General features: G+C 36.8%; 4 protein-coding genes and 1 pseudogene across 4 annotated transcripts; 2 read left to right on the forward strand and 3 right to left on the reverse strand.

The window, feature by feature from the left end:
* The first annotated feature begins 14005 nt into the window (after positions 1 to 14005).
* LOC142615321 (membrane-anchored ubiquitin-fold protein 4) lies at positions 14006 to 21769 on the forward strand. Its single transcript, XM_075788060.1, has 4 exons — positions 14006 to 14216; positions 14545 to 14775; positions 20192 to 20362; positions 21418 to 21769. Exons 2-4 carry the CDS (start codon positions 14646 to 14648, stop codon positions 21471 to 21473), a joined length of 357 nt encoding a protein of 118 aa, XP_075644175.1. The 5' UTR covers positions 14006 to 14216; positions 14545 to 14645; the 3' UTR covers positions 21474 to 21769.
* Positions 21770 to 23322: 1553 nt separating this feature from the next.
* LOC142611221 (GRAS family protein RAM1-like) lies at positions 23323 to 26962 on the reverse strand. The gene is given in 4 exon segments (XM_075783272.1): positions 23323 to 23369; positions 23372 to 24449; positions 26106 to 26431; positions 26434 to 26962. Coding segments are annotated over 4 exon segments (1980 nt in total).
* Positions 26963 to 51828: 24866 nt separating this feature from the next.
* Positions 51829 to 53769, forward strand: LOC142631708 (uncharacterized). The gene is made up of 2 exons (XM_075805997.1): positions 51829 to 51940; positions 53441 to 53769. The coding sequence occupies exons 1-2, from the start codon at positions 51829 to 51831 to the stop codon at positions 53767 to 53769; spliced, it is 441 nt and encodes a 146-aa protein (XP_075662112.1).
* Positions 53770 to 60210: 6441 nt separating this feature from the next.
* On the reverse strand, positions 60211 to 63414 carry LOC142642546 (ETHYLENE INSENSITIVE 3-like 3 protein; annotated as a pseudogene).
* A 654-nt stretch (positions 63415 to 64068) lies between these two features.
* On the reverse strand, positions 64069 to 64572 carry LOC142631718 (uncharacterized). The gene has a single exon (XM_075806005.1). The coding sequence runs from the start codon at positions 64570 to 64572 to the stop codon at positions 64069 to 64071; it is 504 nt and encodes a 167-aa protein (XP_075662120.1).
* Between the last annotated feature and the right edge of the window lie 7517 nt (positions 64573 to 72089).

Raw genomic sequence — 72089 nt, forward strand, 5'->3', positions numbered from 1 at the left:
AAATGTTTCATCGTTAAATGTTTTTCTCGCTAAAAACACTATTCAATGACAAAAATATTTCATCACTAAAAACACTTCAGTTTATTAAATCATATTTAGTAACGAACAATTTCGTCACTAAATCTATTTTTAAGAAAATCCAGGCACATATAGTAACGAAAATGTTTGTCACTAAAATCATTTCTTACAAAATTTTGCTACATTTAGCGACAAAATATTTCGTCACTAAAACAATTTTTTGTTGCTATATTTGTGACAAAAAAATTCGTCACTAAAACTTATTTTCTGTTTTTATTTTTTTCATAACTTTGATATTAACCTATAACCTATCATTACATTATTAAAACCACAAATTTGAATAATACATTTATTTCAACAACACATTTATATATATAAAAAAATCTATACATTCCACAAGTAAAAATTAAAAGAAGTATCCAATTCAAACTTCTTCCATACAATAATTTTTTGCAACACATACAATAACTCAAGATGTTTTATAACAATACAAAAAGTTTAGCATAATATAATTAGAACTAACGAAAAATGTCATCATATGTCTTCAAGTAATGCCAAAAGTAAATCCCCTAAAAGCCACCAATAAGAAATCTGCACAAATATAAAAACAATACTATATTAAAATTGTAAAGTAAAAACATTAACTATGTTAGAAGAAACATTTCTAACAATGCATTAAGAGTAGCCACACCAATGAATTAAAATCACAACTCCTAATGTATAAGTTGTAGAAAGCAAATATAGATTTTCAAGTGTAATATAATACAATTAGTTTCAAATAATGCATAAAAAAAAGTAGTCACACCATGTAGTGCGGGTCAATTGTTAAAATAAAGTACTAACCAATAAATGTATTAACTTGAAGATGAACCACCCCCATAGATAAGATCGTCATCATGCAAGCCACCTACTTGCTCCAACACAACAACCCACCACAAAATCAATCATCACAAACATCACAAGTATAGAGTGTTTACAAGTATTAACAAGGTCCATTCACATTTGCAAGAAACTAAAAACACTCCCGATATGAATTTAAACCATCTTATAACACCATGGAAGCCACCCGCTTGCTCCAACACAACAACCCACCACAAAATCAATCACCACAAACATCACAAGTATAGAGTGTTTACAAGTATTAAAATTAATTAAAGTATTATTCATCACATCTAATCAACAAAGTCCATTCACATTTGCAAGAAATTAAAAACACTCTCGATACGAATTTAAACCGTCTTATAACACTATGGAAGCCACCCGCTTGCTCCAATACAACAACCCACCACAAAATCAATCACCACAAACATCACAAGTATAGAGTGTTTACAAGTATTAAAATTAATTTAAAGTATTATTCATCACATCTAATCAACAAGGTTTATTCACATTTGTAAGAAACTAAAAATACTCTCAATATGAATTTAAACCACCTTATAACACCATGCAAGCCACCCACTTGCTCCAACACAACAACCCACCACAAAATCAATCACAAACATCACAAGTATAGAGTGTTTACAAGTATTAAAATTAATTAAAGTATTATTCATCACATCTAATCAACGAAGTCCGTTCACATTTGCAAGAAACTAAAAGCACTCACAATATGAATTTAAACCACCTTATAACACCATGCAAGCCACCCGCTTGCTCCAATACAACAACCCACCACAAAATCAATCACAAACATCACAAGTATAGAGTGTTTACAAGTATTAAAATCAATTAAATTACTATTCATCACATCTAATCAACAAGGTCCATTCACATTTGCAAGAAATGAAAAACACTTCCAATATTAGTTTAAACCACCTTATAACACCATGCAAATCACCCGCTTGCTCCAATACAACATACCACCACAAATCCAATTTCCAACATCACAAGTGTAGAGTTTTACAAGTTTTTAACTAGAATTTACTTACTTTGCTCAAGCTAAGTTTACAACTTTCAGAAGAAATCTAAAGTTAACTTGTGTTCTTCACCTTATTTCTCACAATTTCTTCAGCCACAAAAGAGAAAGAGAGCTAGAGATAAAAGAAAGATAACTTTTAGTTAGCTTTAGTCCAACCAAAATTAGCTCCCTACTTAAGCTTAAGCACAAACAAAACCAATAAAAAACACATAACAACTAAAGGAAGTACAAAAAAGCAAAACATAAAAAGACCCTTGAATAATCTTACCTTTATGATTATATATGACCAGTGTCCAGTTTTTGTTCACAACAACATTTGAAATCACTTCACGTGTCTGTTTCAAAACAAAGTGTTGGGTTTGGCTCTCTCTAAAGACTAAATTCAAAAGTAGTTAAGAAAAACAAGGAATGTGAGAATTGCATTAATGGTAATAATTGGTGGAGGGACTAATTAGTTGAACAAACAAATTAGTACAGATTCCATAATGAGCTTTGTGTTCAATCTACTATAACTACAAACAACAATATATAACTATAAAAACAAAATAGTCTTATTAGTAGTAACTCAAATCAAAGAATATGACCTTTAACTGACTTCCTTCTTACTGGTGGTGCCTAAAATTTTTAATTTCTTGTTTGCTAATTTTATGCTTTTTAAACTAAGATATTTAAGAAGCATATAAATATATGTTAGCATCTCAAAGAGGTACACATTACACAATGAGTTTAACCATCAACTATGAGACTATGAAGAAGCTTGTAAAAATAGTAGAGTAGTACTGGAGCTTGCTTCTATTTTATCTTTTTTTAATTCAAAAATGAGTTTGAATTGCTTAGATTAGATTTTCATATACATGACTGGTTCTGAAACTAACAAAAACCATTACCAAGAAAACAAGTATAAGTTGTCAATAAACCCCAATACCCCATTTTATTTTTCTCTTGCAAAATGACAACCAAACAATTCTCTCCATTCTAACAAAATTGTCAAAGGGTACTACACAAATACAAATTTTAAACCATGTTGGGCCTGACAATTTAACATAAACTTAACTAGTCAACTATATAGCACAACATGTAACAAACTCAACTCTCTGAGGCACTTTGTCAAACATCAAGCAGATAAATTTGGACAACATAAAAGGATTAGAGACCAAAAAAGAAAAACCCATTTCCATTAAATGAATGAAAACACAAAAATCATAACAAATCCAGCCATGGCAATAATGAAAAAGCAAAAGAGAGAGAGACCAGTTAGAGAGAAAGACCAAAGAAACTCACAGTCGCCGTCGTCGTCGCCAGTGCGAAAGGGAGGCAAAAGGTCATCGATGCGAAGGGGAGTCTAAAGGTCGCTAGCGCAAAGGGGAGGCAAAGGGTCTCCGGAAGCGTCGTCGGATGAAGCGTCGCGAACTAAAAGATGAAGAGTCGCCAGCGAGCTGAAGCGTCGCCAATGATCGACGACTTGATGCGTCACCAATGGTGAGCCTCGCCGAAGCGTCGCGATGCCAACGGCGAGCCTCGCCGAAGCGTCGCGATGCCAACGGCGAGCCTCGCCGAAGCGTCGCGATCTGGCTCGTCGAAGCGTCGCGATGCCAACGGCGAGCCTCGCCGAAGCGTCGCGATCTGGCTCGTCGAAGCGTCGCGATGCCAACGGCGAGCCTCGCCGAAGCGTTGCGATCTGGCTCGCCGAAGCGTCGCAATGCCAACGACGAGCGTCACTGAAGCATCGCAATCGGCGAGCCGAAGTGCCGCGATTGAGAGCCGATGATGAGCCGGAGCATTTCGGTTGAGAGGCGACGCTTGATGCTCCTTCTTGGGTTTTTTTGGTTTGGGAGCTTCTCTGGGTTTTTTTTTTTTTTTTTTGACCAAAATGATACCGGCTGTTGAAATGTTTTGGTGGTTAGTTGGGTATTGAAATTAGGCTTTTAAGTTTTTAGCGACGAATTTCAGTTTCATCACTAAAGACCCAGGCTTTGTTAAGATTTTTAGAGAAGAAATTCATATTTCGTCGCTAAATCATACTTTTAGTGACGAATTGTGATTTCGTCACTAAAAACATATAAGTGCAAAACTATTATTATTTTTAGTGACGAATATTTTTCGTCGCTAATTCTTCCTTATAGTGATGAAAGGATTTTTGTCACTAATACTATCCACAGCAACACCTACAGTGACGAAATATTTCGTCACTAAAAATTTCAGCTTTTAGTGACGAAATATTTCGCCGCTATAGATTAATTAAACTCGCCCCAAAGTTTCCCTCCACTGGCGCCCATTTTTCAGGTCACATTAGCGATGAAATTTATTTTTTATCTCTAAATGTTATAATGTTTTTCATTATTAGTGACGAAATTCATATTTCGTCACTAAAGCTATATTTTTAGCGATGAAAAATATTTCCTCACTAATTTTCGTTGCTAAAAATACATTTTGTTGTAGTGAATGATTCAAGAAACAATTTTCGGTTTCCATACCAAGTAGAGTTCAATCATAGACTTTTGGGCTTGAGTTCATTCATAGCATACAAGGTTCGAACAATTATGATGGGCTCAAGCGTTGGACTTGGGCTCATCATGGTTCAAATAACGGCCAAGCACATGCATAATGCAATGCAATTTACATGGATCGACCTAAAGGTAGGTTCCATAGGTCATTACAACATGAGTAGAAGGTAGGTTAAAGGTCCCCACAAGTTAGGGCGTCGTACCTCCCAACTTGTGACGCTAGGAGCGCCACATTGGTCTGAACGGTACAATTTGTCCTTATGAACCACCATGGCATAACCGTGATGATCCTTGTCGCGGTGGGTGGTAGGTTCACCACTGGGTATGTGAGTCTCAGGAAGACCACAATCCACGGCTAAAACTACTGGGCTTTCGGGCTATCACACAAATAAAATAAATTTCATTCAAGCAAATGATACATGACATGCAATATAATGACATATTAGACATATTATATACAAAAAACAATAAACAAACAATAACATGGTTGGCCACCATAACCTAATTGAAGCTTAGCCCTCAATATCCCCAGTGGAGTCGCCACTATGAGAGACCGCGTCTTCGGCTCGTTTTATAAAATGTTGGGCCAAACCCATATGAATGGGTGGAGTCGTGTTATTGCCTCTCAAAATGGAGGTTCAACTAGTTATATTTTCCCCTTTAGATTATGGGTTTTACAATGGAGTCGTCACTTATTTAATTATTGGGATAAATAAGAAAATCAAAATTGAAAAATTCCTCATTTTATTAATTTTCAATTAAATTTACATTGATCATAGGAAAATTACATGGCTTTGGTCTTAAATACAATCTAAGATAAAGTACATAACTTTGTTTTCTAGTTACAATCTAAAAAATGAAAATTGCAAGGATAAACATTGGTTTATCAACCCTTGATCTAAGTTCAGAGGCTATATTACAAGGTGGGAAGGTGTTAGGCACCCACCTTGCCCGGTGAAACTGGTCTTCTAGATTATGGTGGCCAACATTCACATCACATCATCCAATATGTTATCAATCAATTTGCATTTTGAATTTAAAGTGTGTGCATGTGATAAACCCTAATTCAATTTATTAAGAATTTCATTTTGACTGAAAAATAAATTCTAGTGAATGTGTGTGGCTGGTGATATCCTAGATTCAAAATTTTAAAAGAACTATTAAACAAACATATTTTTCATGTTTTTGATGTGAATTTAAGATCGAAACTAGTGTTATGCATGAACATGTGATGAACAACTAAGAACATGTGAAAAACATATAAGAACATTCAAACATATTCAAAGGAATTTAAATGATTATTATCATGCTTTAATCTTAAACTCTCATCATGGCAAAAAAAAAAAAAAAACAATTAGGGAAAGGGATTATACCTTCATGCAAGATCCATATGGTGGATGAGGAGACCTTTGAGGGAGGTCCTAAGGGTGGAGGAAAAGAAGAGTTAAGAGAGGAAGAGTGACAAGACTACTCAACTTAATGGAGACCAAGATATGACAAGACTACTCAACTTCCTAGAACTCAAGAGAGGAGAAGAGAAGAGGTTTTTTTTTTTTTGTCTTGGAATGGAGAAGAAAGGGGGTTTATATAGTAGTGGTTGAGGAAATATGAATGGAAGGTCATTTAATAAGGGTTAATAAAGAATCATGAACTTAAACCTCATTTTAGCCTTTGGGGAAATATGGTGTATTAAATGTAGGGATTGGTGAGAGTGAGGAGCAAGCAAAATTCGATTTTCCCGTAACAATTGTAACAACTTGTAGAGCAAACTTCAAAAAATCATATCTTACTCAATTCTAATCGGAATTGTCTCATTCTTGTGCTCAAATTGAAGCCCCGAATGTCTAGTTTTCTAGAAAATTAACCTCATTCACAGATTCAAAATGTTCTGAGAGATATCAACAAAATGGTAAGCAGAGGTCATTTGTTAGAAAACAATTTCAGCACAATTAGCATTAATATGTCCCCAATTAGCTCCCAATTAACATTAATAGGCTTCAATCACTCCCATTTCAGACTTAATTAGTTCCAAATTTACCCTAATTAGAAGATAATTGCACAAATTACTCATTGAATAATTAATGTTTAACTATGTAATTAATTAGGTGTGTGCAACCTTACCATAAATGTAGTTCTAACCAATCAAATTATGACACATCATTAATCTCAAATTGATTATAATTATAACCAATTGGAATCAATTGTTCATAATCACATATGGTCGAACTCAATTTGTGATAGTGCATCTCGGCCATTAAAACTTGATTTTATGATAACTTTCAATCTAATGGTCCAATTAGGGCTTATGACAAGTCGATTTGATCGTTACAACATCAATATCATTTTGGTGAAATGAGATTAAGGATCAGAATCAAGATGCATATTTCCAAGGTGAAATTACCATTTTATCCTCTATGTGAGGTTAAATGCGGGTTGCAGAATGGGGTGTCAACAACTAGTAGATGAAGATTTGAGATCGTCGAATGTGGAATATATGTGGAGTTGGGGACCAGCATTTACATGCCACATGAAGCCGAGGTGATAAAGGGTTTGTCTTTCAGTAGCTTGCTGCTTGAATATCGTTTAATTTGGATGGGCAATGATGGTGTCAATTCTTGGTCAAAAAGCAATTATCATGTGGTGTTTTGAGGTGCAAAGAACACGGCTAATTGGCAATAGAGGAAAGAGTTCCTACTTCCTATGCATGAAAAAAATCCACCAGTTTTAATTTGAAAGAAGATCCAGAAAATGAAGGTGCCAATTTAAGCTTATTCGGATGTTTGCTCAGAGATTGTGTCATAATATTTTTGCCAACCAAAGCCAACCTAACATAGTGACACAGTCAAATTTTAATCAATGGACATGATCAAAATAAAAGGTTGAAGACAAAATTAGTTCTAAAACTGTTAATTAATGTAAGTAAAAGGTACTTAATTAATTAAACGGAAAATTTGAAATATAATGTAAGTATAAGATAATTTATTTATCATGCCTTGTGTTACTTAAGTATAATCATTGTTGATCTAATGTAGCTATGAATATATATTTGAATTAAGTAAAATATAAATAAAAATTATTAATAGATGAAGTTAAAGACTAACATAAATATAAGATATTCAAATCAGTCATTTGATTTGATTTGATTTTTTTTTTTTTTGAGAAATACATACACATATATAGGTGAAGGGAGATGAGATAAGGGAATACACTCACACGCCAACACCAAAACTACATGCAGCAATTAGTGTCGCAGAGTAAGTGATTTAATCAGTTCAAAAAATAAATAAAAAGAATGATAACATACTAAAAAATTATAAAATGTTCTATGCATAACTTGTCATTATAAAGAGATATTTAACCTTATGCTTTATTTCTTTTGATAAAGGCCCAATTTCACTCAGTATAAGAAACAGTCTAATGGGCCACATGGCTGTTAGGCCTAAATTGTTGTGTGACTCAAATTTCGGCTTGTAGAATTGGATATGGCGAAGCTTTGGGCTCCATTTGGGCATCAATTCACAGTTAGATAAAAGGCACAATTTACTCTATATTCTGGGTCAAACTATGGAATCTGTAGTACATCTCTATATTCTTGTGGACCTTCATTTTATACATGATCCAAAGGATTTTTTCCCCTTTTATTGGACTGGCCGTTGATGATTCACATTGGCATCTTTTTCTCTCCGTTATGGTAATTGAAGAAACTCTTGCTAAGTATGTAACACACGAATTTTTTTTTCTACCAAAGAAAAAAAAAACACATGCATTTCGAGTCCTACATTTTTTTTATATAAGATAGAAATTCTACTCTAATTCAATCTAAATATATATGTGTGTAAAGCTCTAATGAAGCACAAGCTCGTCAGTCACAGTGAGTGCGTCCAGATGAAGTCGATCCCTAACTTCAATTGTGGTGGAACCGATGAAGTTGCTCCCCTACTATGGTCACCGGTGTGGTGATTGCCACAACACCTTCGATGCCAAAGTTATTATAAAGAAAGAATTAATCAATATAGTAAAATAGCAAGTAGTGTTTCTCAGTATCTCTCCCTCTTTCTCGTGCTTGTAAGGAGCTTATATATGTTTTTTTACAGTCCCTAGCCGTTGTGGTAGTTATTGGGGCTTTAATGCCTCTTTGGTAACACCTCCTGCTCAGTAATGTGCACTTCAATAGGCGTTCAACGGTCTGTACAGCTATTTTGTAACCGTTTGGGATATTATTGCCTGCAATAAAAGGTTTGGGTATCTTCGTCATTGATGTGGGCACCTGAGACAAGCTCATCTCGGGGACTGGCCTTGTCTACAACGCTGATTTCGTCTGTGGGAGTTAAATTCGTCAATCCCATCAAGTTCCTTCTTGAAGACTTAAACCCTGGCCATTGCCCCACTTGTGGAGTGACCATCGCACCAAGTGTATGTAACACATGCATCTTTTTCTCTCAGTCATACATCTTTTTCCCCTTTTATTGGACTGGCCATTGATGATTCACATTAGTATCTTTTTCTTTCATTCATGGTAATTGAAGAAACTATTGCTAAGTATGTAACACATGAATTTTTTTTTCTACCAAAGAAAAAAAAAACACATGCATTTTGGGTCTTATCATTTTTTTTTTTATATGAGATAAAAATTCTACTCTAATCTAATTTAAGTGTATATGTGTGTGAAGCTTCCTTCTAAATACTTGAACCCTGATCATTACACCCCACAAGCACTTATACTTGTAGAGTAACTATCGTACTAAAAGTGTGCGGTGGTGGGCTTTGCAATTAGATTCCTTGACTTGGTAGGTGTGATGTGTGTTCCCAGTTTTGTGTTATCCTCAATTGTTAGAAAGCTTTCTAACAATTTATTATTATCATTGTCTTGCACTCAAAACTATTTCAATTATACATTTGATGCTCCCACGTCTTCATCTTCATTCCTTGTATTTATTTCTTTGGATAAAAAATAGCGAGGAGGTGGGAATTAGACAATTAGCCAAGGCTTTTCTGCCTAGGTGTAATCATAATAAATTTCTACTTGTTAAGGATCTAATATCTGAAAGGCTTAGACTATGGGATACCATAAACTTTCATTCAAGGACAAATTCATAAAGAGACCAAGGGAAAACATGGTCCCCTCAGATTTTAGGTCAACATTCAATTTTGGAGGGGTCAAATATATATAAATATGAGAGAGAGAGAAAGATTGATTGAGATTTTTTTTTGAGAAGGAAGATTGATTGAGATTGAATTCAAAGTTTGGGTGAAAATTGAATGTTGATCTAAAATCTAAAAAAAAATAACATGGTCAGTTGACTAATTGGTGGCCTGCCCAAAAGAATACCTTCTTTTGCCTAACAAAGCATTAAGCGTGATTGGCTTGAAAAATAGAAACAAATAATTTTTTCCCCTTTTTTTGCTTTACATTAAAATGACTGTATTTTACACTTTGGTTGTTAATGATCCTTTCTTAGCTAAAGCTAAAAGTTCGAAATTGTGGAATTTTTTTGGGAGCTGGCATCCTACTACTATTGACATGGTTTTGAAAATCAAGTCTATCAAAGAACTGAAAAAAAGAAAAAAAAAAAAAGAAAAAAGCTGATTCTTAATTTAACCCGGTTCTTGACCCTTTTTCCCAATTTTGACCAATTTTTTGCCAGTTTTTCACTATTTTAATATATTAATATTTTTTAAATTTATAAACTTGTAAATTTAATTAATTTTAAATAATAATTGTCACTTTACATGCCTAAACATACACGTAATAATAACAACAACAACTACTAAAGAAAAACCTTATTTTTCATAGATGACAAGTGTAATAAAAATATATAACCCATAATCACAAACACTTCAATTGTCATTTCTTCTAAAAATAAAAAATAAAAATGTTGTATCTTTATCATTAGTTCTCCAAATGCAATTTTTTAAATAAAAAAAAGTACTAGTGGAAAAGAAATAAGGCTTTATATCGAAGATATTAACTTATTTAATTTTAAGAACATAGATTTTGAATATATTTTAATTAAATGAGCTACGCATGACATAAGAATAATAGCAGGAAAAAAACCATTTACATATATATATAATGCTTTTTGAAATCTATTGGTTAAATTTAATATACATATATATATAAATTTTTATTTTTATTTTTATATAAAAAAAATTATATGAAAGTTTGGGATTTTCAAAAGCTAGGGAAATGTCTTTCTAGAGTTTCAACCCCTCGCTCTGTCCCTAATCACACCGTGATCCCCAACAATTTGAACTCAAAACTTAACCCTGACTACAATTAATTGACAATCAATATATAGAATATGTCAATGGACTGAACTTTGCTGGTTTCTTTCACCGTAGTTCACCTAATCCACCAACGTTGATCAAATATGTTACTGGTTAGAAGATTTCTTTTTTTTCTTTTTTTTGAATGTTTCATATATAGAGAAATGTCAAACCAAGACCTCACATCAGTCATCACTAGACATAACAAATAGGGCAGAGTGACATTCCTGAATCTCATTGTGATGAAGATTTGGAAAAAAGGTAAAATATAAATTAAAAGTCTAAATTGATGTCATACTTCATCATCTCTGATTTTTGCTTTGCATACCAATTACGAAATCAATCACGGGTGAATAATGTTGAATAAAGTAAATAAGTAGTCGTTTTCAATGTTTTGATTTTCCAAAGGACTCTACAAAGAATCAAAGACACTAATCCATACCCCCAAACTCTGCTTCCTAACTTGCATAAATTTACTCCATTTTTTTCAGGTTGATTCCTCTTTGTTTTGTTTTCACTTATTACCCAATCATTCGTTTTCTTCATTGGTTGAGTTTGTTTCTTTTCTGGGCCACGCTTCATTTTTAATCAGTATTATTAGATTCTATATACTTTATCTTTTTGTACAAAGTCAACTGATAGATTTGAATGCTTCCACGAATTTACTTTCTTTGGTTTGCCCAGAGCAGAGAAAGGAAAATTTACCTAGGCTTCTAAATCAGGTGAGAGCGAAACATTTAAAATCATGCTAATCTACCTAAAATGACCTTCATTTTACATTATTAATTTAGAGGTGACATGATTTCTAATCATTTTTTTTTTTTTTAAAATAAGGATACATGCATGTAGTCTATATTTTGCTAATTTGTCAAGAATTCATAGTTTCTTAAAAATATTTTAGACTAAGGTTTTGTCATTATTATTATTTTTTGTTTTTTTTGTTTAGATGGAGATTGACACACTATATATATGTTTATTTGACATATTTAAATAAAAACATTCACATTAGTTTGTATAAAATAGAAGGTGTATAATTTGCACAGTTTTAACTAAAAATGACCCACATAAGTTCTTGTATAATTGTGTAAATTTACATGTTTACTACAATAATATGTACACTGACACTATTAATTTTGCATTTACTTATTTATTCTCTTTTTACGTATCTCGAGGATGAATGAAAATGGTGGACGGTGGTTGTTGTATGTGAAAAAATAAAAAAATTAATATTTTAATAAAATGTAAGTGTAAAATAGATAATCTGATATGAGATATTTTGAAAAATATATATGTATAATATAAAATATAAAATATAAATTCTTATGCTAAAATAGAAATAAATTTTTGCAACAAGCTATGCAAATGCTCTAACTTTTTGTTTAATTTGTAAAAAGAAAAAAGAAAAAATGTGATTCGAAGTGGAAAGATGATGGTAAAATAATAATTTCCTTAAACTTTAATCTCAAATTTGTCAACAAGTTCTTTTTCTAGCTGTCCCAGCAGATTCCCCCCTACCCCTCCAAAATTACTCGTCATTCCACTTTTTCTCTCATTTACTTTCTCTTTCCCTCTTCTTTCCACCGATCTAAACATATTAGTCTATATTTTATTTTCTTTCTAAGATCAAATCATTAATAGATAAAGGAGATTTTTTTTTTTAATTACATGGCAAATTTAAAAGAAATCAATAAAAGATATTCTCTCTAGAATGAGCTTTTGCGATATGGGCTTATAGTTTTCTTAAATTACTTAGTTCTTTGGAAGAATTTAATTGAGAAAAATGAACTAGAAAAATGCATAAGATGTACTTAAAAAAGTTAAGTTCTAATAAAATAAAATAAAATGAGATATATATATATATCAAATTATTTATTGATTTGAAGATTCACTCGGTCACAAATTGATTGTGAAATTTGAATAAATATCATTTTTTCCCAAACTAATTTGGTAACAAGTTCCCTCGGCTTGTTAAGTGGCAACTTAAATTAAAATATGCACGTGCTACTGCAGTGCCTAATAGTACTAGGTCAAGATTAGTATGACATTTGCTCAAACCCAAAGTACCTTATGCTAAAATAAAAACAAATGCTAGGCACATCTAAATTCACATGGAACTCTAAGCATTTGTGGACGGCTTGCGTGTCTCACTGATGCAAATTTTAGTCAAGGAAAGAAACAAGAAGTAGATATCAATCCTTTGTTCCCGTCTCCTACTTAGCCATGACAAAATTGGACTCGACCAGAACTTGAAAGAAAATACTCGTTTATAATAGTTTGGGAAATTTTTTTATTTATGTTCATTTATTTAACAAATGTCAAGTTTAAGTCCAAGTTTAGGTTCAATTATAAGATGAGCAAAACTCAAATATTATAATGTGTTTGTAAACAAACTCGTGAGTTTGAGGTTAATTTTTATTTTCTTTTATTTATACATATATAAATTACACTTGTATGTGATTGCTAACCTAATGTAGCATTGAGCTCAGACCACAAGAAACTGTAACATATTTAGATTGTTTAAGTTTGTAAAAGTTCTTAAATATCATATTAGTATTTGTAAGTTATTGATAATATAAACAATCTATTTTGTAATAAAAAATTAATTTTTAGCAGTCCAAAGTTAATAAATATAATTTTTTTATAAATCCATACACAAATTGTTATATCTAAGTAACTCAAACAATATACTTTCAAACACAGTATACTTATTAAGGGTCCGTTTGGTAGAGGAATTTGAGTAATGTTGTTTGTAGTTTTTTAAAATATGTGTAGGTAAAAAAGTGTGTAATATTATTTAAAAATTAAAAATGTGAGTTCTAACCACCCTACTAAGCAAGGCCTAATTATCCTAAACTCTTAACACTCATTCTGTTTACGACCCTATTTTTAAAGAATGATGAGAGAGACCGTTCAAACTTGTAATTGAAACTCCAAGAGGAATGGTCAAAATTTGGCAGATGCAAAATGTAAAATTTATTTTTTCCTCTTTCTTAAAAACAATAAAGTGAATTATACAAAATAAACCATTTTAATGAGTAATGATTCAAATACAATAACTTTCACAATCTCAATCTCATTTGGATTTATTACCGACTTTTTATTTTATTGTCAGTCATTAATAAAAATTCAGTGAAAGAAACAACATCTTCTTTACTGACAAACACATACACATATACAGCAAAAGTTGTTATACTAGTATTTACTGACAAAAAGATTCGTAGTCGCAAAATCTCACTCTTCTTTCCAGACACAGACTCGGGCAAAAAAGAAAAAGGCGATAATACAGTACTTGAAGAATAAATATAAAACAAAATTTCCAAAACCCAAAAAGAAAGAAAGAAAGAAAAACCCAAAACCAAAGCGTCAATCAATCAAGATCGGGTCTACTCTTCTCTACTCTAGGGTTTCTCTCTCTTCTCTCTCTCTCTCTCTTAGGAATCTCTCTGGTCTTTCATTCTCACAAACCCTAGAGAAAAAGCAAAGCTCGCGATTCTTTTCTTTCATTCCAGGTACTTTTTTTTTTTCTTTTTTTTTAACGTTTCTGGATTATCCAATAATTGTTGGGTTGGTTATTGTATCGGTGTCACAATTATGCTTTTCCTATCTTTCTTTCTTTCTTTCTTTCTGTCTTGTCGGTGACCTGTTCTGTTTGGTTGGCGAGAAAATTTAAGAGCAGAAATGGAGAGAAAATTTGGACTGTGCTTCTTTTTCTTTTTTGGAATAATTGAGTACAGAGCTGAACTCAGCTGAGCGAATGAGTCGTATATTTAGTTATTTATTTTTATTTCTGTTGAATTAGCCACACGAAAGAATTGACTTTGTATGATTTGAGTGTAGGGGTTTTCTGGATTTCTCGTGGCGGATTGGGCCGCTGGTTTGTGTAGAAAGGGTGGTGGTACGGAAACGCTTTACGGGATTGAATTGGTGGAAGAGCTCAAATGCCGGAGGAGGAACTGGTTGAGCTCAAGTTCCGAATCTACGATGGGTCAGATATTGGTCCCTTCCGCTACTCGCCGGCCTCCACTGTAGCAATGGTCAAGGAGAGAATTGTGTCAGAGTGGCCAAAAGGTCAGGGACTTCAATTATGCGTGTTGCAATTTTAGTTCGAACAATTGCTTTTCGATTATGAAGAACATATCATTTTTGTATTGCTTTTCAATTGAGTCACACAAAAGCTTGTTTGTGGTTGATGGAACAAGATGGACAAGTTTTCTCTCAAATCTAGATCTTTTTGAAATCAAAAATGGATTCTTGTATATCGATCTTTATTATTATTTTTTATGCCTTTATAGTCAAACAAATTTAGATATGATGACCAGTATATTTGAATTTTATTTGCTAATCATTTAGATTTGCATCAAGGATTAACTTTAAATCCATATCTCTTTGCACTAGTTATGGATGAACTACTAGAGCAACTCAATATGAAGGCCCTTGGTGTATCCATGTATGCCTCTTCTAAATGATACAGTTTTAGTGGATGAAAATGGGCGTGGAGTAAATGCCAAATTGGAAATCTAGAGAAAGGCTTTAGAATCTAGAAGATTGAGCTTAAGTAGGTCTAAAAAAACGCACATGAAGTGCAACTTCAGTAAAAAGGAGGGGATTTAGGTGATATAGCCCAATGGTAATGGCATTCTTTGTGATGTCCTATGTCTGTTGTTCAAACCCCGCCTCCCCCTCCCCTATCATCTACCTATCCAAAAAGTTTGGTAAAAGGAAAAATAAGGATGAAGGGATTGTAAACCTTGATGGTCTAGAGATATCTAAGAGCGAGTGCTTCGTTATCTTGGATCAATAATTCATAAGTATGGACAGTTTGAAGGTGATGTGAATTATAGGATAAAAGCAGGGTGGATGAAATGGAGAAGTGCATCGAGAGTTATGTTTGATTATAGAATACCTATTATGTTAAAGGGAAAGTTTTACAAGGCTGTTATAAGACCAACTTTGGTATATGTTATTGAATGGTTGGTCTATGAAGAAACAATGTGTTCATAAAAGAATCCTAGTTGAAATGAGAATTTTGAAATGAATAAGTGGAAATAAGGGAAATATAGGATATGAAGTAAAGAAATTCGTTTAAAGATAGGCTTATAAATATTTTTTTTATCTTTCTACTTATCAAAAAAAAAAAATTGTTTAAAGATAGGGGTGACTCCTATTGACGAAAATATGGAGAGTCGCTTGAGATGTTGTAGTTATGTGCAAAGAAGAGTGATTGATGCATTAGTGAGGAAGAGTGATTCATTCAAGTCAAGGTAACATAATGCTAGCAGAAGCAGGAAAAACTAACACCTTAATTAAAAAGGTGATAGATTATGATTTTGGTTTGGATATAATGGTAGAGAAGAATACACATGGTTTACCTTTACTAGTATGTTGAGTATCCATAGTTGGTCCCAAATGTTTTTGGACTAAGGTTTTATTGTTGTAATAATGAGGATAAACTACTTAGCCGGTCAGGGGCCCCTGGATTACCTAGTAATTGGTTCTGGCGGGTGGGGTTAGTTGCCCATAGGAGTTTGATTAACAATGAGGATTGTTGCACAGTATGCTCTATTATGTGCAACAAATCTGAGTGAAGTTCTCCTATGTTATAAAAAAAAAAAAAAAGATTCCCGCTCCAAAACATTGTAGTTCATTCTCTATCTGTATCTCTTGCATATTTAGTTGCTTTCATATCATCAAATGGCATATCTTATGAAAAAAGTTTAAAAGCTTCTAAACTTTTTTGGGAATCAGTTTATTGCATGTATGTCTGATAGTGATCATAAATTCAAGGTTAATGATTTGCCTACAATTTAAGCTAGAAATACTATTTCATTCATCATGGATCCCACATTTTGATTGATGTGACTGCAACAACTCTTGAATAAACTCCCTAATGGTTTCCATTTTAGTTTAAATATGTTTTTGCAAAAATAGAGTGGATGCCGTCCTGTTTTGATCTTATTGTCATAAATGTAGTGTGGTGCATGTTGCATTATTGGGTGGTTCATATATATGAACTGAAGTTATAAAAATTAGGTGTTTTAAGTCTTAGCATTTTGAATTAGCTTACTTACTAAAAGAAAAGAATTAGTTACCCTACCTTTTTCCTTTTTGTGATGGCAAAGTGGCTGGCAATATTTTTGGTTCCTTTGCAAGTTGAGCTTATCTTTTTTGGGTTTACCTAATAGTTCTACAAAAGCTAAATTTTGATTGGACCCACCTCCATCACGCCCAATCCCCTTTTCTTCTGTCCTTCATTTACCCTCAAGTACATTGTAATTCATCTTTAACAATGTAGTGAGTATGTGATTGATAGGAGTTTGAAAATTTTTGTACAACCTTGATTGATATATATGAGGAGCACTTTGATAGACTGATAGTAGGGCTAACTAGTTTCATTTCATTACAAACAAAATTTTGGAAATAAGAGAGATTTTTATTTTTTATTTTTTATTAAATGTTATGAGTGAAATGTAGCGTAGTGAATTCTGTTCATCTAATTGGTGAGTTAGTGGATCTACATAGCACATGAACCATGTTTAGGATTTGATGACACTGCTAGTTTCAGGATAGTCATCTATGTGGTTGTTAGGTAGGTAATTGGGGCCAGGTTATGTTTTCGTATGACCTTGGGGAAGCCTAGGTGTAGAGTACTAGGTGCCTAAGCTCACCTAGGTTTGATAACTTTGATTTCTAGCTTTGTATGATTTTAGTTGGAAATGCAGCATATTTGGGTGGTATAAACCCACTACTGGATGGTATATTTCTATATATTTGTGTTTGCTCAAAATCAATTACATGATCTTAGATTTCTGATTTGTAATAGTTGCCCACATGAAATTTACATGAATTGAATATTTTAGCTTAATAGATAGTGTTGTATATGTTTGGTCATCCTGCTTTTTGCCTTGTAAAATTCATTAACTAATAACCATGTGATCTTGGTCCTCTGTTTCTGCCAATTACCATGGATAGTATATGGCTGCAGAGATCTCACTTGATATGACATTAGTCTTGCTATCCTTAAACATTAATGAGCATGACCTTACTCTCCTAGTTGGTTTAAGCACCAGATGTAGGCCTCCAATCGCGTGTGTTTATGGACATCAATGCAAGAAGACAGCCCATCCAGTGATTCTGTGGATGGATGCTGGAGGCCCAATGCCAGTTGGGCCCAGTTGACCTAATGGAAATTATTTAATTTTCTTTATTTAATGCAATTGGTTATTCCTACTTGGTTTCGGACTTCATTTTCTTTCCTTGATGGTTAAAAGGTTGGCTTGGGAATCCTATATAAAGGCCCCAAGGTTCACTGGTTCAGTATTGCTATACCTGGTTTTGATTAAATCAAATTTCTGTTGGAGTTCTTCCAATAGCTTGGTGTTGGTTCCAGGTGGCTGTTTCTAGGTTTTTCTGCTTGGTGCTGATTCTTAGGTTTAATGCTCTTCTTTGGTTCTTTTTGTGTATCACGTTTTTCTTTGAATTTTGTGCTGCATCACAATGGTAACTTGTGATTTTGCTCTTTTTATTGTCTTCTAATTTGGGATTCTTGCAAAACAAAATATGAGGCAAAATGCTGCAGAACCTTTTGACTTGACCAGGTTAAGGCCTCACCCATCATCTACATGGAAAAAATTGACTCTGGGGATTATGTGGTAGCTTTAGAAGACTATTGCATTGGTGAAACCTGTTATAGATTTTCTTATGGAGAATCCCTTTCCTCTAGCATTCATGTAGGCTATATTTGAGAATGTTGTAGCGGCTTGAAGTGGACGACATCGCTTGTTTTATACTCACTTTTATCTCTGTTGAGAATCTCTCTCTCTAATAGGTTAAGTTACACAGGCAACTCACCCTCTATCCCATTGGTTTTTGAACCAGAGTTCATTGGCATCTTCGAAGAATTTTATCCTAGCTGTCCCCAAATAGTTTGGGATAAAGGCACTATAATTTTATACCCTTGCCTCCTATGTTTGCTCCTCTTTTCTAGCATATTTAGGACTTACAATTTACAAAATAAAATTATATTTCTGGTGCGTTGGTAGTTTAAAAGTGAAAATGAAGTTAGGGCCCTCATGAACACCCCCCCCCCCCCCCTCAAAAAAAAAAAAGATCTACTCTTTACTCAAGTTTCCAATTTAGACCAAGCAACATTTCATTAATTCATTTTTTTTTTCTTTTTGTAGATTTCGATTTTATTTTATGAATTTTTTATTCAATTAGAAATTGCGACGTAAAATCAATGAAATGTAAAATTCTTGAGTAGTCTATGTCCCTTTGAATGAGAGATACCCTTACTTAATAGTTCTGATTATGATTATTACAATTAAGCTCCCGGTTTTTATTTCCTTTCATCCATGTTAGCTGCCAAGTTTATGTTGCAAATTATAATTGTAATTAGAATCAATGCATAGTATTATACATTAAAAAAATTAAAATATAAATATATTAAAAGAACCTAGAAAATCAGTGTGAGATTTTCCATCAAAATGATTTTCCAAGGGTTCCAGCATTGCAAAATAAAGTTTTATAGTGAAAATTTTAAGGTTTAAGCACCAGATGTGCCATGTCTTGTCAAGGAAAGCTGATCAGCAAGGTAGGCATTGACATGTCACTACAGTGTTGAAACCCTATGTGTACCTAGTCATTGGACGCTTGTGTCATGTGTCTGTCTGGCTTGCTTGGATGTGAATGTGATTCTAGTCATATATTTTTTGGGTGATTGAAAATATTGTATTGTGAGGATCATTCTTGTTTCATCTTTCAACTGGGTGATACTTAACAAACAATGATTAGTATAGACTATTGAATAGTAGATGGTCACAGTTTTTTTGATTGGTAAACAGAAAATTTTATTCAATGAAAAGTAAATACAGCACAACCACAGTACACAGGCACCATACAGGGGTTGTTAAAAATCAAATGAAAGTACATAAATCCAAAAATTCTAGCAAATCAGAGAAAGAATGACGACTTAATACTGCCATCCAAACATACAGAGTGTGAAATGAGAGCATCTTCATATCCAAGGGTGAGGCGTCTATCCCATTAAACATGCGATTAATACGCTCCTTCCAAGTAATCCACATAAGCATAATGGAATAGCACCCCAAAACATCAGCCATACAATGTCGACCAAATATCCCTTTCCAACACCTTAACAAAGCCAAAACACTCTGAGGCATAACCCAAACTACTCCAAACAGACCAAACACCATAGACCACAAATCATAAGTAATGGGGCCATGTAGTAACAATTGGTTTTGGTCTTCAGTTAGTTAGGACATGAATCATGACGTGGTTCCCCTCTGTGGACTAGTTCTGATTTTATTTGGTATTATCATATTGTCAAACAAGAAAGTTATACATGATAGTTTGAGTACCAAATTGTTCTCATCTTGTTTTCTCCCCTTCTAATTTTTTGTTTATTGTTTTGGCGTTCTGTTTTTTCTCTTTTAACATTGGACCTATGTCTTCTGGTATGTCTCAGATAAGAAAATCATACCCAAGGGAGCAAATGACATAAAGCTGATAAATGCTGGGAAAGTATTGGAAAACAACAAGACTGTCGGCCAGTGTAGAGTACCTTTTGGTGAGCTTCCAAGAGGAGTTATCACCATGCATGCTGTTGTGCAGCCATCTTTAGCAAAGGCAAAAACAGGTAGTTTTCTGGATATATGCATGTTCTATAAGTTCCAGATTATGTAATTCATGTTCTATTGGCAAAGAATGGTTTTATTTTTTATTTTTTTAGCTTTGGGCATTAAATACGTAACGCATTCTTCTAAGTTCATCCCTACTCTTGGGTTGTTCTAGTAGCTCCTAGGTCTCATGTGATCTGTGAGGTTCTAAGTTCAAATCTCCTAGTCAGAACCTTGGCCCTTGGGGATTCTTCCTTATAATTACCTAGTGTGTGGGACGGGAGACTATACACACTTGAGGGAATAGTTTGGTGCTAGAAGAGACCTGGACACCCACTTTAGCCACACAAAAAAAGGTTCATTCTGACTTTGTTTTGTTGCAGACTTGCAGTATAAAACTATAAATGAGTTTTCTTGTCCTTAACACTTTTTGTTTATTTATTGAAAACTTACATATGCATCCAATAGATCTTGAACCCTTGTCCACATTATCCGCCTAAAACTTGCAAGGGAAGGAGGTGCCAGTTGAGCTGGAGCTCATTGGCTCTTGTCCATCCTTGTTACTTTTAGATGAGAGTTGGCATCATGAATGTTTTTTCGAATCGTTAAAGTGGGTGTTCATTATCTGTGATCTGGCTGTACCCTTCCTATGGGCATCATTGTACCAAGGCACTTTCAGACTAGTATGTTGGTGATACACATTGGGTAAAAACTTTGAAGATCGCCTGTAAGGGTCACAGGTCGGTTTGGGCCTGGTTTCATATTGACCTATCACCCGAACAGATCATGTTGGTGAAGGGGTCTTGGACCCTGAAAATCATAAATTTTGTCTTCATTGCCAGCCTTGAAAATGGTTAATATGCATTGTAGTTAACTAATAAAAGTGAAGAATACAATTGTACTTTCTGTGATTTATGTGGTGACTTTATATCTACCAACATCAAGTCAGATATTAAAATCCTAATCCTCATATTGTAAGCATTGATGCGACTGAGAACTTATAAGACATCAAAGTACTGATTGTCTTTTCTATGTATCTGCTGAAAGTTATTTGTTTGTTTGTTTGTCTGAACAGAAAAGAAGGTTGATGATGTCCCAAGAAAAAGTTTTTGTTCATGTTCCATATTGTAACTCGTAAGTGAGTCCGTCTTGATTCAGCACTAAGCTTGTGAGGCTGCCTTGGGGTTCTTCTCAAGGCCTCCTAAGCCACAGAGATGAGTAGCTGCAGGAAAGACAAAATAATTTGTGAAACAGTCCCCATCCCTCATTGTTACATGTTTGTTGGAGGGCATTCCTGTGTAACAGTGCATGTCGGTGATGATGATGTATTTGCATTTTATAAAATGCGTGTTTGATGTATTTTGGTAGCTGCAGTCCTACATATTCGATTAACATATATAAAAGCCTTAATGTGTTTCACAATTTAATATGTTGCTGAAGATGGCCTTGGTGTTCTGACAATTTACATGCATGCTCAGGCTAACAAATCTGAAATCTATATTCAATAATCGTAACAATTGGTTGAAAAAAAGGGAAAGCTGGTAGCATCCCTAGCTGTTTTACAGTCTTTATGGCCTGTTTGGATGTTTAAAAAAGGAGGGAGAGTAGAGTAGAGGGAGGGAGAGTAATTTAAATCCCTTGTTTGGAAGTTTTTTAAGGGAGGAGGGGGAGGGATTTGGAGGGGTTTGGTAGAGTTTCAACTACCTCTAACCCTTCATTTTTATTTTCCCCAAATTGGATAGATTTGGAGGGAGAGTAGAGTAGATAAATTATTGACCAAATGAATTCTCCAATTTACCCTTTTTAAATTAACAAAATTACAAACCAATTAATCATAGACCAATATTGCAATTTATTTTCAAATATGGGTAAATTTGTCTATTTAATCATTTCCTCTCCTCTCCATCTCAATTTTAAAAACATCCAAATAAGGGGAATGGCTAATTACTTCCCTCTCCCTTACTAATTTTAAAAACATCCAAACAAGGTGGAGGGTAATTATTTCACTTTACTCTCCTCCCCACTACTCTCCTCTCTTCTACTCTCCTCCCTCTCTAAACTTCCAAACAGGCCATTAGTTCTATAGAAAAACAATAAACAAGCATTTGCAAAAGAGGAAATGTCCAGAAATTCTGGCTTGAAGAAGGGCATGAATCATGATCAACAAGAGGGAAGAAGAGAAAAAAATGGTTTGACTTATGAAGTAAGAATAAGATGCTTGGGTACTTGATCTTTGTACGCAAAGAAGCTTAATTATAATTCTTTATATATTTTTGGGTTCAACCTAAGTCAAACATCTCCCTTCTTTTAATACTCATATTCTTGATTTTAGATTCTGGCCCAGGTCCTTGGTACTACGGTACTGAGAGACTAGTTGGTACTTGGCACCCAAGTCTTTCTTCCTTGATTTCGGTATTTGGATACGTATTTCCTTCTCAATTTTTGATGCCTGAAAACTGGGAATTGTTTGGGCCTCATCAACTTTCACTTTTAAGTGAAGTTAGGCCCAAAAGTAGAAAACGAGCTGAACTTTGACCTATGCGAAAAAAGAAAGATACTTTTTAAGAAATAATAAAAGACAAAAATTCCCTTCAGTGTCTTACCACCGGTCGATAAGCCTATTGTCCAAGAGTAGCGACGCCATCTGGTACGGGGAACCACTTTTCTGGAGGTAGCCTCTTCTGTGCAATAAAAAAATCATTTTTTTCACACCAATATTCAACGGTAATATTATATAAAAATAATAAAATAAATATCGACCTAATAATCCCTAAGGTCATTTTCCACATATCTTTCCTTTTCTCCTTCCTCTTTCCCCTTCCTTTGGCATTTTTCTTGTATTTTTATGCATTGTTTTACATGGACAAATTAATAATATTTTTTTTTAAAAAAAACTTTAAAACAACAAACAAAAGGAAAAGCCCCATGACACACACACATACGTTAAAAAAAAAAAAGAAAAAGCAAAAGATGATTTCGATCAACATCGCCATGCAGAAGCTGCAATAATTGACCTATCTTGCCAACACAACCCTTGTCCTCTGTCAAACTATAGCCATCACACGAATACAAACCCAACAATATCTTCGACTGAGTCACTGCGTTTGCACTCAATGGCACCCCTTTGAACCTTTTCCCTTCCATTATCTTCCTCCATTTCTCCAACCTTTCATGCCTCTCCGTCCTCTCGGGACCCTCAAACGCCACTATATTACGAATCTCAGGTGCAAATATGTATTGCTCCACCTTGGCTCTCTGTGCTGATTCTGGTGTGAACATGGCATCCAATGAGTCAAAAATTGCTGAATAATAGTGCAATGCCTCAAGAAGCCTGCCCAAAAAGTATGGTCCATTATGGCTTGCTTCTTGTTCCACTTGTGTGACAATGTTTGGAGCTTGGTCTCTGATCATTGCTAGTAAATTCCCAAGAGAATTACTAGGCACACGATGGAGACGATTCACTGAATTCACAGCTAGTGCCTCACCAACCCTTCGGTTAAACATGTGGGGTTTAAGGTCTTCGAGTTGCTCACCCACCGGGTGGAATTCAAATGGGATGTGAAGAGAGTGAGCTAACTCGGTTAAACACCTACCGGTCTCTCTTACCGACTCTATGGAGGATCCAACGCCGGTTATCCGAAGAAATGTTGCTCCACCGGGTGGTGCTGCTAAGGCTTGCATGAAAGCTGGCCATTGATAGCCTTGAAGAATATCTAAATCTATAACATGCACACGTTCTTCGGCTTCAAAGGCCTCAAATATAGCTTGGTTTGCGGTGAAGTGAGCGAATTTGATGTAAGGACAAGCTTGGTAGACGATTTGGTAAATCTTGAGGACTTCTAGTGTGTTTGTTGAGAAAGGAGAGAAGGGTGTTGGAGGAGTAGTACTAGAACTGGAGGTACTGGGTTTGGTGGTAAGTGTGGCAGCTAGTCTTGCACTTAGGGCTTCAGTGAAGCAGGCCGCTACACGCTGCATTGAGTCGCCGAGAGGTGAGACAACCCGATTGAGATGGAGGACATATCTCCTTGCCAGCATGTAGTCTTCTTTGGCAACTGCTTCAGCACAAGCTAGAGGAAAGTGCACTAGTTGAAGCCCACTATCTTGTTCCTGTGGATCAAATAGACAAGTCATAAGAATAATATATACAGTAGAGATCTTATTTGAGAAAGTATAAGGTTTCTGCTAAGTGGTATATTTTATGCAAAGAAAACTGAAATATTCTCAAGTACCACATCAGAGACAAGAAGAAATTATTAGTGACTTTTTGTTTAATTTGATTCAATGTTTCAAAACTTTTCTAATAAAAAAATAAATATTTTTTGTATCTTTTGATTCAATGTTTCATTTGATTCAATATTTCACCTTTTGTACTTCTACCTCTTTATACATACATACTCATAGTCCTTCATGCCATCTTATGTTAAATACATACAAGACCAAAAATGATATTATTTACCTTTAATCTTTCATTGACATTTATCTGTTTTAACATTTCTGTTTCATCTAATCCTAACTAGTATGAGTTGGCTACAACCAAGGAAGAGGGGTTTGCATTTTATATTGAGTGACAACGGTAGTTACGATTTTGATGTTAAGGTTGAACGTTGTGAATTTGTGGGTTTTGTAAATAATGTGATTGACTGTGGGTGTTTGAGATGTATGTTTTGTTTTAGAATTAAAGAGAAAGAGAAAGACACATTCTATATCAACTTTTACTCTATAATATTCCTCGAAATTGTTTTTTTTTTTTCATTACTTCAATTGAATAATTATAATGGATATGTGTGTGCAATTTATAATTGTTACTTTTTATGATAAACTCATTACTAATAAAGTTCTATAACAATTATGCTATAAAACATATAGAATATTCTCCAAAACCGTTTTATATAAAATATTACAATATTATATGTGCATCGTACGGGTAACTTACTAGTTTATTTTAAATTTTGGGACAAAAGATAATTTAGTATGTTATCAAAAAAACTCGTGATCTTGATTTCGGATAGTTGTGTCCACTCAAGACTCTATGATGCTCAAATTAAAAAAGTATGAAACATGATTTAATGCTTTGTTTGTTTTAGAATAAAATATTTATATAATTTTCAAGTGTTTGTTTGCATGTAAAATATGGTCAAATTTGTAAAATATTTGAAAAAAACCTTTCTAAAAAGTTGTAAAATATTTTACCTTTGAAAATTTGGTAAAATATTTATATTAAAAAAAACACAAAAGGGCTCCCCTTTCCCTATATAGTGGCTAGGTTGTGAGGCCGGTGGCTAAAGCCTTCGTGCAAGCAATCAGTGATGGTGGTTTGATGGCTAGAGATGCTGTTTTAGTGACCGACCTTAGCTTTCTAATCAGTGGAAAGGCTGAAACGGTTGTTTTGGTGACCGATGCCAGCAGTCCAATGACCAGAGATCGTTTTAGGGATTGTCGCTAGCGATCTGGGCATTGGAAACACTGCCTCGGCGACTAGTTCCAACATTCTAATCACTGGAGCTTCGGCACTAGTATGTTTGGTGGTTGAGTTGCTAGTTTTAATTAGTCATTTACTTGAAAAATTTTAGATGTCATACTAAACATTTAAAAATATTTTACTTTAAAACAAACAAAACCTAACCTAGAACATCTCGGTTGGAAAAGGTCTTTGACACGGTGGCTTGTGGTATCTTTATTGCTCTTTTCTAAGGTTAAAAATGTTAGCATGCTACAGTATTTGAAGGAAACAGAAATTGCACTTTAATGAGAGAGATTATTCACCTGCTCAGAGCCAACAGATTGAGGTACCATCAAGCTATGGTTAAGGTTGTGCTGATAGTGTTTTTGCTGTTGTGTCTGCTTCTGCTGTAGTTGATTGTCTTGGTGGCGATCTTGTTGCAACAGTTCTGATAATGGTCCACTTGCAATAGAGCCGGACATTTGGTAAGTATCACTCTCTTGGGTCAGTTGAGAACCTCCTAGACTTGATGTTTCGCTCACCGAACCACAAAACCTGGAGGAATTATTGGAGATTGTCAAGCCGTCCACTGCTGGAACAATGTTTGGGATATCGAAACAGTGTGATGAACTTCCAATATAATCATCCAAAAATCCTCAATTGCTGGCAGTGAAAGGCCCTCAGCTGGCTGCATATACTGATTTTTTGGTGAGTTAAAGACCCTATGAAGTGGGCTTAGTCCCTTCCCTTTGTTGGTGCTTCTAAAAGGACCAATCTGAGACAATAAGCGAGGAGGAGAGCACCCTGAGAGACTCTGACCTTGCATTGCCTGAGCATAGTTGTAATTGTAATTGTAAGTTGAAGTTTGTGGAGATTGCAAATTCCTCACTGGTGATGAGATCATAAAATCACCATCCAATTGATCAGAGAAAAAAGACTCCCATAGAGAATTGTCAGGTGATTGCACTTCAATATCTCCATCCAACTCAAACTTGAGGGTTGGAAAGTCGAGGCATGTTGTGGTTAGACTTAGACTATTCAGTCCCAACTCATTGGATAGAGTTGTAGTAGACGTTTTTTTAGATTCTGAAACTGACTCAATTGATGAAGTTGGTGGGAGTTTCGTGCTTGAGCTCTCACGTTTGAGTGAACCCATGCTTCCACAAAGAGAACTCATCATCCCTTTTTTTTTTTTTTTTTTTTAATACCTAAAACTAAAAGAGCAAATATGCTCAATACCCAGAAGCCAAAAGTACTCTTAGTATAATATTCAGCTCTTCAAAAAGGAGAGATTTTATTAATTAATTAATTAATTTTTTTTAGTATTGGTTTCTATGACCTAGCTCTTACTTTGTTAGTTTTAACTTCTAGGGATGGCAATTTAGATCTGACCTGTAGATACCCGGCCTGACCCTAATGGGCTGGATTTTATCCGGCCCAATAAAAAATAGGGTCGGGTATGGGTTTAAAAAAAATTCGAAGCGGGTCTGGGTCGGGTTCGAGTTTTATGAAAAAAACCCGGAACTCGACCCGAAAACCAGACCCGTAAAAAACCCGGTAATGTGATATTACTTAAAACCCCCTATATATATATATATATATATATATATATATATATATATATATATATATATATATATATATATATATCTCATCTAATTTGCAAACCCTAACTCACTACTCACTAACCCAGCCTAGCCCCAGCCGCCTCTCATCAGTCTTCTCATATTCTCATTCCCTTCCCTCACGCCTCACTGCCTCAATCAATTCCCCTCAATCCCTTATCACGCCTCATTGCCTCATCAGTCCCCCTTATCAAGCCTCACTGCCTCATCAGTCATCACGCAGCCAGCCATGCCTCACTCGGTCACTCTTCAGCCATGCCAGCATGCCTCAATCCTCATCAATCATCACGCCCTCACGCCCTTAGTGACCCTTACGCCCTTAGTGACCCTCACGCCTCAGCATGCAGCCACACTCCCTCATGCCTTTGTGCCTCAGCAAGCAACCACGCCTCAGCCACGCCCTCACGCCTTAGTGCCTCAGCACGCAGCCGCGCCTCATCACGCCCTCACGGTCAGTTTTTCTCTCTCGATTTTTTTTTTTTTTTGGTAATAGGAAATTTCTGGTGGTTTATGTTTGTTTCAAGGAGCATTGAAGTGTTGAGGTTGCTATGAGATGTGTTTTCATATAGTCACATTGTTGTTGAACAGCCACTATGTTGAAGTGTTTCATAATTTGTTGTTGGTTTAGAGATAGTAGCCTAGTAGTAGTAGATGGGTGTTGCACAGCCATTGATCAAATTTGTTGTTGAACACTTTTCAAAACCACTGATAAGTAGTCCATTAATTTGTAGTCTAGTAGTTTATTAATTTGTTGTTGAAATGCCATTGATCAGTAGTCTAGTAATCTATTAATTTGTTGTTGAACAACCACTAATCAAATTTGATAATTTTTCTATTATTAGTAAATGCATGATGAACAATTGTTTCAATAAATATCATTTAACATAATGTTAAATTATGTGATTACTATTGCAGTTCTATCGATATAAATTTACTGTCCATTAGCAATAATAATGTTGAGACTTTCATGTATTTTCAGTTTATGTTATGTTGATTGTTGAGACGTGTGTGCTTAGATCCTTATTATTGCTGCATTGATTTATCCAGGATATTTAGATTTTTTGTTAAATTGAAAAACTAAAAATTCAACCATTTTGTGCTAATGGAAGAAATTGTTTTTTGTTTTTTGTGTTTGTTGGGAATGTAGAGCCTAAAACGGAGATGGAAGACTAAAACGGAGATGGAAGACACAAACAAATCTGGTTCTTCCTCGCCAAGCGGCTCTCCCTTGAGAAACAAATCTAGTTCTTCCTCGCCAAGCGACTCTCCCTTGAGAACCGGACGTTGTCCCTTGCCAGCTATGCAGTCTCCTTCGCCTTTTTCACGATCACCCTCGCCATTGTCACCTGGCAGCTCACCCTCAGGATCACCATCAAATTTATGCCCATTAAACAACGAGTAAGTGTTTGGATTTTATAGTTAATCATGTTTAACTATGTTTGGGTTGATAGAATTTGTGAATCTGTGTAATTATGAATTGGTGCCTATTAATCAATGAGTATGTGTAATAATTAATTTGTGAATATTTGTTGTGATTCTAACTCCCAAACTTTTGAACCAATTAGGAGTCCAAAATCTCCGACGGTGGACCCAGCGGGAGAAGACTTAGAGGTAGAGGAATAAGAAGGGGAAGAGGGAGAGCAAGAGCTACAAATGAGGACTTGGAGTTGGATACAAGTAGAAAAAGAAAGACTACCTTAGATGTTTGGGATCATTTTACTAGAAGAAAGTTGATAGAAAATTTAAAGCCCAATGCCACCATTGTAGCAAACTTTACTTGGGTGATTCTAGCCAAGGTACAACTCATTTGTGTAATCATTTAGCAAGATGTCCACGGTTGAAGTTTAAAGATATAAGGGATATGCGACAACAAGTCTTAATTAAATAACAAAATAAGGTGGATGGAACTATGAGTTTAAATGCCTACCAATTTGATCAAGTCAAAGTGAGGAATAATCTTGCTCATATGGTCATCTTACATGAGTACCCCCTTTCAATAGTTGATCACATTGGGTTTAGAGAATTTGCGGTTTCTCTTCAACCTTTGTTTAAACTTGTCACAAGAAATACTTTGAAGAGTGACATTCTTAAAATCTATGATAATGAGAGGGAGAAAGCTTTGAAGATGACGGACAAGAATGGAAGTAGGATGACAATTACAACTGATATGTGGACTTCAAGTAACAAAAAGAGAGGGTTTATGATCATTACCGCTCACTTTATTGATTATACTTGGACGTTGTAAAGCCGTATTTTAAGGTAATTTTTTTATATATAAATTGAATGTTAAAGACTTTACATTTAGAATGTTAAAGACTTTACATTTAGTAATAAATTGAATGTTAAAGAGTTATATTATAATTATTCATATTATTTTTCTAGGTTTGTTTATGTTCCTTCTCAACACACGAAAGATGCCCTTACTGAAGTTCTTGTTGATTGTTTTTTAGAGTGGAACATTGATAGAAAATTGTCCACAATAATCGTTGATAATTGTAGTACTAATGATGTTATGATAACACTTCTCTTGAATAAGCTTGATACTAGTTCTCTTATATTAGGTGGGTCTATGTTGCATATGAGATGTGCTGCACATATTTTGAATTTGATTGTTCAAGATAGGTTGTCTCTTATTGGTGATGGTATTGAAATGTTGATTGTTTTTTAGAGTGGAACATTGATAGAAAATTGTCCACAATAATCGTTGATAATTGTAGTACTAATGATATTATGATAAGACTTCTCTTGAATAAGCTTGATACTAGTTCTCTTATATTAGGTGGGTCTATGTTGCATATGAGATGTGCTGCACATATTTTGAATTTGATTGTTCAAGATGGGTTGTCTCTTATTGGTGATGGTATTGAAAGGATTCGTGAAAGTGAGATTTATTGGACTAGATTACCAAAAAGGAGGCAAAAATTTGAAGAAAATGCACGTCAATTGCGTGTTCAATGCACCAAAGAGTTAGTCTTAGATTATAAAACTCGTTGGAATTCAACTTAGTTAATGCTTTCTACTGCATTGATTTATAAAGATGTTTTCACTCGTTTGGCTAAACGTGAAACATCTTATACTTCTTTACCACATGATTATGATTGGGAGTTAGCCAAAGATATTTGTGGGAGGTTGGAGTTGTTTCATAGTGTGACTGAGTTTTTCTCTGGTCGTAAGTACCCCACAACTAATATGTATTTTACTTTGATGTGTGAGTTGAAAATTGCATTGAATGAATGGAGTTTGTCTTCAAATGAGATGATAAGTACGATGGCAGAGAGCATGCTTACTAAATTTAATTCTTATTGGGCTAATGTTAGTGTTGTTATGGCTGTTGCTGCTATCTTAGATCCAAGATATAAGATGAAGTTATTGGAGTTTTATTATCCTAACATTTATGGTGATAATTTTGATTTGGAGATTGAAAAAATTAAGAATTTTTGTTATGATTTGCTTGATGAGTATAGAGATCTAGATGAGTCCCTTGTACATAATGAAGGAAATTTTGATATTCCTGCAAGTACTTCAAGCCCTGCGGCACAAATGAAGTTTAGGTTGAGTGAGGCAATGTCAAGTTATGATTTGTTTGTGAACAATAGTTCAAAGAAACATGGGAGTGCTAGAATGGAATTTGATCATTTCATTGATGAGGGAGTGTTGAAGAGAAATGAAGATTTTGATATTTTGGGATGGTGGAAAAGTAATGGTCTCAAGTATTCTATTTTACAAAGGATTGCAAGAGATATTTTAGCCATTCTTGTCACAATGTTGCTTCAGAATCTGCCTTTAGCACTAGTGGGAGACTTTTAAGTCCACACCGTAGTAGGCTACATCCCAAGACTATAGAGGCAATGATGTGTGCTCAGAATTGGTTATGGAGTGAAATCAATGGTTAGCAATTGTCTAATTTTTATTTATAAAATCAAAATTGTATTTTTATATTTGCTAGTTACAATTTGATGAAGTTTATTCCTTTTTTAATTCATTGTTGTAGGTTCTTCAACTATGTCTGGAGATTGTGATCTTCAAACAATTCTTGATGATGGGAGCCTAATGAAGAGGATGGGAGTTGTGTCACAATGGTGGAAGATTAGACATTTTGTAATAATTTAGTGGCCTTTTAATTTCTTAGACTTGTTGGATTAATTTGTTGGTTTGTAATTATTCTAAGCCTTTTGTTGGTTTGTAAGTATTCTAAGCCTTTTGTAATTTCTTAGCCTTTTTAGTTTCTTAGATTAGTGGGATTTATTTTGTAACTTTTTAATTTCTTGAACTTGATATTTATTTCTTGGACTTGTGATATTTTGTAGCTTTTTATATTTTATTTTGTAGCTATGATTTTGTTGATTAATGATTATCTTAGTTTAGTGATTTATTGATTTAAAATCTTAGTTATGATTTATTGACGTTTAGATGTATAATTAACATGTGATTTATGATTAACCTATGATTTGGATTGATTTGGCTGCCATATAACGTGGCCTAAATGCCAAATTTTGGCATTTGGGCCATGTTATATGGCTTGAATGGGCTTGAATTTAGGCAAAAAATTTTAATGGGCTTGATTTTTTTTTGTTGGCCCAAATTTGGGCCCAAGAAGATAAACGGGGCCCGCAGGGCTGGTCTGGGCCTCCAAAAAAAAACCCGATTAATAATTGGGCCGGGTCCAGTTTCGGGTCTTGGCCCGCTGGTTGGGTCCGAGTATGCAAAAACTCGGCCCAAACTCGACCCGTTGCCATTCCTACTAACTTCTAAGAGTTGGTAGGGTATTGAGAAAGAGCAGAGGCTCTCTTTTTCTCCTTCTTATTAAAGTGGGATTTGTCTCATTGTTCAGAGTAAGGTTAGTGATTAGGGACAAAAACCCTAATTCATTCGCATGTGATTGAAGGTTTGTGAAATTGATCACCTCCATTTCATTTCCAGCGCTTACTCGAGGCAGAATTTTGTCATATCTAAAGGTACACTGTTTTATTGTTTTTAACTATTTGTTATTCAGCTTTGGGATGCCTGTGTGCTTGTTTTACAGGACAATTTCGTAGGCCAGGACCCACTTTGTTTGGGCCGGCCCCGCTGAGAACAAGGTACTTAGCATAATCAGTGGTGGCATTTTTTTATCATTAAGAGGAGAAAATCTTGACGGTAATCTATATATGTATATAAAACCTAAGCCTCTGAAATTCTCACAATTTTTTATATTAGTACAATATTTAAATGAAATTATCATTTGATTTAAATAAAATTATTATTTTTAGTTCAAACTTAACCAAGAGTGAAACTTTATCTCTCTAATAAGTCCAACTTGAACTCAAACTCATCATTATCATTTTTTTTAAAATAAAATTATTTTTGTTTAATCAAAACTTAACAATGAGTGAAACTCTATCTCTTTAATAAGTCTAACTTAAACTCAAACTCAAACGTTGATAATCTATATAAAAACAAAAATTATGATAAGGCTCAAAAAAAAAAAAAAAAAAGACTAACGTTGAAAAAAAAAAAAGAGACTCATGTTGATAATCGTGGGTTCAGTTTTTGAGTTGAAATTTCTACTAATTATATTTTTTTTATTGTACATGGCAAATAAAGATGCAACCTATGTCTTTCAGCCTACGGAACGATAAATTTTTATTTGATATGTTATATATAAATTTGTTGAATTTGGTTTGGTTCTGAAGTAGAATTTTGAGATTCTATAAATTTTGAAGTTTTAAGTCTTGGGGTTTTTGGTATTTGCGTCTTAATAGGTTGATTTTAATTCTTCACCGTAAATGCTTTTTATTTATGTTCATGTGATTTTTTGTTTTCTTATTAAAAGCTATATTTTGGTTGATTAATTATTTGCTGGGATTAATTTCAATTAATTAATTTTTTTTAGAATGCCAATTTATTCATTGTTAGATTTTGTTTTTCAAAGTCAATATTTTTTCCGTGCATCACACGAGTTAGCGACTAGTATTCTTATATTATAAAAGGACGAAAAATGGCCTACTAACGAAGTAACTAGTAAATAAAAGCATATTACACGGTTTTAAAACAAAACAAAAATCTAACCATGCATATTGGCAAAATAAAGCCAAAATGTTGTTAAATTTACATCAACAAGAAGACCCAATACTTGATCCCCTCATGGCCTATTTCTTATAGATAGCATAATTAGAAAATGTTAACATCCCTAATATCATCGTATGTGCATGAATATATTCTCAAATCTTTTTTTTTTTTGACAGAATATATTTTCATATCTGATGATAAAGAAAAATCATCAAGAGTAGACACTATAAACTGAAACTATCTCTTAGAAAAAAAAAAACAAATGAGTTAATTTATTCATATAACGCATTGTTGACACGGTTAACAAACATTTTAAAAAAATGCTAAGCAATATATTTGTTGAATCTTTAATATCTTTTATATATATAATCTTTATTATTTCTTCATTAATTATGTCCTTGCACTTTACTCTTATTTAATTTATTTAAGCCTATGATATAAATAGCATAACAGATTAAAATTAACATCATAATCGTAATAGTTAACATTTGTTTAAATGTTAATGACATAGTAACATCCAATTGATTCTTTTAAAAACATATTGATAAGATCTTATGAACTCCATAATGAAGTTACCATGAGGACTATGAAGGATACCAATGAAACTTCTTAATTAGGTACTCTTGAAGTATGGAAAAATGGTATTCCATTCTCTTACATTCATGGTAGACTCTACTATGAATGTAATAAGTGAAATCCTACCATGAATATAAGAAGAGGGAGCACAATTCTTTGTTTTCTTTTAGTACTAGGAATTACTCAACCTTTAGTCCTTGTGTCTCCCCTTTTGCCTTTTAAGTTGTATTATTATAAAGATTACAAAGAATATTCTACAAAGACAAATTAATCAACCCACAGGCTGATTTATTACATGAACTAATTGAAGTCCCACCACCATTAAACCACATTCAATTTTACTAGGAATACTTCTCTAGGATTTAACTAGAGAAGTTAAATAGAAGATTAGAGGGTGAGAAAGAGGCCAAAATGGGCAAATGCCCCATTCGCGCAAAAAAAAAAAGAAAAAAACAGCATTATGCCACATTTTTCAAACTAATTAGGGAAATGTCCCTCTTTTGAAACTCGATTTTCTTAAAATAGAGTTAAACCCTATAGCGACGTTTTAAGGAGCCTATAGCGGCGTTTTAAAACTCGAGCTTGCATGGAACTCGAGTTTATAGAGCTCGAGTTACAAAACACCGCTATAGGTCCTTAAAACATCGCTATAGGGCTCTAGATTTTTTTTTTTTTTTTTTTAACTCGGTTTTGAGAAAATCGAGTTTCAAAAGAGGGACATTTTCCTAATTAGTTTGGAAAAGGGAGCATTTGCCCATTTTTTTTGCACGAAATGGGCATTTGCCCATTTTCGCCGTGAGAAAGAGGTAAAAGATAGTTGTTCATAAATAATAATAATAATAATAATAATAATAATAATAAAATAAATAAATATAGAGGTAAAAGATAGCTAGCTAGGGTGGAAGGAGGGAGAGAAGTTGAACAAGAAAAGGGAAGAAAAAAAAGGACAAACGAGGAGACATAGGCAAAGTCGTCCATTGTGGCGTCGGTGGCGCCGCCTAGGCCTTGGATTTGCCAAAGGAATGAAGTGCTTGTCCCCAACCCTTTCCTCCTTAGTCGGAATTTCTTTGCAAAATACACACAACTTTCTATTTCTCTCATTTTCATATTACAAACAAAACCTTTCCTGTCCTTGCCACGAAGTCACAAGGCCACACTTTCGTGCCACCTCATTGCCCCATGTATCAGCAAATCTTGCTTCATAATGTGGAACCATTTCTATTTGTGAAAGAGTCCAATATATATGATTGTTCTCAACTTTCTTTCTTTTTCTCTTCTTGTATTTGTCAGCACCTAGACAAATCTTGCATGATTTATCCATTTTCTAAATCTCTAAAGAAAGAATTGATTTCCATTGATTTTAAGTGTAATTTTTTGACAATACTCATTCTTAACCAAGGTTTCCTACACGGTTGAGTCTTGATTAAGAGAAAACACGCTTTGAAAAGTTAATAGCAAGGGTCATTATTGTTCATCAATGGACCATTAAATGTGAAGGTCGTCTAGGCAGAGATTATCGGGAACCTATGTAGGCATTCTAGTTTTCTTTTTCGGCTAAGTGACATCAGGGTATTTATCTGCAAAACTATCTTATGCATATGCTATAATATCTCTCTCATTGTGCGAGTCTTATGAAATTGTAAAGTTCACATTTCATAAGATGAATGTTCTGCATGAAATGCATATGATAATTAGTAGTATGAAACTAGATTATTCTTAAGGGTTCAGATTATCATTAAGCGTAAAGACTATTGGCACTCCTTTTTTTTTTTGGCTGAGTGGGTGTGTGTGTATATATATATATATATATATTATATTTCTTAATTTGTATGGTGCAATCCATTTAACAGTGGCGGTGAGTGAATTACATGTGTGCTGTTAGGTTTTGTGGAGTCTAGTTGTGTTTGATTCAGTTGACGACCTGACCCAACCCGATTAATGTTGCGTAGTTTTTAATGGGAGATTTTTTGAGGCTTAGTCCATGGAGCGGAGGCTTGGGCCGATAGCCCATTGTGAATCTTGTGTACAGGAGGTAGAAAACGTTGTTTTGTGATTATGGTTTGTTGTTGTCGTTTTTGAGAGAGAAAAAAAGCACTGTAGCCGCACTTTGTATTTTTCCTTGATAATAGTGAAATTCTTGCAACTCCGTGGACATAGGCAAATTGCCGAACCACGTAAATACTGTCTTGTGCGTGTGATTATTTTCTTTGACGTGTGTTTTTCTCTATATTTTGTTTCTCACAGGTTGTGAATTTTGTGGTTATTCCCTACATGTGCACCATGCAATATGTGACGTCACTACAAAAAAGGGGTCTATAGCCGCGTTTCAAAAACGCAGCTATAGACCCCGAAAACACGGCTATAAGCTAGAGCCGCGTTTACAACCCAGGCCTAAGCGGTGCAGCAACAGCCCCTGTGGGTCTGTAGCCGCGTTTTTATAACCGTGGCTAAAGGTTAGGCCTAAAGCCGCGTTTTTAACCACGGCTATAAGCATCGGGTCTATAGCCGCGTTTTTAAAAAAACGCAGCTATAGTCTAAGACCTATAGCTGCATTTTTTAAAAACGCAGCTACAGACCCACTTTGAGCTGCGTTTATAACCATGGCTATAGGTTTTATTAAAAACAAAAAAAAAAAAAAAAAATTCTGGGTTTTTTTTCCCCAAAAAATTCAAAATTAAGGTTTTTTTAAAAACAAAAAAACAAATTTTGGGTTTTTTTTCTCCCAAAAAATTCAAAATTCAAACGAAAAAAAAAATTCAAAATTAAACACAAACCCAAAAAATTCAAAATCAAGCACAAACTCAAAAAGTTTAAAATCAAACACAACATATTCACAATACAAACACACCCAAAAAATTTAAAATCAAACACAACATACTGTCAATACAAATACAACGTGCTCCAAAATATAACAATACAAACCCATGAATCTCCTCTCATTCAACAAAACCAACCCAAATTTAACACTAAATTCATTCAAAGAACACAAAAGCACAAGCTCAGAAACACAAGAACAAGCTCAAGAACACAAACTCATTTAAACATAAACACAATATCAGCAACAAAATAGCAAAAATAACCTCTAGCAAAAGTATAATACCCATAAAAAGATTAGAAAATTTTTACCTTGAATAGTAGAGGTGAGTGAGCCTTTAGTTTTTCTTATGAAGTTTCCCGATGACCCTTGCCTGAAAAATGAAGTACATGGTGGTGTGGAGTGTACTGGTGGGACATTGAGGGAGAGGAGTGTGTAAGTTGTGTTGAAAGAAAAAAAAAGAAGGAAAGAAAGAAAAAAAGAAAAGAAGAAGTAGCAGCAAAGAAACAAAGAAAAAAAAAGTGTTGTGCTGGAGTGAAGAAGGAAGAAAGAAAAAGGAAAAAGAGAGAAAGAAAGAAAGAAGACCTTGGCGTGATTTGCAGAGAAGAAAGAAAGAAACCCAGGAAATTAAGAAACCCAAGAAAGAAAGCACGCGTGCTGAAGAAGGACCAAAGAAAGAAAATATAAGAGTGGGGGTAGGTGGGAAAGTACGGTTCTTTTCTTTTATTTATTGGTGTTACCTATAGCCGCGTTTTTGAAAACGCGGCTATAGCCCCTCCTTTATATAAAAAAATAAATTATTCGGACGCACAGGCCATCTTTTTAAAAAATATATATTATTTGGCTAGACCTATAGCCGCGTTTTTGAAAACGCGGCTATAGGCCCTCTGTAGGGGAAATTTTTTTTTAAAAAATATGCACAGGCCATCTTTTTTTAAAAATATATATTATTTGGCTGGACCTGTAGCCGCGTTTTCAAAAACGCGGCTACAGTCCAAACTCAAAAACGCAGCTCAAGACACCTACAAATGCGGCTTTGGACCTAACTTATGGCTGCCTTTTAAAAAACGCGGCTATAGCCCCGCCTTTATAAAAAATATTTGTTTGGCTGTACATACTAGCCTGTTAAAAAATATTATTTGGTTGGACCTATAGCCGCGTTTTTGAAAACGCGGCTATAGGCCGGACGTAAACGCAGCTCAAGTCACTTACAAACGCGGCTTAGACCTAGCCTATGGCCGCGTTTAAAAAACGCGGCTATAGGTTAGGTCTATTGCCGCGTTTCCTAGAAACGCAGCTATAGGTTTAACATGTAAAGTTTGGTTAGAAAGAGAGAAAACATGGGAGTGAGGAAATGCATAATAATTTACCTAATATGTGTTAAGAACATTTTTTTACTTGGTCATAATATTTTGACAAAATAATGTCGTGATAAATGTTCCATTGTTATAGGTAATTAATGATTAAAAAAATTTGATGAAGAAAATTACAAGACTTTTTTTTTTTTTTTTTGCTAAATGAAAATTACAAGACATTTTGTTATAGCTAGCTAGCAGGTTTAATAAGTCCAAAAGAGTAGAATAATAAAAATACTTATTTAATTCGAATATGCCACAAGACCAATTAATAATAAACTTTAAAGGATAAACCAATGTATAATAGGTGGCTAAGTAAACTGCTAAAGTCAGAATCAGATTCTCAACGACTATGAAACAGATAAAACAATAAACATGAACGACTATTAAACAGATAAAAAAATAAACACGAATCACTTATTTTTACTGTTCACATGCATTGGTGCACTGTTCATGTCTCATGAACAGTGCACCAGGCACTGGTCTTTTTAAATAAATAAAAAACCGCACGCCAGAGGGAAACGCTGATCCAAACGCATTCAAAGAGGGCGTTTGGATTGCACGTTTGCCGTCCACGTCTGAGTTTTTTTTTTTTTTTTTTTAATTTTACGCGCTTCTGTTATTGTTCATTGGCCATGAACAGTGATTTTAGGACAATAAACAGTAATTTTTGGCATGAACAGTGTTTTTTATACATTTAAAAACTATTTTGCTATAGTGTTTTTAGTTTTCAGTTTTCAATTTTTAGCAATAAGTTCTATCCAAACAGACCCAAAGTCTTTAGAGAACAAAGTTCACCATGAAAAGTAGAAGCTACGTCCAAAGCTGTCACCTATTTGGCCAAGTCAAACTCAAAGCACTGTTTCGGAACTCTCATCCTGCACCGCATCTATTAAATCGAAGACTAATTTATAGTGACAATGACATACTGACAAGTGTCAAGCATTCAAAAGTAAAGCTACTTTCAAAGTTGAGATTAATTTGAAGGTTACTTATATTGTGAATGGGGATTTAGACATTGGCTTGGGTTGGAAATGGATCTCACATATGAAACTTAAATGAAAGCCCAATGGCCCATACTACAAAATTCTTTTTATCGTGTAGAGTCATATTGGGGGTGGGGGGTAGGATGACATTACAGGTAGGGCTGCAAATGAACTAAGCCGTTTATAAGCAGCTCGGGCTTAGCTCGATAAAAAACATGTTCATGTTTGTTTATTTATAAACAAGCCAATGTTAAACTTTAGGTTTAGGCTTGTTTAATAAATGAGCCGAACCCGAGTAAAAAATATTGTTCATAAACAAGCTCGTGAACACCAAGGGCACATTTGGTAGACTGTAATAGGTGCTGTTATATAATAGTTATTACTATGATTTAGTTATTCTTTAGTTTGGTTATGTTTTTATTACAAGGAATATTCATTCCTTATGACTAGCTATTCTTCAAAATGAGGAATAATCATTCTAAAAAAAAAAAATGAGGAATAACTATTCCTCTTTAAAAGGTTGTATTAGCTATTCCTTAGTAAGTACAATAATTTCAAAACTTATTATATTTCCAAATAAACAAAATTTCCATATACATCTAACAATTATAAAATAAAAAATTATAAAAAATAACGCATATCTCTCTTAAATTTAAAAATAACAATTTTTAAGGAGATATAATTGTATGAATAAGATATTTCCTAAAGTAAATGTTAAGTTTCATTCTAATGTTATAACTCACAACCAAATTAATGAATATGTTTAGTTATTACATTACAACACATTTTATTACTAGTAATAAAGATTACAATTTCTATCGGAATCGCCATTTAGTGTACCAGACGTACCCTAAGGCTCAATACAAAAGTAACAAAATAAGTTGAGCCTAAGTTTATTTATGAGTTTGGTAATAAAATTGATATGAGCTTGACAAGTAAACTCATATCATTCTAAGACTCTAATTAATTATAAGTTGAGACCATTCATCCAAACTAAATAGGCTAGATAATAAACTTGATATAGGCTTGATAATATACTTGTTTTGGATCTCAAGCTCAAAAGCATGATATTGAGCTTGAGTTTGCACTTGATATTGAGCTCGAGCTTAGCTTGACTAATGAATCAAGCTAAGCCAAGCCAAGCTCAAGCTTTTATACTTTATAACAAGCTCAAGCTTGAATATTATTTTTAGGCTCGTATCAAGTTCAAGTCAAGTTTGAACATTCTACTTTTGCTGTCGAGCCGAGCTTGAACATTCACTACTTAACAAAGCTTAGCTCATTTACTGCCCTAATTACAAGGCCAAAAGCCCAAGGCTTATTGGGATAAAGGAAAAGGGAGACAAGGGGATACTTGGCCAGGCCCAGTAAGGACACAAGATGAAAAGAAGGGTAAGGGTTCAGTTGCTGTTAAGAGCTTGGGCACTCAAGAAACCCAAATACCCAACAAGGCATAACCCGTAAAAAAGACTTTCTTCCTTGTAACATAGCTAGCCGAGAAGTGAGGTCAGCGCTAGGAAGGATAAGGATAACAATGAGATTGAAGAAGAGGACAAGCCAAGGAACAAGAGAAGGTGGCTTCTAAAATTGGCGACAATGTCCCCGCATTAAATGGTTGTACCTACCAAATAGAGATTGTATTAAATGTCGAATGACCAATCCAAATAGTGTGCTCCACCCAAAAGCCCACTCACACCTTTAAAAAAGAAGAAGAGGCCCCTAATGAGAGATCCCCTACCGCCCAAATCTACAAGGAAAGGAGCTAGGAGTTAGTATAGATACCCCTCCCTCCACACAATGTAGGGGACATGGAATATCAAAAATAATTGAGTGAGAGTGATAGTTTGCTTGTAATTACCATTCATTTGCTTCTATATCCTTCTTAGTTCTCCCATTGTAAATTTTACAGCATTTAACAAAAACTGGTAAGTTACCTGTGCGATCGATGCACAAATAACGTTGTAATGTTTTATGTAAGATGGTTTTGGAGAATATTGTATATCAATTATAGCATAATTGTTATAGAGTTTTATTAGTAATGAATTTATCATAAAAAACAACAATTATAGATTGCACACATATATCTGTTATAATTATTCAATTGACATAATGAGAAAAAAAAAACTTTGAAAGAATATTATAAAATAAAAGTTGATATAGAATGTGTTTTTATCTTTCTCCTTAATTCTAAAACAAAATATACACCCCAAACATCCACAATCAATCACATCATTTACAAAACCCACAAATTCACAATGTCTGGCCTTAACATCAAAATCGTAATTGCCATTGTCACTCAATATAAAATGCAAGTCCCATTTCCTTGGTTGTAGCCAACTTATACGGGTTAGGATTAGATGAAATAATAATGTTAGAGCTAGGTAGGTTTCATTGAAAGATTGAAGGTAAATGATATTGTTTTTGGTTTGTGTATATTTGACATGAGATGACATGAAGGGCTATGTGTAGGTATATATAAAGGGGTAGAAGTGCAAGAAGTGAAAATGGTGAATTAAAATGCAAAGAGGTTTGCATGTATGTGTGAGGGGTGAAAAGTCTTGAAACATTGAATATAATGATACAAATAATACTTATTTTTTAATTAGAAATGTCTTGAAACATTGAATCAAAAAGTCAATATTTAATTTATTCTTATCTCTGATGTGGCATTTAAGAACCCTTAAATTCTCTTTGTATAGAATGCACCATTTGGCAGAACCCCATGCTTTTAGTTACGAATGGAAAAATTACAGATGAAAATAGGTGGGAAGATCTGTGAAATCAATAACCGAAAAGTATACAACTTTGAATTTACCAAGAACCTCTAAGAGTGGTCCATCTAAGGTGATGGGATTTGGGATTTCATTTTGATCTATTTCTAAAAATGGTGAAAATTGAACCTCATGTTCATGTAGCAAATAAAATTTAGCCAAATTCAGATCAGAAATATGGATGGTCCAAGGCCAATCTATATGATGAATCATATCCAGTAAATCTTTAACTTGATTATTATCCATCTAAAAATGGCAAAAGAAAAGAATAAAAAAATTAATGATGATATAATGGATTATCTGCAAGAATTGAATAATAATGTTTTGAATAATAAAAAATTTCTAGTGATATTGATTATGTGGTAAAAAAAAAATTTTGAATATCAATATCACAGTACTTATACATCTCTACTAGTCATGATAATAACAAACAAAACCAAACTAACATATATAGACAATAGTTCAAATTTTGATAGCAAAATCATAATTCTTTAATAAATTTCTTGGTTAACAAACAAGGTTTAGAAAAAGTTTTGAGCATAATTATATTTCTTTTAAAATTTTCTTGGTCAACAAACTAGATTTAGATCACAACACAAGAAGAAGAAGAATATTAATAAAAATAATTGAACTCAGTAAATTTGCTACAATAGATCACAAGGTGCTAAGGTTAGATAAGATTTTAAGGTATTAAGAGAGAGAAGGAAAAAGAAACAACAAGAATAACAAAAGCAACACAACAAGAAGAAGAATATCAAAACCTATTAACTGAATGACGAAGAGAGATTTTACCTTAGGAGGAGAAAGTCAGAAAATAAAGATGGAGTTCCAAAATTATTCAGAAATATCTGCTCATAAGACAAAATATACTTTTAAAGAAACTAAATCAAGGAATTATAATTCTTTCAAAATTTTCTAGGCTGCCAAACAAAATTTTATATAGCACAGATGTAATAGAGTAACTTTTTACTATACAAACTAACATATATAGACAATAGTTAAAGTTTTGAGGATTAACAACAACACAAAAAATAAAAAGAAGAAGAAGAAGAAGAAGAATTACCAAACAAGATTAAGATAGCAGAGAGATATCTGATGATGCTGAGCTAAGAATAACAGAGTGTGAGGCAGAGAGAGCTTTGAAGGGAATGAGGAATGAGTTTGAGATTGTTTGTGTGTTTGAGAGAGAGAGAGAGAGAGAGAGAGAGAGAGAGAGAGAGAGAGAGAGAGAGGCCTGAGAGGAATGAGCAATGATCGAATGTGAGTTAAAGAGAAAGGTCGGTTGAATATGAGGGAGAGGGAGAGGGAGAGTGAGGCAGAGAGAGAGGTTGGTCTATGAGAAAAGTTTGTTACATGAGTGGGGCCCACCGGGATTGTGATTTGCATGAGAGAGAGAGAGCACTAAAAAGAATGAGTTTTAGATTGAATGTGAGGAATTGTGAGTGTGATGCAAAGAGAGAGAAGTTTGTTACACGGGATTTAGAGGGAACACTTTTTCAAATTTTTATTACCAGAAAACATTGGTACTAATCTAGTCTAGTCCAATGTTATGAATACCATTTCGGACCTTAGTTTGGTTTGTCTATTGGAATAGAATATTTTGGTACTGGCCTGTTTTTGGGTACCATTTTAGGGATTACCAATTTAGCAGAAATGAATATATATATATATATATATATATATAATATTTAACAAAGTTTCCAAAAGATAATAACTAATTACCAAAGTAAATACAAATAAGTAAATAATAGGGTCATTATACATTTTTTTTAAAAATATTATATATCTATACTACTATTAATTAATTGTCTATTTTTTACCATTTTTAAGTGAGTAGTTTTAGGACTACAAATTATTTTATGACTTTTTTGGCAAACTGTGAGTTAACCATCACTGTGGACACAACAGGGAGTTACCACTTAGTTTTTGCAATAGTCTAGGAACCATACATATAGCGTCCTCTTGAGGAATGACCATTGATCTTACTACCAAAGATATAGGGTTCCGAGTTAAGGTACAATCTTAGGAAGGTGTTCGGCACCCAAAACCGCCCAACCCTAAGGTTGGCTTCCTCTTATTGCGTCTTATATCTTAATTCTATTAAAGGCACATTCAACATTGCATCTATACTCACACACACGCTAGCATACATCTAACAATCAACATGGCATCAATCATCCAAAAACCTAATTACTTATCTATCATGGCATATCACAACATCTTATCTCATCCAAGGCAACAAGCATATCACAATACGGTAGCATCAACAAGGACTTAACATCAAGCATATCCCAAACATCCAAGCATAGCATCATGGTATTAACCAAGCATATTCATCATGTTCATAAACCATATCACGCTCATCATCCCAATCAAATGCATGTTCATGTAATTATGCATGACTTACCTTACTTACCTCATAGCACCACAGCACCTATGCATCAATGCATGTTCATGTGATTTATCCAAGATATAAACCCTAATTATCAATTTATCAATCCAAGCATGTGAAATATGTTATTCTACTAACCCTAGACCTAAATATGTGAAAACTAGACTCAACAAGACTTAAACATGTGATTAATACTAAATGAAACAAGTAAAATAGCAAGAAACCTAAATCTGCGTTTCTAGGCACGAGTATGTGTACGCATACATAAGTATGCGCACACATACACGCCCAAAAACACAGTTTTAAAGCAAGCAACAAATAACAATTAAATAAAACCTAGCATACTTCTAATATATAACCAAACAACCTAAACTAACAACAAAGATATCAAAGATCAACAACATAAAAATAAACAAAACGAAATTTATTCCTAAACATGCATTGGATCTAACAACAAACAAGAACAACACTTAACACATCCAAACATGTTCATCAATATATCCAATCATATCAACTTTCTAATCAAAACATGATGAGACAAAAAAAAAACATTTCTAAGCATGAATAACATATAAATTAACTAAAAAAACAAATTATAAAAGATCCAAATCAAGGAAAAGCCATGAAGAAAGATTCACCTTGCTATGGAACACAAATTTGATTGATATTTAACCGGCCGCTCAGTGCCTACACAACAAGATCAAATGACAATCAAAGGAATCAAATTATTTCAATAGTTCATAAGTGATCACAACTCAAAATAAAAAGACGTTATTGAAAAGATCGTTTTGAAAGGATTTAGGCTGTCTTAGGACTACTAGAGAGAGGTTTTGAAGAAACAAAAAACGTTCATGGTGGCTGTGTGTGCAGAAAATCAGGGTTAGAAAAGTGTTTTGGAGAAGTTTAGGTGAAAAATCAACTCCCTCTTTGATTCACTATTTCTCGTGAATCTTAATGTTTTCCCATGGAATTTTTGTATTTTTTGAAAACATACTATGTAAGGCTACTTATAGTGTGAAAATAGGGGTTTGAAACGACTCTCAAACGATGTGGGATTCGTTCCAAACCTCAACATTAATGCAAAAAACTTGTCTTATTTAGGTTTTTGAAATTTGCTATGTGTGCGCAAGATCGGGAATGTGTACACATGCAGAGAGCTGCATGCGCACAATTCTTGCGTGCACATAGCAAGGGTTTCCTTTGCCTTATTTTTTCAAAAATATATTTATTTTCTCATTAAAAATTATATTTTTCATTTTAATATTTCTCAAGTCAATTAACATCTGATTGGCCCTAAACCAACATTGGGTCTTAGAATTCAACATCATAGGGGAACATGGGCTCGAGTCGTAAGGGGTACAAAATGTGATGTCTACAATCACTTACCCATAGACTCCACTATTTTTATTTTACCAATCACACTCTTCCAATTCACAATTGTGGCAAGAAGTTGTGAAAATTATGATGGTGCTTAACTTTTCCTTTTAAGTTCAACTGTTAGTTTACATTAATAGGATGATCAGTGGTCACGTGACACTATTTGCAATAAAGGCCAAAAACAGGGCAATCTTACCTTGCATACACATTTATTGATTTCACCTACCCCACCTAACTCCATCTCCTTTACCCAAAAACAAGCATACAACCTTTCAAGTTCTTCTCAAATCTTTGTGCTTTAAAATTTTAACTTATTGCCTCTCTCTTTGTAGCTTTGTGCTACAAAGTGCAAAATGAAAATATGTGAAGGTTGAAGTTTCATCATTCATGAGTAATCCACCTCAGAAGAATCATCAAAGGTCACTTTCTGTTCTTTACCCCCTCTCTCGGTTCATTGTTGTAGAATTTTTGGTTATATTTGATGTCATGAGGAAGAATAAAATCGGTGGAACTCAGAAGAGTTAGAACATTGCTGCATGTAACGATAAAAGAGAACAAAATTCATTCCGGCCGAAAATTTCATTATGGCCGAAATTAGCCGAAATTGGCCGAAATGACCAAAACTGGCCGAAATGGTCCAGAATTTGAGTCAAGGTGGAACATAGTGTATTCCTATTTTGGTTTGCATGCTGGTGCGAGAAATTTAGTCCATTCCGGCTAGAATGGAACGGAATTATTATCATTGGTCTAGTCTAGGAATCTAGTAATAGTAGTATAGTGCCATAGCCTTAGCCTTTATTTTTTAGTCCTTTAAATAGTTAGATTAACTTATCAATACGTGTGGAAAATAATCACCAAGTTGTATGAATAAGGTGGAGTGTCACTTTTATGATATACTAGCTAAGATCATGCATAATATGCGGTGCAGTTGATTATTAGTTTTCTCTAATATTTCAATAATTTTTGCCAAAAATCATGTAGCTTAACTATTAGTCACCTCATAATATTTCTAATAGAGACATTCAAGGTTTAAATCCTTGTTTCTAACTATCGATGTATAAAAAAAAATTCAATAGTTTTCCTTGTAAAAAATTGCAATATTTGGTAATTTTATACACAAAATAGAAAAACACTAAGAGTAGTGTAGTAATTTGATCACACTATATATATATATATATATATATATATATATATATATATATATATGTGTGTGTGTGTGTGTGTGTGTGTGTGTGTGTGTGTGTGTGTTTACAAATTGAAAATTGCATGATATAGTGGCTAATATTGATAGGCATGTTTCATGCCTACAATACAAAATGCAAATATCCTTCAATAATAATAATAATAATAATAATAATAATAATAATAATAATAATAATAATAATAATAATATAATAATATTATTATTATTATTATTATTATTATTATTATTATTATTATTGATTGTGTGTTACTAAATTTATTTTTATTTTTCAATTTTGTTGGACATTTTTTCAATTGTTCTAAAAAAACTAAATTTGAGTAAGAATACCAAATTTCAAATAAATTGTTTCTCACATTAAAAAATTAAAAAAAAAAGAATTTTTTCGCATATAAATCTTAGAAAGATGATATTAAAATTTCATTATGCTTAAAATAATTAATATAACAAAATGAACATATTTATTCTATTAGTAATCTTTCTAATTACATAGAATAAATGCTACAATGTTAGTTCCACACACACACACACACACATTACATATCACTGAAAGGGTTAGGAAATTTAAATGGTTAAGATTAATTTTAGTGAATTCACAAATATTTAATTTTTATGATTTTTTTTGTCAACTGTTGTTAAAGAAACTAAACATGAGGAAAAATGTCATATTTTAAATTTTTTTATAATTATTCCAACTAAAAATTTATTTCTTATATAGATTTTATAAAAATAATGACATAAATTCATTTAATGTAAATAGTTAATGCATAACTATATATGATTAATATATGCATTTACTCTATTTGCTTATTCAAAGCATTAATACTTTGATATAAATGCAAACATTTTTGAATTGGAAGCCTAAATAAAGAGAATATCAAGAAATGCACCACATGACACAATCTCATGATCTCCAATATAAGGTTTCTGCTATTATAAATCAAACTTAAATTAAAATTAAAATTAGGATTTTAATTCTTTACATCTTCAATTATTAAATAAATGCTAAAATATCAATTTTTCAAAAATTTAAAGACAACTTTAGAGTACGTTTTGTATCTTCTTCTTTTGTTGTTCTTACATTCATTTGAAGTACCACTAATATAAGCTTGTTAATAAAACATGTTGAGAAATTTATTATGACATGTAGAAGTTAGATATCAAATTTGTAATTTTGCTATATTAAAAAAATGCGAACTTCTCAGGCTAAATTGTTTTGTCAGTTTCTATAATAAAGTCAAAAAATTTCTTAACTATGTAGAATTTCCATCCAAACTTGAGATTTTTTTCATATAATTATATTTGGAAAACAAATGTTTTTCCATTCAGATTTTCTACTTGCAAAGGTAGGTCGATTTTAGATTGTTGTCATGATAACTGATGGGACTAATGAACTCACATTCTATAGACGACATTACACTCGTCCACCTCAACGCAGCATGGACGAACAAAAGCAAACCAATAATAAAGAGCACTTAATGCCTCAGACGGTTATTGATCAGATGACTGACTGTTGAACCTCATTAAATTCCACAATCATGAGCCTCGGGGGGTTACAAACAAAGCAATAAAGCTACAGTGAAGTCCCCAACGGCTAGAAACCATGAAGATATACATATACATACATACATACATATATATATATATGTGTGTGTGTGTGTGTGTGTGTGTGTGTATAGCCTGCGCAACAAGAGGGGGGTACGAGATCTCTTGCTCTAGAATACTCTTATATTGATTCAGAATTCTTATTATTTCTCCAAAAAAAGAGCTTTATACTAACTTTAGCATCGGAGGCATTGTGGCAGGTTCCACACTAGTGACCACCTTCGTAAGGCCTTTGCTTTGCGTTTGTAGGAACGACGACAAGGGACAGCATCTGGCACAAACTTGACTGACGATCACACATCATCAGTTTGACGCCGTCTGTGGGAACAAGAACGACATTTTCGCGCTAAGGTTCGAGAATATAGTTCCAATCGCTTTCTAAAGCCTAGATGGAACCCAATCAAGATCCTTTAGCATTGGCTTTGCAAATCCAAGCACTCACAGCTAGCGTGGAAGAGCTCACCAGACGGAATTATGAGATAAGGCAACGACTCTAGTAGGAGGACAACCGCTCCAGGGTCAATCAGGAGGACGAAGGGGATAGCCAAAGGAGGAGCGATTGCAGAAGGCCAACCGCCCCTGAGGGACCAAACTCAGAGCTTCTCCGGGAAATGAGAAAGGAGATGGAGGAATTGAAGAGAGCCATTAAAGGGAAGACAGATCGAAGCCTGGACAGAATGGTCAAGACAACAAACTCCCCTTTCACGGCGGCAGTCTTGGAATGCCCGGTACTGTCGAAATTTCACTTGCCTCGGCTTGAGCCGTTTGATGGACTCAAGGACCCCTTGGACCACCTCAACACCTTTAAGATGACCTTAGGCCTCTACAAGCCCCTTGATGAAATATTGTGTTGTTCTTTCCCCACCACTCTCAAGGGAGCAGCAAGAGAGTGGTTCATGAAGTTACCAATATCGTCCATAGATAGTTTTGAGCAATTAAGCAGCGCCTTTTTGCGCCATTTCGTCGGGGGACAACGCCCAACAAAGCCGGCAGACCATTTACTCACCATTAGACAAGGGGAGAAAGAGAACCTGAGGTCGTATGTGAAACGCTTTACTTGAGAAACCCTGGAGGTGGACGAAGCTGACGATAAGGTGCAATTAACAACCTTTAAAGCTAGGTTGAAATCCAGAGAGTTCGTGGTTTCGCTTGCGAAGAATCCACCTAAGACGATGGCAGAGATGCTCCTAAAGGCGCAGAAGTACATTAACGTGAAGATGCTCTAGCCGCAATAAGAGACGTGGAGAAGCCGGGTGACAAGGGAATGAAAGAAGATGATCGTAGAGGACGAAAGAGGAAGCATCCAGACTGTCAGGCTAGAGACGGGAGTAAAAGGAAGGACAAAAAAACTTCTCGAACGGTAAAATTCACTCCTTTAGTTATGCCTGTTGATAAGATTTTGGCGCAGATTAAAGATGAGCACTATCTTAAATGGCGAAGGCCACTGCACTCATTGCCCAATGTGCGTAACAAAAAGAAGTACTGCCAGTTTCACAAGGATCACGGTCATTACACTGAGGATTGCAGGGACTGAAAGGAGCAGATAGAGGAACTCATACGGAAAGGGAAATTGCAGAAGTTTGTGAAAAAGGGGGAATCTAGCAAGTCTAGGGACGATAGAAGAAACTGGTGCAATTCCACGCCCAGGGATGAGGACCTCGTGCCCCAGCATCCTCCAAATGTGGTAGGCGAGATAAAGACAATCGTAGGAGGACCGTTCGCAAGAGGATCATTCATAGATCTTAAGAAAGCATGCCAAAGGCAGGTGAATAGCGTCCACCGAATACCCCCGTTTAAGCAAAGACGAACGGATCGAGATATGTCTTTGTCAGAAGAAGATGCTAGAGGAGTGAAGTAGCCCCATGACGACCCCTTAGTCATAATGCTCACAATAGAAGGATTTAACACCAGGAGAATTCTTGTAGACAATGGCAGCTCTGTGGATATAATCTAGCTCTTCGATTTAAAACTAAACTCACCCCTCGTCAGCTTCAACGGAGACTGGGTATACCCTAAAGGCATAGTGACACTGACGGTCACAGTGGGGACTCACCTAAGGCAGCTGACTCATCAATTGGACTTCTTGGTGGTGGATTGCCCTTCGTCTTACAATGTGATTATAGGAAGACCTACATTCAATCGCTGGAAAGCGGCTACGTCCACCTATTGCTTGAAAGTAAAATTCCCAACGGAAAACTGCGTCGGGGAGGTTAAAGGGGATCAGGTACTAGCCAGGGAATGCTACCAAGCCGTGCTAGCTACAAGAGAGAACCATACATGGATGATTGAGGAAGAGCAGGGAGATAAAACAGAAGCTATGGAGATAGTAGAGCTGGTTGAAGGAGATGCAGCCAAGACGACCAGAATAGGGATGACGTTAAGCCTCGAGATGAGGATGAGGCTCCTCTAGCTCCTCAGCGAGAACCTGGATATCTTTGCGTGGAGTCGCGAGGACATGCCGGGTATATCCCCAAAAGTTATCCAACATAGGCTAAATGTGGATCCCGAGAAGACGCTCGTCTAGCAAAAACGGAGGGTCTTCGCTCCCAAGCGAAATCAAGTAGTGACAGACGAGGTTAACAAGCTGTTGACAACAGGATTCATTAGAGAGGTCTACTACCCAGATTGGCTTGCCAATGTCGTCTTAGTGAAGAAAGCAAACGGGAAATGGAGAATGTGCGTGGACTTCACGGACTTGAACAAAGCTTGTCCAAAAGACTGCTCTCCTCTACCCAGGATTGACCAGCTCGTGGATTCCACAGCAGGACACAAGCTACTCACATTCATGGATGCATTCTCGAGATACAATCAAATAAAGATGGCCGAAAAAGACCAGGAGAAAACTGTTTTCATCACGAGTCAAGGGCTCTATTGCTATAAGGTAATGCCCTTCAGTCTGAAGAATGCAGGGGCAACTTACCAGAGGTTGGTGAATAGAATGTTCAGCAAACAGATCGAGAGGAATATGAAGGTGTATGTAGATGATATGCTCGTCAAGAGCAAGGAAGAGTTTGTTCACTTGGACGACCTCAGCGAAACTTTCACCACACCCAGGCAAGTGTGCCTTTGGAGTAGTCTTGGGGAAGTTCTTGGGATTCATGGTGTCTTAAAGGGGAATATAAGCAAACCTAGAGAAAGTACAAGCTATTCTCGATATGACATCACCAAAGACCGTCAAAGATGTCCAGAAGCTCACAGGTAGGATAACGGCACTTAATAGGTTCATCTCTAAAGCAACAGACAAATGCTTACCCTTCTTCAAAACACTGAAAAAGGCCTTTGTTTGGACCGACAAATGCGAAGCGGCATTTCAAGAACTCAAGCGTTATTTGAGCCATCCACCCCTCTTAAGTCTGTCAAAGGAAAGGGAAAGCCTGTATCTATATCTGGCAGTGTCAGCCACAGCTGTAAGCATAGCCCTGATTCGGGAAAAGGACAGAAAAAAACTACCAGTCTACTACGTCAGCCAAGCTTTCCAGGGGGCAGAAGCCACGTACCCGAGGATTGAGAAGATCACATTCACATTGATAGTAGCCTCGTGCAAGCTGCGACCGTACTTTTAGGCGCACCCCATTTTGGTAATGACGAACCAACCCATTAAAAAGTCCATGAACAAGCCCGAAGCGGCCGGGAGAATGGTCTAGTGGGCAATTGAGCTTAGCCAGTTCGATGTTGAATACCACCCCAGGATAGTGATTAAGGCCCAGGCCTTGGTGGACTTCATTGCCGAGTTCACCCTCTCAGACGAGGACAGCCACTCCGATGATACAGAGTGCTGAACGATACAGACCGATGGTTCGTCAGCCTAAAAAAGGGGAGGAGTAGGGGTCATCATCACCCCAGACGGAGAAATGCTTAAGTATGGAGTCTAGCTAAAGTTCCTAGCCACTAATAATGAAGCCGAATATGAAGGAATATTGACGGGGTTAAGAGTCGGGAAAGCACTAGGAGCAAAAAAATTTGCTCCTCTAGAGTGATTCTAAGTTGGTGGTAAGGCAAATAAAAGAGGAATATAAAGCAAAGGAGGACAAAATGTGAAAATATCTCAGGCTAACAAAGCACTTAATACAGGAATTCGACAGGGTGGAATTCGTGCAGATCCTAAGAAGCGAGAACATGATAACAAATGAAATCGCGAAGCTAGCATCATCAGAAGAAGGATCAACAGGCACGGACTTGAGGTGGAAGTCCAGAAACACCCCAGCATTGAAGAAGTTCCTACATTTGCAATCCAGAATACAAGCAACTGGATGACCCCGATCATATCTTTCCTCCAAGGCGGACACCTCCCATAGGATGCAGAAGAAGCCAAGAAGGTCAAGAAGAGGGCAGCCAGATTCACAATCCTAAATGATACCTTGTACAAGAGGGGCTTTTCTATGCCTTACCTAAAATGCGTTGACAAAGAGGAAGCCAATTACATCTTAGAAGAGATCCATCAAGGGGTATGTGGAGATCACGCAGGCCCCAGAGTCTTGGTAAGTAAAGTGACCCGGACAGGTTACTTTTGGCCTACTATGCAGGTAGATGCGAGGGAGCTTGTTAAGAAATACGACAGGTGCTAGAGATTCGAGAATGTCCAACGACTCCTAGCAGAGACACTGACGACGATAGCCTCCCCATGGCCATTCGCACAATGGGGGATTGATATCGTCGGTCCACTTCCACGAGGCAAGGGACAAGTAAAATTTCTACTAGTCGCTATTGATTACTTTACAAAGTGGGTTGAAGCAGAGGCATTGTCAACAATTATCGAGGAAAAAATCCAGAGCTTCGTATGGAAGAACATTATCTTAGATTCAGGATTCCACAGACGATCGTATTAGACAGCGGGCGATAGTTCAATAGTTAGGGCTTCAAAGATTTTTGCTTGAGTTTGGGGATCAAGAACCAGTATTCATCCCCAGGGCACCCACAGGCGAACAGACAAGCGGAGGTGATCAATCGAACATTACTTAAGATCATTAAAACCCGGCTGGACGAAGCTAAGGGAGCCTGGCTTGAGGAGCTGCCCAATGCATTGTGGGCTTACAGGACTACAACAAGGACCCCAACAGGAGAAACCCCCTTCAGACTCACTTACGGCACTGAGGCGGTAATCCCAGTTGAGGTGGGAATAAGCAGCATCAGGCGAGAGACATTCAATGAGGAAAGCAACGACGATCAATTAAGGGTTAACCTGGATTGCTTGGACGAGACTAGAGCTGAAGCCTTTAACAGATTGATGAAGTATTAGCAAAAGATGGCCGAATACTACGACAAGAGAGTGAAGCTCAGACGACTTGACATAGGGGACCTTGTTTTGCGCAAAGTCACCTCTGCAACCAAGGATCCCACCCAAGGTAAACTTGGTCCAAATTGGGAAGGACCCTATCGGGTCGTCCATTACTCAACGCAAGGCAGTTACCACCTGGAGACCTTAGACGGACAAAGGCTCCCACGACCATGGAACATTGAGCATTTGAAGAAGTACCATCAATAGATGTAACAGAAATTTGTATTCATTTTTTGAAAAAGCAATAAAAGGACTATTCAGCCAATGTTATTCAGCCAATGGCCTAATGCAAGCAAAACTAGTAGCCTAAAAGTCATAAAGATTGGATAAGGAACAAGATTCCGTGCTAACGGATGTAAGTTACTGACGAAGCCAAAGAATGACAAGATCTCTTAAATGGGTGTAAGTCATAAAGATTGGCTAAGTAACAAGATTCTGCATTGACGGATGTAAGTTACTGACGAAGCCAAAGGATGACAAGATCCCTTAGATGGGTATAAGTCATAAAGATTGGCTAAGTAAAAAAACTCTGTGCCAACGGAGGTAAGTTATTGACGAAGAAAGATGAATGACCAAACCCCCTCAAGTAAGGGTGAATCGCAAAAAATGTCCAAGTGACCAAGTTCCGCATAAATGAGGAAAAGATATTGATGAATCAGAACCCCTCCAACGAAAGTGCAAGTCATAAGAGGAAATAATTAGAGGAACGAGGTAAACAAAGATTACGCAAGGGCAGTAGAACAAACCAGTAAGTACGCAAATGAATATAATTAAAGGCCCCAAAACAACGGGCACCATTGTTTCCACATTGAAATTAAAAACCCATAAACACTAGGTTGAGAAAGGCATTGTTCTAAAAATTAGAAAAATTGTTCTCAAAATAGAAGTAAAAAAGCCCAAAACACATTAGGCACCCCCAAAAACATAAAATTATATGTATATAGAGAAAACTGGTTCAAGCAGGTTCAGGCATCTGGAGGAGGCAAAGGAGCATCTTCGGGAGTGGCACCCTCAGGAGCAACAAACTGTAAAGCTTTGTCGGCGGCCATCTCCTTGTCCACGTCCTCAAGATCGAGATTCTCCAAGTCCACTCCAGTCGGATGTTTGACGAGGTACCACCTCAGGAGCTCAAAGCCTTTAAAATACCAGCTGAAAAGGACGGTGTTGTATTCCTCCATCGTCTGGAAAGCTTCAATAGATTTTGCGGCAATTGTTTTCAGCTTTTCCTTTACCGCCAAGAGTTGCTTGTCCTTCTTCGTGACAAGCTGCTTTTCCACCTTAAACTGCTCCTTGACAGTATTGGCCTCCCCCATAGCAGTAATTAAATCTTTCTTCAATTTGGAATTCTCTACTTCCAAGACCTCCATCCGTGACACTGCCGACGACACCTTCGCTTCCTGAGTAAGGAACTCCGAAGTAATGTGGAGGCTCTCCCCCAGCACCTATAAAAAAAAAGCCAAATAAAAAAAATAAAAAAAAAAGGAGGGAGAGAAGGATGGATTTGCCCAAACACACTACCTGGACGAGCTTGTGAAGATGACAACTCACAATCTCGTTAGGAGACGAACCCGAGAACACTTTCATATCCTCGGCAGTGATGATCTCTTGCACCCTCGCCAACACAACTTCGGCATCATCCTAGACACTAGACGACTGAGAATCAGCTTTATCCTTCCCCTTATCGTTGGTACGCGGCCTTTTCCTCTGGGGAATTTCTTCAACAGAGGTGTCCAGGGCGGCTGTCCTCATCGTCTCAACCCCAGGAGTGACCGAAGCGCCTGGAGTGACGGAGGCCCCTCTATCCGTCACTCGGACACCCCTGGTTTCGATGTTAGAGTGGGGCTTGTTCTTCTTTGCCCTCATGCGCGCATACATTCCTTGGTTAAATTTCGTAGTCATCTCTATCAAAGGGAAACCCCTTGTCAACAAAAAGAAAAAGGGAAGAAGAACCGTGCAAACGAACTCAACACTTACTTTTTGTCTGCTCAATTTCTAAGTTCCTCAAAACAAAGGCAGACGGCTCTGGATCGAGGAAGTAAAAAGCTAGAGTTTGCAGATCAACCAAATAGTCAAAATCTTCGATCGTCCTCGCATACTCAATGGCCTTCTCAACCCGGTCCTTGTACCTGCCTTGAGCTTAGGCAGTCTCTTAACTGCGTGAAACAATGAACAAAAAAGTTAATAACAATGAAGTGAACACAAGCAGATTAAAAGGCAAAGGATTAGAAGAAACGACGATGCACCTAGGTTCAGGGATCTCCATCGACAGAGTAACCTAGGAAGATCACCCGAAACTTCGTCAGAGGGAGTTTCCCAATCATCCCCAGACACAAAAAAAAACTGAGACTTCTAGTATCTGAATGATGAAGGCAGGTCCCGGATGATCCTAGTCCTCCTCTCCCAAGGCACCAATTTGTAGTACCCATACTCCTTAGACGGCTTTAAATAGTATAGGTACATAAGCTCGTCCACCCTAATCATGTCCCCCTCTGTAGTAGCCAGCCATATCTCTATACAGCTGATCACTATCCTCCACGAATTGGGCATAAGTTGCCCAGGAGCAATACCAAAGTGCCCTAGAAGCTCCATAATAAACGGGTGGACGGGTAATCTAAGCCTACTCAGGAAGGCAGTTTCGTAGAAGCACACTTCCCTGGCGAGAAGTGGCAGGCTCGTTCCTCCTCACGGAGTAGACGAACCCTAACCCTATCGGGAAATTGAAACCTATCGGGAAATTGAAACCTATCCTCAAACCTAGAGAGCGTCTCACCGTCCAAACCACATACCTTCCCAAGGGCGTGAAAAACCCTAACCACTTTAGGGACGGAGACGGCAATATCCCCCTCCACGGGGTCATCACTAGATGACAGACTAGTATCAAGCTCGCTCGATCTTACCTCAAAAATTCCTCTTCTCTCACTCACCAACCCCTCAAACCAATCAATTGACTAGCTAAGCACAGGAAATAACTCACCGGACACAACGCCTAAACCACTACCTTCAGAAACAAAGTTCCTAATCAAAGGAAGAAAAGTACGGGAAGTACCAAAAGTAGCCCTTAAACGTGCAAAAAAGAAGGAAACTGAGGGGCAAGCTACCCTAACCTCAGAACTATTGACCATGAAAACCAAAAGAATGGAAGGAAATAGGTAAATCCTAAAAACCCCAAAATTTAAACGCACACAGGAAAGAAAAAGGGAAGGAAAAGGAGAAAATCAAAAATCTGCCATAAAGCTATGCGAAAAAGACAACAAAGGGGAAAAAAAAAAAGCATACCTTAAAATGCAAAAAATTGGAAGCACCGACTCTAAGAAAAACGCAGAGAGAGGCTGGAGAGGAAAAAGCTCAGAACAATGATTGGAAGATTGGAAAAAGTGGAGAAGAAAGTGAAAAGTGGAGAAGTTTAAAAACCAAGGCACAAAAAAAAAATGAAATTCAGCGAGAAACCCAAGAGTCATACCATTGGAGTATTAACCGCACTAATCAGAACATGCCACGTGGCCACGTTGCGTGGGGCGCCGCCACTATGCATTAAATAAGGAATAGACCCCCAAGAGTCGCATCCAGTCAGAAAACTCTTCACCTTCCAATGGTCGTCATGACACATCGTGACGACCACGGAACCTGAAGGGCGGCTGATGGGACTGACGAACTCACATTCTATAGACGACATTACACTCATCCACCTCAACGCAACATGGACGAACATAAGCAAACCAATAATAAAGAGCATTTAATGCCTCAGACGGTTACTGATCAGATGACTGACCATTGAATCTCATCAAATTCCACAATCATGAGCCCCGGGGGGTTACAAACAAAGCAATAAAGCTACAGTTAAGTCCCCAACGACCAGAAACCATGAAGATATACATATATATATAGCCTGCGCAACAAGAGGGGGGTATGAGATCTCTTGCTTTAGAATACTCTTATATTGATTTAGAATTCTTATTATTTCTCCAAAAAAAGAGCTTTATACTAACTTTAGCATTAGAGGCGTTATGGTAGGTACCACATCGGTGACCACCTTTGTAAGGCCTTTGCTCCGCGTTTGCAGGAATGATGACAATAACCATTGACAAAGTATAAAACAGAGCCCAAAAAAAAAAAAAAAAATTCACAATGTGGGTGCCTTTTTGTGTGGTTGGGCCTTGACCCTTCTGCTATACTAAGGCCAGTGAGTATAAGGTAAGGAAGTTGGGACTAGCCTCATTGGGTTGCCCCATTGGCCAGCTTGTGCACGAGTCAGGGTTGCCCAACATTGAGACAACCCAAGGTGAGCATCGCAGGATGGATATAAGGTGTAGTCATGATGGGGCAACTGTTACAATAGACATATACTATGGCAGAATAATCATTATAATAAAATGCGCTAAATAGAGTCACCCTGAGCAATTGATACCGTAAATAAAATAAGCAGGGTTACAGCATAACAATTGATATAACAAATAGAAAAAGAAGAAAAATACTATAGCAAAACATATAACACTAAAGCAAAACCAATATCATCAGGATTGCCAACGCAAACTAAAAGGGATTGTCATAGAGCGGGAATGACAGCATCTAGCAATACAATAGCGATGGCCTTGTTTTCCCCAATCTTAGGCTAGGCCGTTTAGCAGGAATAGGTCTAGAAAGGGAGCCACTCCCTAACACGGGTAATCTCAATGCAAATTCCTGCTATAGAAATTACTTGGGCTGGGAAAAGGCCCTAAATGGTTTTGAGTTCTGATTTGTAGGCCAAAGAGAGTGAGAATGTCGAGGGGAGAGAAAAGTTGGTCTACCGATGCAGGCCTCTATTTTTGCCTGATTTTTTTCTATTTTACGTTCTTACTCTTCCTTTCCACTTAGTTTTCTTATTCTCTTTGTTAGGTTTCTTTTCTTTTCTACTCTTTGTGTTTTTCTTTCCACCACCAAACCACACCCCATGAATCCATTGACCGAGGGCCTACCTCCTATGTATTGGCTGGGTACAAGTAAGTGGTGTTCTGAGACTTGCGCGTATACCACTACCATTTGCATTTGTCTCCTTTTGCTTCCACTCCATTCCTATCATTCCTACGTTGTCCTCTTTTGTTATGTGTACTAGGTCGTGTTTGTATGTTGTGGCGTGAGGGGTGTGTGGGCTTTTGGGCTTACATTACCTTCTTTCATTCCTCCGTGGACTGGGTATTGTTCGGGCAAAGGTATTTGCCCACATAGTCCACTAGGCTTCCACTTCTGCCATTCCTCTTCTTGCCCCGAGCATGGGCCTTGTGGCTGTTAGTCCTCCCATACAAGACTATTGGGTTTGTTGCATCAAGCTTCCTCAACCCATTTACTTTATCTTTACCTCTTATTCCTCCCACAACCCTGTTGGCTGTCATTCTTACCATGTTGGCCCATTGGGCTTGCTACCTCTTTCCTTGGGCTTCCTCGGCCCATTTACTCCATCTTTACCTCTTATTCCTCACATGGGCCTGTTGGTTGTCATTCTTGCCATGATGGCCCATTGGGCTTGCTACCTCTTTCCTTGGGCTTCCTCGCCCATTTGCTCTATCTTTACCGCTTGTTTTTCCCACGGGCCTATTGGCTGTCATTCTTGCCATGTTGGCCCATTGGGCTTACTACCTTTTTCCTTGGGCTTCCTTGGTCCATTTACTCTATTTTTACCTCTTATTCCTCCCACGAGCCTGCTAGCTGTCATTCCTACCATGTTGGCCCATTGGGCGTAATAACTTCCTTTTACCATTCATATTTCCTTGTCCTTCCACTTTCCTTATTATTGGGCTTCTTCTACTATTGGGCATTTTGTCGAAAGTGGGCATCAACACACAATCATCAATCAATAATATTTTAAACTAGTATAAATAATAATTCATAAAACATTTATTAAAAAAGACATTGTATATTATTTGCAATCCATATAAAATAATAGAATTTGTTAACGCAACTAGAATAGAATCTGATTTTTTTTTTAAGATAAAAGATAGAAAGAATCAATTTCTCAATATGCAGCTCTTGACCTTCTTCTTTTTTTTCTTTTTCTTTTTTTTTTTTTTTAACTTGATAAGTGCAAAACTTGATTTAACGGGCAAAGACAAAGCAAATGGTAAAAAAATGCCTTCATAAATATCTTAGAAATGTGAATCCTTCTACAATCCATGCAAAGTCAATCACTATGCAGTGTTTTATTATTCAACCGTCCTGCGAAAGACCAGAACATAAAAATATCAAATATGACACTAAGCTATCCATCAAACCCCATTTGTTCTATAGATCGACATGCACAATTCAAATTCCCTTCTCACTACTTCAAAGTAGCAACACATCAAGGATAAATATTCATATGTGTAATCAAGTCAGTATGTTCAAATTTAATGTGACATTTTTATTTTGGTACGTGCAAACATGTAAATATGACATTTCAAGTTTAATTTGCATTTAGCAGCATGTGATTGCAGAGTCCTTGAAAGTGATGTGCACAACTTTTTTTTTTTATAAGATTGTAACATGTGATTGCATTCATTTAGATCCAGCATGTTCATAATCCAACTTTCCACATCTTCTTCAAATCATGTGGCTTCTTATAAGGAGGTCTTTGACCATGGGGTAGCCCTAACTTTACCCACCAATCTTCATTTCCAGTTGGCCACCAAGGTGGTGGAACTCCCTTTTCTAGCATGTACTTTCTTTGAGAGGGGGTCACAGTGTTGCATTTAAGAAGACAAAAGTGACCCAAGAATAGCATCTTGCAAGTCTTGGAGAATGCTTTGAGAGTTCGCATTCTGGATTATTTTCTACCTCACTCATGGCAAGGCAGTCCGCTTCATACTTGGCTATGGCTGCTAGCCCGTTCTTATCAAACTTCACCTTTTCTTTCCACCAAGCTCTAATGTTGTTAGAAGCACCACTCACTAGCTTACCCTTCTTAGGAATGAAACCATAGACAAATTCACGAGCTTTGCAAACTTCCAGTAGCTTCAGCATATACTTGAGAATCCCATCCTGTGCTCTAGACATTTTCTTCCTCCAAGCTTAATCAGTTGTCTGCTTGGGCTTCTGCTTCTCTGCAGCTTGTTGGGCTGCAATCTTCTTTCTTTCCTCATGCCTTTTGAGTTTGATACGATCCTTCCACATTTGCCTTTCCAATTCTTCTGCTTCAATATCTTCATCACTCACATCTTCATCCGCTATGTTGTTACACTTTAATTAATTCACCAACTTCTAAATCCAAACTGTTGCCCAATGTGTCATCAACCAACATAATGTGGTCCATTGAATCAAATTACAACAACCCTTTGGTTAATAAGAAAAATGCTTGGAAAAAAACTAATCAAAATCTTTAATCTTACCACTTATTTTGTTTCAATCCCCAAGCTATACAGCCACTCTAGGACTAAAATGAAAAGTTGTACTAGGCTCCCTAATTGCACTAGGTTCTATTACATTAAACATCAAAATCAATCCACAATAAAAAATCCACATTAATTTTATATTCCTACCTTATCTCAGAAACCAAACAGAACATAATTATTGCTGAAATCCAATGAATTCACAAATATTGAGCCAAACAGCTCCTTTTTCATTCAATCAAACCCACCTTCCTGATGACCCCAAACCTATAAAAATTTCTAAAAATTCTTAAGATTACAACAGTTCAAATATTAATACAAGACCCAACAGCCTATATTAGATTTATAAACAAACCAACATCTCAATTTTTTTTTTTGATATATGAAACCATAATTCTCAGAATTTCCAAAAATTGAATCTTTTAAACAGATAGAAATGAATCAAACTCAAATTCTATAAAATTATTAAATTACACATAAAATAGTTCCACAACAGAATCAATTCAAAGCACTAGATTAAGTTATACAACAATTTCAGTAGCCATAAAACAAAGTAGTTGACAAATGATAGCAAAAGTTATACTATTACACTACATGTTCGTTGAAATCACACAAGATAAGACCCAACCCAAATACTTGCACACAAAAATGACAGAAAATACTTACACATACCTACACACATAGTCATTGAAATCACACAAGAGAAGAATCAACCCAAAAATGTATGCTCACATGATGCATGCAATGTAAATAAACTCAAAAATCTTTAAATAAATCCCTATCTAACAAAAAAAACACTGGCACAAGCCAAACAACCAGACAGCAAATGAAAATTTTACAGATCTGAAAAATTATGCAAATGTTTCCTAAAATCTCCTATGGATCTAAGTAGACCCTTAATATTTTCCAAGATTGTTTCACATAAATTCTCCCAATAATCTAAGCTACAAAATATATCATTGCATTAGTCTTGCATTGTGTTATGCTGAGAAAGAAAATAATGTCTTGGGCAGAAGGTGAAATTTAAATACCTGAACTTGTTTGCAGGTAAAAAAACTTCTTACCTCTCCCCAACTGGATAATCATCAAATAACTCTACAAGCACATTCAAAATTTGGGAATTACACTTGGAAATAAAACAGAGAAAAAAATAGAAATCTATAAAAGAAAATAGAAAGAGTAGAAGATGGACTAACCACATTGTTTCTGTATTATTTCTCAAAAAAAAAAAAACATTGTTTTTGTATTACCATTGCGCAAAAAAATCTGGAGCTTCTCTTATTTGGTTTGTCATCACATTCCATTTTATTATTCCTTCTTAAAGTATAACTGGAAATTTAAGAGAGAAAAAAAAAAATTGAAAGGGAATTTGGCAATCTTTGATAATTGTTTGGTTGATTCAATATGAGAAAACTTACGGCTGGGATCTGTCTTGGACCAATCTGCGCAGCTAAGGACGAATTTTAATAGCGTCATTACCAAAACATCAAATATGGGAAATTTTGGACCCCTCATATCTAGTTTCTCTAACTGTTAGAGTCAAATATTCTTTTGGTTACATAAATTTTTAGGCCATAAGTCTTTTCTAATGTCAACGATACTCTACATGAACTGTTCAGCCTCTCTCACTAAACAATATCTACATAAACCCATATATGACTCGCAACACAAAAGAGGTAGAGCTCCAATTAAAAAACCCAGTTGGCATATCCCTAGCTAGAACTTCCCCACATGTTAACCAAACCAAATTGTTGAGGTATCCACAAAACAGCACTACACGAAGAAATCAGAATCACACTAACCCATATATGACCCACAACACAAAAGAGGTAGAGCTCCAATTAAAAAACTCAGCAATCAAAAATTCAACGTCCTACAAAAAATCAAGTACAAAGAAAAATCAACATAACAATCATCCATATCACAACGCGAAGGAGACAGTAACAAATTTTTTTTATAAAAAAAAACATCAATCAAAAGAAACAATACTATTAATTTAATCCTTACATTGAATTATTACGCAGGGCAGTCAAAAGAATAGAGCACAAGAGAAACTGGGATTAAGAGATACCGAAACTGAATCATCCAGCTTTTGTCAGTATTTGTATACTGTGAGGAGAGGAAGAGCAAAGGAGGAAAGACAAAGAGACTGCCGTTACAGGCTAGCGTTAGCAAAAGCTGAAGGGTTGCCGTTGAGGAATTAAAACCGCTGAAAAATTAACTTTGATGAAGGGTTGCCGTTTAAAAGGTGGGGAGTCGAACTGTGAAACACGGTAAACCAAAAGGTGGGGAGAGGTTACATTTAAAATTGAAACCTTAAATTACAGGTTCGGGCTTCGGCTTGGGCTTGGGCTTGGGCTTGGGTTTTATGGTGGAGATAGAGTTGTGAATTATTTTTATTTTTTTAGTATTTTAAAATTTAGCAAGTTATTTTAAAATTATAGGAGAAATTTAAGAAAAATGATGGTAATGACATGATTGTTAATATGGCTCAATGTAAGCGTAGCAATATTAAATACTATGTTTTAGCTTTTAGATTTATATAAATATAGACTAACACTTAACCCACGCAATGCACAAAATCATTTTACATATTAGAAAACAATCAACTTAACAAAACAATACAATAAAATATATTATAATCCCTTATGTGTGTGTTTGTTTCTAAAAAAAAAATTACAGAAACACTACACAAATAATACACACACACACACACATATATATATATATATATATATATATATACACACATATAGATGTCCAAAAAAACACAACTGAAGGATGATTCTTTTATAGACCAATCTAATTATGATTCTAATAACATAACATGATTCAGAGTAATAACGGAATATTTTGCAATACTGCATGCTTATATATAGTATATATATATATATATATTTTAGATTCAATGCGAGAACTTTTATTACGAAGGTAGAAAACTTCTGTAAAGAATTACAAAATTTGTCACATCACGATGGATGTCTTCTAACCAAATTTGTGGTTCATACAAGAATTTTGCTAACTTGGCAAGCTTATCAGCAACTTCATTTCCTTTCCGCCTAACATGCAAGAAAGACACACTTCTCAAACTTGTGGCTAGCCTACACGAGTCCTCAATGATGTGACCAAACGCTGTCATGCAATTTGAATCCGATACAAGGTAGTTGTAGATGATCTCGGAGTCTACCTCAAAAGCTTCATCATGTAGTCCGAGCTCAATGGAGAAAGAGATAGCTTTCCTGCAAGCCAAAACTTCCACGTCCTCCACTGTGGATGGTAGAGTAATGCGTTCCGATAGAGCTGCAATCACCATTCCTTCTGAGTCTTGTATCACCCCTCCAATGCCTGCTGTGCCCGTGTCCTGAAAAATCACTCCATCACTCCATTCTTTGTTGCAATGGGATGTCTTGGGCTGATTGGAATTCATGGAAGCGTTCAATGGCATGAGTATAAATCTTCCCCAAAGGCACCGTGGTTGCTTCCACTCTTTGTGCATTCCTCCTGAAGGGGAATAAAAGTGATTTTGACGGGTCTACTTGGTAGATATGACAACATAAGGATGACGGTATTCGACGTGACTAAAGAGGACGGATCCACAGTTGACGGATGGGTACATGCAGGGATCAACCTTCCAGGATTATTTCCAAGGAGTCTTGAATAAGAGTTCACACTATATAATTAGGGTTGATGTGGCCTTAATTATTCTCCACATAAAACGTGCATAAGAGGAATTCCTGCATCGCACGTTTAGCCTTGATAGAAGGTATTTGAAAGAAAAGAGTTCTACTCCTAGAAGGAATGGACTTTGTCATCAAGGCGTGGATGCTAACCCTACCCCATTATAAATACGCCGAAATCCTTACAAATTAAGGTACGCACAATTAACCCAGGACCTACACTCAGGGTTGTAAAAAGACTGAGGTTCGAAGATTTTTCGAGGGCGGCGCGGTGCGCTCTTTTAGGTCCTTTATTTTCTTTGCGTGTGCTGCTTCGGTTTGGGGAGATGGCTAAGCTCCTGGTGATTTTTCGGCATCATCAGTTAGCGCCGTCTGTGGGGAAGATTATTTAGCCTTTGCTCTATTCCTGAGACAAAAAGTTGCATGGTACTCACTCGATCGATGGCAACAACCAACAATCAAGGCGACGAACCGCATGCCACAGCTCTAGAAAGGCAAGTCCAAATGCTTGCAGCGGCGGTTGAGCGCCTCACCAAGCAGAATCATGATTTAGAAGAGCAACTGCGACAAAAGAATGCACACCAAAGTGCACCTGAGGAAGACTAGGAAGGTGCTAGTCCGGAAGGAAGGAACGCGGAAGGGCCTGAGGGTAGCAGTGCTCCGACTAGACCGAAGCAGCAGGAGACCAACCGACCATCCGTCTCGGACACCTTACCGACTCACATAGCAGCTGAGATGCAGGAGATGAGGGAACGCATGGATGTGATGATGAACGCCCTTAGAGGACGAGTCTCCAGCGACCTGGACGACCTAGTCCATAGAACAGATTCACCTTTCACAGCGCTCATGAATTCATGCCCCTGTCCTCCAAAGTTTCGCATGCCTCACGTGGAGAATTACGACGGATCCAATGACCCATTGCATCACTTGGAATCTTTCAGAACCCTAATGCATCTTCAGGGCGTACTGGACGAAATCACGAGGGACTGGTACAATAGGCTGACACCTAATTCCATCAGCACTTTTAAGGAATTAGGCGCACAGTTCGTATTATACTTTATCGGAAGTCACCAACATAAGAAGTCTACTGCGTGTCTGTTGAATATTAAGCAACGAGAAGACGAGACATTAAGATCATACATAGCCCGCTTTAACAAGGAAGCCCTCTCGATAGACGAGGCAGATGACAAGATACTTGTGGCAGCATTCACAAACGGGCTACGAAAGGGTAAGTTCTTGTTTTCTCTGTACAAGAATGACCCAAAGACTATGTCCGATGTGTTTTACAGGGCAACAAAGTATATGAACGCAAAGGATGCCTTGCTAGCTCGAGAGGACAAGCCTAGAAAGAGGGAAAGACAGGAAGATGCGTAACCGGACAAAGGACAAAAAATGTCAAGGACCAGAGAACGACGGGAAGATTGACGACCCAAACCGCCTACGGGAAGATTTACGAACTTCACCCCCTCACAGCCCCAATTGACTAAGTGTTAATGCAGATCAAAGATGAAGGAACCTTGACGTTTCCCGGCAAGCTGAAGGGAGATCCGAACAAGAGGCCAAGAGATAGATACTGCCGTTTTCATGGCGATCATGGCCACGATATGACGGACTGTTATGACTTGAAGCAACAAATTGAGGCCCTCATCAGGCAAGGAAGGTTGCAGAGGGTTCGTGAGGAAGGAGAGAATGGATCAACCCCAGGAACAGAATCCCCGACGGGAAAATGAGCGTCCCAGACCACCTGTAGGAGATATACGGATGATTGTAGGGGGCACTACTTCTGCAGGGTCGTCCAAAAAGGCCAGAAAGACATACTTGCGAACGGTTCAAAGCGTCCAGTCAACAGATCCCTCACTAAAAACAACACGATGGGATATCGGGTTTTCGGAAGAGGATGCGAGACGCCTTCACCACCCACACGACGACGAGCTCGTGGTCAGCATACGGGCAGGGGACTACAACATGCATCGAGTTTTGGTAGACAACGGAAACTCAGCAGATATCCTCTATTACCCCGCATTCCAGCAAATGGGGATTGCTAAAGAACGACTGGTCCCAACGAATGCACCTCTTGTTGGCTTCGGAGGAACAAGGGTCTATCCTTTAGGCGTTGTCATGTTGTCTGTGACGGTGGGAGATTACCCACAGCAAATAACCAAGGATGTTTCTTTTCTCGTGGTTGATTGCTCTTCAGCGTATAACGCCATCCTTGGACGGCCCACCCTCAATGCATGGAAGGCTGTCACCTCTACCTACCATCTAATGATCAAATTTTCCACCGAATGCAGAGGTGGAGAATTGCGGGGAAATCAGGTAGCTGCACGGGAATGTTACGTCGCCATGATGGAAATGGATGACCACCTACAAGCAATGAACATCGAGGAACTGAGAACAGTGGCAGAACCGGTGGAAGAGTTGGAAGAAGTACAACTGGATGCTTCTAGGCCCGACCGAATAACCAGAATCGGTACCCTCGTCAACCAAACAGTTCGACAAGCGCTTGCATTATTCCTCAAAGAAAACCAAGATGTTTTTGCATGGAGTCACGAGGATATGTCGGGAATAGATCCAACAATCATGGTTCACAGGTTGAACATGTCACCCTCTTTCCCTCCTGTTCGACAGAAGAAGCGAGTGTTCACCCCCGAACGAGATCGAGCCATAGCAAAAGAAGTACAGAAGTTACAAGAAGCAGACTTCATACGCGAGGTGTACTACCCTGATTGGTTGGCGAACGTAATGATGGTCAAGAAGGCCAACAGGAAGTGGAGAATGTGTGTCGACTTCATGAATCTGAATAAGGTCTGCCCTAAGGACAGTTACCCACTCCCACGCATTGACACCCTGGTAGACTCCACCGCGAGACATGAACTTTTAAGCTTCATGGATACTTTCTCCGGCTATAACCAAATCAAACTGGATAAGACTGATCAGGAGAAAACCTCGTTTGTAACGAGTCAGGGGCTTTTCTGCTACAAGGTAATGCCTTTCGGGCTTAAAAACGCGAGAGTCACATATCAGAGGTTGATGAAAAAGATGTTCGCGAACCAAATTGGCAGAAACGTGCAGGTTTACATGGATGATATGTTGGTAAAAAGCGTAAAGGTGTCTGATCACCTGAGGGACCTCCAGGAGACTTTCAATACTCTTCGGGCATACAAAATGAAGCTGAACCCGAACAAATGCGCGTTCGGAGTAACCGCAGGAAAATTCTTGGGGTTTATGGAATCACAGAGGGGCATTGAAGTCAACCCAGAGAAAGTAAAGGCAATTATGGAACTGACTCCTCTAAGGACAGTAAAGGAGGTACAAAGCTTGACCGGGAAGATAGCAGCCTTGAACAGGTTCGTATCAAGAGCGACGGACAAATGCCTCCCATTCTTCCGAACATTGAAGAGATCATTCGAATGGACGGACGAATGTTAAAAGGCATTTAAAGAGTTAAAGATATATCTCTCCGCTCTGCCATTGCTTAGCCCATCTATGCTAGGAGAAGAATTTTTCCTGTACCTTGCCGCCTCCTCAGCCGCGGTCAGTGCAGCTCTCATTAGAGAAGAAAATAAGGTACAAAAGCCCGTGTACTTTATAAGCCAAGCCCTAAGGGGAGCAGAAGAGAGGTACCCTCAGATGGAAAAACTTGCATTTGCTCTTGTGACTGCGGCTCGGAAGCTCAAGCCATACTTTCAAGCACACACCATAAATGTCTTGACAAATAAACCCTTACGGAAAGCAATGAGCAATCCCGAAGCTGTTGGACGGATGGCGCTATGGGCAATCGAGCTAAGTGAATTCGATATCCAATATCAGCCACCGACGGCAGTAAAGGGACAGATATTGGCCGACTTCATTGCCGAATTCACTACCGCAAAGGAGCAGGGGGCAGAAGAGATGCCCATATGGAGAATTCATACAGACGGATCTTCCAATAAGCACGCTGGAGGTGCTGGTATCGTGCTCCACACCCCAGAAGGAGACAAGATTCAATGCATGATTCATCTGGACTTCACCACTACTAACAACGAAGCGGAATACGAGGCCTTGGTTGCGGGACTGGAGCTTGCGATAGCGGCAGGAGCTAAGAGGGCAGTTGTCTGCTCCGATTCTCAAATCGTGGCCAGTCAGATTAATGGGAGCTATGATTGCAAGAACGAGAGGATGAAAAGGTACCTTAGGAAAGTGAAAGGTCGAACGAATAACCTTCAATTCACAATGATTCAAATCCCAAGGGAAGAGAACCAAGAAGCGGACCGACTCGCAAAGGCAGCTTCGGCCGAACCCATGATTATCCCTGAACAGGTATTATCCTTCCTCCAGCTTTCTTCATTATTAGATGACGTTGGCATGCATGAGATAAGCAGTGAGTATTGTTGGACGGCTCCAATTATGGCTTATCTCAAGGAAGGCAAGCTGCCCGATAACAAAGAAGACGCAAGGAGGTTGAAGGTTAAGGCTGCCCGGTTCGTCTTGATCAAAGGCGTCCTATACAAAAGAGGATTCTCCCGACCATATCTAAGATGCCTCGGCTGTGAAGAAGCAGACTACGTGATGAGGGAGGTCCATGAAGGAGTTTGTGGAAACCATTCTGGATCGAGGTCTCTAGTGCACAAGCTACTCCGAGCAGGATACTACTGGCCAACAATGCAAAAGGATGGCCACACATATGTTAGAGCTTGCGACAAGTGTCAACGATTTGGAAATTTCATTAGGCAGCCAACAGAAGAACTTACCCCTATGATGGCTCCATGGCCGTTTGCACAATGGGGGTTAGACATCATGGGTCCATTTCTAACAGCGGTGAGGCAGTTGAAGTTCTTGGTGGTTGGTATTGACTACTTCACCAAATGGGTGGAAGCAGAGGCTCTGGCTACTATCATCGAGAAAAACATCCGTAGTTTTGTGTGGAGAAGTATTATTTGCAGATATGGAATTTCGAGGGTGCTCGTTTCAAACAATGGGAAACAATTCGACAACGACACATTCAGGGACTTTTGTTCTTAGCTTGGAATAAAAAATCACTACTTATCGCCCGCCCACCCACGGGCCAACGGACAAGTTGAAGTCACGAACTGGTCCTTGTTGAAGATTATCAAGACCCGGCTCGAGGGAGCAAAGGGTATATGGCCAGACGAATTACCAAGTGTTTTATGGGCATACAGGACAACGGCGAGAACACCGACAGGAGAGACACCGTTTCGATTGGCGTATGGTACTGAGGCCCTCATATCGGCAGAGGTAGGATTAACAAGCTACCGTGTGGAAAGCTACGATGAGAGCAAGAATGACGAAGCTTTGCATTTACAACTCGACCTTGTAGACGAAGTTAGGGCAGTAGCTGCACAAAGACTAGCGCGATACCAAGAAATAATGGCAAAACATTACAACTCCAAGGTGAGGCACAGGGATTTCCAGGTGGGAGATCTGGTCTTACGAAAAGTACTCGGCGCTACATAGGATGCCTCCCAAGGAAAACTGGGTCCTAACTGGGAAGGATCATACAGAATCATTTCATGGCATAGGAAAGGAACGTACCACTTAGAGACATTAGACGGAAGAAAGCTGAGCCATCCATGGAACACTGAGCACCTGAAGAAATACTACCAGTAGACGAAGGGCAAAGACAACAGCAACATCTACCTCCTCGTTTCCAGTTTATTTTTAAACAATCATAATTTTTACTTATTAAAGCCAAAGTTTTTTATTTTCCATGAACAATATAGTCTACCAGTATGTCGTAATAAGAGGAGTTTTATTTACAACATATGGAATGTGTTTTGCTCAAAATCTACTAAGTCCACACAATGGACGGATCATCCAAAAGGATGAAAATCTACCAAGTCCACACAGTGGATGGATCATCCAAAAGGATGGAAACATGTAGTCCACATAGTGGACGGATCATCCAACCAAGATGAAAATCTACCAAGTCCACACAGTGGACGGATCATCCAAAAGGATGGAAATATGTAGTCCACATAATGGACGAATCATCCAACCAGGATGAAAATCTACCAAGTCCACACAGTGGACGGATCATCCAAAAGGATGGAAATATGTTAAGTCCACATAGTGGACGGATCATCCAATCAGGATGAAAATCTACTAAGTCTACATAGTAGACGAATCATCCAACCAGGATGAAAATCTACCAAGTCCACATAGTGGGCGGATCATCCAAAAGGATGGAAATATGCAGTCCACATAGTGGATGGATCGTCCAAAATGGATAAATATCTACCAAGTCCACATAATGGACGGATAATCCACAATGATGAAAAGTTTTTGGTTCCACAAGGTGGACGAATCATCTAAAGAAAGGTGAAAATGCATCAAGTCCACATGTGGACGGGTTATCCAAGAAATATGAAAATATGGTAAAGTTCACAAAATGAACGGATTGCCCGACGAAAAATAAAAACCAACTAGATTATAAAAAGAGAAAGTCATACACATTACAAAAATAAAGTCAACAAAAGACAATGATAAAATGTTCACTACAAAATTTACATTAGTCTTGAACTACAACGGTCTCTTCATTATTCTCGGGACCTTCTGGCAACGGCTGGTGGGTGTCGACGATGACAGTTTCTTTTTCAACCTTGGTGACCCCGTCATCACCAGGACCTTCACCAAAGAGCTCCTCCGTCCCCTCAGAGTCGACGGGGCGAGCAGGTGTCTGGGCCTCAGCGTCGATGTTGATGTGAGCAAGGTCCAGGTTAGGAAAAGAGGCCTTCACCTGACGGAGACAGTCGTCGAACCCGTCGCTAAAGGAGGACCCAAGCTCGGCAAGAAGGGAGTCGGAGTCACGGTATTCCTTAATAGCCTCGACTTTTGCTTGATGAATGTTGTCGTCGATAGCTTTTATCGTCTCCCTCAGCAACTCCACTTCTTTCTCCAAGTTCTCACGAGCCTACTCGGATAGTTTTAGTTTCTGCTCGTGACGAACCCTCCAAAGCTTTAGTTCGTCTAGCTCCTCTGCCATCGCCTTTGCCTTGGCACGAACCCGTTCAAGAGCTCTCTCTTGGGCCAGGCAACAGTCAAACAAGCCTTTGGCCATAAGCACCCCCTGCGCCAATTTCAATAAGTTAGTTCAAGGCATAAAGGTACGAGACGGAGTAAATATATGACGGAGGCTTTTCCTTGACGGGGTCGGGGTTAGTCATTAGGCCCTTACCCTTGCCTATTCCCAGCTTGGGAGGCAGCCTCACCAAGCCGGACCCCTAACCGGCAGGTAACCCCGTCACCAGCTTCTACTTTTTGCTGTGAC

This window comes from Castanea sativa, chromosome 1, assembly GCF_040712315.1.
Source record: "Castanea sativa cultivar Marrone di Chiusa Pesio chromosome 1, ASM4071231v1".
Lineage (NCBI taxonomy): Eukaryota > Viridiplantae > Streptophyta > Magnoliopsida > Fagales > Fagaceae > Castanea > Castanea sativa.

What these genes read in the sequence shown, in the direction of transcription:
- LOC142615321 (XM_075788060.1), top strand. Translation starts at nt 14,646, where the DNA reads ATGCCGGAGGAGGAACTGGTTGAGCTCAAGTTCCGAATCTACGATGGG. An exon ending in TGTGTCAGAGTGGCCAAAAG is followed by an intron (nt 14,776 to 20,191) that starts GTCAGGGACTTC and finishes GGTATGTCTCAG; the next exon opens with ATAAGAAAATCATACCCAAG. An exon ending in TTTAGCAAAGGCAAAAACAG is followed by an intron (nt 20,363 to 21,417) that starts GTAGTTTTCTGG and finishes TTGTCTGAACAG; the next exon opens with AAAAGAAGGTTGATGATGTC.
- LOC142631708 (XM_075805997.1), top strand. Translation starts at nt 51,829, where the DNA reads ATGCGAAGCGGCATTTCAAGAACTCAAGCGTTATTTGAGCCATCCACC. An exon ending in TGGCAGTGTCAGCCACAGCT is followed by an intron (nt 51,941 to 53,440) that starts GTAAGCATAGCC and finishes ATTCATCCCCAG; the next exon opens with GGCACCCACAGGCGAACAGA.
- LOC142631718 (XM_075806005.1), bottom strand. Translation starts at nt 64,572, where the DNA reads ATGAATTCCAATCAGCCCAAGACATCCCATTGCAACAAAGAATGGAGT.